The 72,089-nt window shown below is 37.3% G+C and overlaps 1 protein-coding gene and 3 long non-coding RNA genes across 7 annotated transcripts; 2 read left to right on the top strand and 2 right to left on the bottom strand.

The window, feature by feature from the left end:
- The first annotated feature begins 2,383 nt into the window (after window positions 1-2,383).
- Window positions 2,384-6,344, top strand: LOC139126857 (uncharacterized). 3 transcript variants are annotated; one of them, XR_011550829.1, is made up of 4 exons: window positions 2,384-2,536; window positions 2,758-2,854; window positions 5,551-5,647; window positions 6,171-6,344. It is a non-coding gene; the product is annotated as an uncharacterized lncRNA (long non-coding RNA). The 3 variants fall into 3 exon arrangements; XR_011550828.1 differs by having other exon boundaries at window positions 2,384-2,527; window positions 6,171-6,343; XR_011550827.1 differs by lacking the exon at window positions 2,384-2,536 and having other exon boundaries at window positions 2,566-2,854; window positions 6,171-6,336.
- Window positions 6,345-28,960: 22,616 nt separating this feature from the next.
- LOC139126860 (uncharacterized) lies at window positions 28,961-31,403 on the bottom strand. Its single transcript, XR_011550832.1, has 2 exons — window positions 29,733-31,403; window positions 28,961-29,262 (listed from the first exon to the last, which is right to left on the bottom strand). It is a non-coding gene; the product is annotated as an uncharacterized lncRNA (long non-coding RNA).
- A 4,861-nt stretch (window positions 31,404-36,264) lies between these two features.
- On the top strand, window positions 36,265-42,726 carry LOC139126858 (uncharacterized). The gene is made up of 2 exons (XM_070692787.1): window positions 36,265-36,837; window positions 37,720-42,726. The coding sequence occupies exons 1-2, from the start codon at window positions 36,265-36,267 to the stop codon at window positions 42,724-42,726; spliced, it is 5,580 nt and encodes a 1,859-aa protein (XP_070548888.1).
- A 7,446-nt stretch (window positions 42,727-50,172) lies between these two features.
- On the bottom strand, window positions 50,173-72,057 carry LOC139126859 (uncharacterized). 2 transcript variants are annotated; one of them, XR_011550831.1, is made up of 4 exons: window positions 71,342-72,052; window positions 61,199-61,363; window positions 53,394-53,562; window positions 50,173-53,246 (listed from the first exon to the last, which is right to left on the bottom strand). It is a non-coding gene; the product is annotated as an uncharacterized lncRNA (long non-coding RNA). The 2 variants fall into 2 exon arrangements; XR_011550830.1 differs by having other exon boundaries at window positions 50,173-53,562; window positions 71,342-72,057.
- Between the last annotated feature and the right edge of the window lie 32 nt (window positions 72,058-72,089).

Genomic DNA, 72,089 nt, shown 5'->3' with positions numbered 1-72,089 from the left:
TCATATCAATCCAACATTCTATCCATTCTCATTTTTTTCTTTGTATTGTTGTTCCATGAGTTCAAACAGATCATCATTTTTCTTTTCAAGTTTAGACATTGTGGCCATCAATTTATCCTTGTGGTAAATTCTGTCAGACATTTTGCTGATTTGTTTTCTCTGTTTTACAATCTGAGGTGCTGTTGCATTATCAGTTGTCTCATGTGCTACTTCAGTTGTTGTCCCTGTCGTTGTTTCTGTCATTGTTGTGTCATGTTGTGCTGTTGTTGTTGTTACCGTTTTGGTTTCAGTATCTTTCATTTGATTTCTTTTTTTACAAAATCAAGAAAATCCATAGTAACTTTTGGCTGAGTTGATTCTCTCATTCCATATACATGTCTACATGTTTCCTATCTGTGCCTGTACGTTTCTTGTTATCTATCACTTCCATGTATATTTTTTTTTAATTTTTCCACTTGTCTCTAGCTTGAGTTATGGAGATATTGATACCAGATTCTTTCATTTCAGATACAATTTTTTGCAACAACTTTTCATGGTCTAACACTCTGTCTAAATATATCTTCCATATTCTGAACGTAATTCAACAAGTAAACTTTCTTCGCGATCAGTCCAAATATGAACTTTGTCATAAGAGTTACCAACATCTTTGCTGTGTATGTTTTCATGTGGTGGCTGGGCTTGCTCCTGTTGGTGTTTCTGTTGGTGTTGATTTTTGTCTTGTTTCTCTTTATATTTGTTTGGTTGGCATTTTCTTGACAGAGTTGGTCTTGATGTTTTCCATCTCCTTCCTGTTGTTTTCCATTATTTGCCTCAATAGCCTGATTCAAGATAGCTTGATTTGTGTTGGCAACTGTCAAAATATATTGTTCAATAGAGAATTAATATTTTTTATGGGTGGTTCACATAGAACTCAATCTCTGACTTTTTCTGAGTAATATCTTATTTAATACATCAAATTTAAGGGAAAGTTTACCAAGGCTGACTTTGTAGTATGTGTCTTCTTTAGGTTGGGTTCATGGGGGAAAGTAATTTTCACTGACCATAAATCACATAATTTCTCTGACGTGAAAAACATGAAAGGTGTGCATTTTCATGGCAGAATCAAAGCGCCTCAAAAAAAACCCCTGTGAAACTGTGACTAATTGTCAGTGATCGAGTCGCAATTTAATGTTTATACTGCATCATTGTGCATGTAATGTAATTAAGAGGGGTTATACAACATTGTTGTTCACCAAAGGGGCTCCTGAGCCCAAACAATAATTATCCACACACTGATCAACATTGAAGGTCAACAGCATCAGCACCAGCCTGTCCTAATGCAAAAATTGTTGATCTGTCATGCATTTCAAGAGTGGCAAGTATTGGGGCACTTTGATTTTGAAGCCCTGAAAATGTACACCTGGCAAGTTTTTTAGCATCTGTTTTACAGAAATCATGAGATTTATGGTTGGTGAAAATGGTTTGACTGGACAATCTCTCTCTCTCTCTCTCTCTCTCTCTCTCTCTCTCTCTCTCTCTCTCTCTCTCTCTGCTTTCACGGGCGCATTACAAAAATGTAAACAAACATGCTAAATGCCGTCAACAGAATGCGGTGGACGAATGCTGAAATGGATCTCGGGCAGTGAAATGTTGGTTCCGCTTACAATATTAAATCATAATGACATGTAATTCATACTCACCAAAGCTCTATCTTTTTGTACCTAAATGGAACGGTTCAGGCACCACGTTTATCAACAATTTCTATCGGGAAACTAAACAAAGACGAATACAAAAATATTTTAATTAATGCTTTTTCATCAGCAAGTCAAGTCTGAATATCATTTTGCATTCATCAAAGCAAAATATTGAAAAATGTCCGGTCTGATTTCTTCAATTTGTGTATAAAACTTTATAGTTTTACACATTACTACTTTGACCGCTAGAAATTGAATTTGTCGTCTGCACACGGAAACAATAAGTACCTTTCACTATGAAAGTTAAGGGAAATTGTTAACAACTTCATGCGATAGCCACAGCTAATAATATTGGTACTTTCTTTCCTGAAACTGACGTAAACGAGTAAAATATATCTATTACTTACATCTGCTTGGCGGCCATTTTGCCGAGTTGTCACTCGACCAACCCAGCTCCCGACGCAGGAGAAGCCCGAGTTGAGTTGAAAGGTCAAATGACGTAATTTGCGTCATCAGAGTAGCAACTCTGCAACGTTCGGTTGCAACTCAGGCGACTCGGGTCGCTACTCGGGTTAACAATCGAACTCAGCCAATGTGTTGTTGCTTTGTTATGTCGCCCTCTCGCGTAGGCTCTTTACTCTTTACTTAGTTGTTATGCGCATGCGTCTCCCTCTCTCTCCCTCTCTCTCTCTCTCTCTCTCTCTCTCTCCGCATCGCCATGTTATAGTTGTGTTAGTCTCGTACCAGTCGTAATAAAGTTCGACGTTTATTCTCCGACATCCTGTGTCTGGTTGTGGTCTTGATCTGATGGTTAAACGGGGATTGTCTCCTCACTGGCGCGTAGCACTGGCAAGGTTGATCGTGTACGTAGCGTTCGATGCACGCCGTTGTATTTCAACTGCCGGTGTTCTGATTTCTGCTTGTCTAAAACGACGATTGGCTGCAGTTCGGATCACCGAAGACTCATCAAACCAATGAATTTGATTTATATTGTAGTCAGAAACAGTTTCTATGAATTCCAGTGTGTATTGTTCGATAGCTGGAGTCATTGATTCGGCGATATTTTCTTTCGACTCATGCTCAGGTATTTGGTTATCGCTCGGTGGATTGTCGTCAGCGATACGATGGCACGTTTTCGGCCGTACATACGTTATCATCAAAAAGTTTTCTTCTGATTTCGTGTAAGTAAATACTTGGCTACCGCCTTTTGTAGAACTCGATATGTTGTCCACAACTCTGGTGCGTTCTAGCACTGGTCTATCACCGGCTGTTAGGCCCTGTTCTCTCGTACTTACAGCAGACACTGTGCGCTGCTGATTTAGAGATTCCAGTCGTCGATGCAATTTCACCATAAGAAACACCTTTCAAGTGAAGTTCTAAGATGCGCCTTCGCGTCAGAAATGGTATCGGGAAACCACAATGCATTTTGTCGGAGGAAGTGTGTACTGTGCATGCAGACAGGCACTTGTACAATGTTGCAATTGTCAACTATGCCGCCAAACTATTTTTGTAACCGCGACTGTTGTTATCATGTACAATATTCGCATTGCAGTTGTTATATTGAAATTCACGCATAAATTTTACTTGGCTGAAACTTATGTTTTAATCTCACTGCATAATATTGCCCATTATTTTTGAACAAATCACAGGAATCGCTAATGTAACCGTACGTATTACATGTAATGCAGCTAGGTGTATGACGTTTACGTCAGTCAGTTAGGTGCCCACAGTCAGCTACACAGTATCTACATGTTTACATAAACTTATCGCCAGCGCGGCAGCGTCTGGAACTGCTTAGGAAACTTCCCTATCAACTCATGAAGTTTCCAAGGAAACACACTGATGAATTCATGAGATGTATCAATATTCACATGAAGTTGAGCGTTCGATGTTAGATGCAAAAGAGTGTAATTGAGACTGAAATATAAATACACTCATTAAAATTTCCAGCAGGAATATCACACACAAAGCTTGATAGTGATTTGCTGCGAAAACGAGCCCTGCCACTCCTTGACGTGTTCTGCTGGGAGTGGGGCTCCAATGACCAACCTACCCGAGTGGCAGAGGCTACGGATTCGCAGCAAGATAGTGATATAAAACTTGGCAACAATTTTTTTCATACTAATCCATCCCTTGTCTAAGCTCATGAAAATCCCTTTGGCAACAGGCTTTTAACCCCCGTTGGCGGAGATGGGTAATTGAGGGGGAGCTGCACCAAACACAGCGTACTTTGCTCAAAAATCACTTTTTTGCGAATATTTATTTAATTTTAATTAATTTGTTGACTCAAGATTTAAATATTGGTTGTCAAGCAATCATAATATGCATGATACAAAAGTTAATTTATGCAAATCACCCAACTTCCGCTCTTCTTTTTTCTCCCATTCTCAAGATTTCCAAAGAATTTAACTCAACTCTGGCTGGGCCAATTTTTCCACAATTTTCACATTATGTTCTTTAAATAGTACAAGTATTTTGCTTGGCAATAAAGTTCTTACTTTTGAATAAGAGGCATTGTAATTTTACTATTATGTGTTTTTAATCACTTTTTTGAGTGTCAGAATTTCAACCCTTGCCATTTTAGAATTAGGATTGATAATGCACAATAGAAGTAGTTTTTTTCTACATATACTTTTCTTTCAAATTAAATATTACATTTCAGAAAGTAGCATCATGCCATCAATGTTAGAGAGACCAAAGCTTAAATCGGTCTCACATGACAAAGTAATGTTTTTGGATGTCTCATTTTTAGTTGAAAGCAAATATTAACCTGATAACTAAGATTTTGAAAGAAAAACTGTTTCTTAGTAAGCTGTTTAAATTTTAAGTTGAACAAAAGTCAAGCCTTTTTAATAAAACATCACTAAATATCATGATTTCGCCAAAATTGTGTCACACTAAAACAGGTCAAATCTTGAAATTCCAGTGTCTTGAATTCGTAAAATGATTACCTTTCAAGCAGTATTTTTTATTGTAATTGATTTAAAAATCCCCCTTGTATAATGTGTTGTCAAAAAATAAATGATTCTGTCACACGAGCGCCGAAAATAATACATCCGATTTTGAATATTTTGTGAATTTTGCCAATGCTTAGCGCGCGTGTCAAAATGCGCCCTCTACGGCGTAAGGGGCCCGTGCTTTCGCTTGATGGGGTACACGGCAATTAAAAAAGCCTGTTTTCGATTGGTTGGCGCTCGAAGAATATCGCATTTTGAACCAATCAAATCACTTAATACATGTCTTAACAACCAAAATAAAGTGTTGTGAGGCCATCAAGAAAAATCAGGGAGGATGAACGCTCCACGAAGCCGAAACCGTAAACCGTAAATCATTGACTTAGACTTCTCGCTTCGACCCAATGGGCCGTAAATATATAGAATATATTATTAACTGTCAAATAAATGAATTTTATGCAATTTTATCTGGAAATGAGAAAACGCGACCACATTTTCGGGTAGCGATGATGCTCGAGCAAGTGCTTTTGGAGATCCAATATGGCGTCTTACGGTGACAGAATGCATGTAAATGCAAGCTGAACACGACAGAATTTGGCGCTATGCAAGGAATTATTCTATGAAAAATATGTTCAAATTAAGTATTCGGTAAGAGATTCTGAATTTTATGCTCTTGCATTGCTCGATATTTGCACATATTCTGACCCATGTGCTAAAATCGCGATGGCAAACTGAGAAGCTGTCGAATGATCGAGCGATGTGCCCAGGTCACTTCACACACGTATTACGCCTCTATATCCCGTCAAAGTTTGTCAAGTGAACCTGTAAGCCGTTCCTATGAAATTTAAACACCTTAATGAGCAGTCAAAAACATCTTCTTTAGTTCTTTGGCCTTACTGTAGTTTTATTACTTTTTTGTTCAGTTCAGTCGAAGCAATGTGGACTGCAGTGATGTGTACCAGGCCCGAGTTGCTAGGCGATAGTGTTGCTCTGTGCAAATTGCAGTCACTTAAGCTTAAGGTAAGCTTAAGGATACTTATCGTCCGATATTGTGAATATTTGAAGAATATAGACATGTCTTTGTAATTTCAATGTGATTAAAAGTAAATTATATGAAATTTAATTAGATTTTCTGTCCAGTTCCGAGGATAGATTTTGAAAAAGGTACTGTGATAACGAACATTTTTTTTTCTTTCAAAATTGAAATTGGTCAGTGAAATATCTCGCTAATTCAGCCTGATGGCAGTGTGGTAAAACCAAACAAAATACAGTTTGGATGAATTGATTCACATATCAACATGGGACAGTAACAGATGAGGAGATCAATGTAATGGGAGATAACAAGCAATAGCAATTATAAAACATGAAAGAAATTTTGATTAGTCTATCAAAATAAAACAAAAAATAGGTTAGAATTTTGTAGATCATTGTTTAATTTATCCTTTCAATCCATGGCAAATTATTATCTTCTCATAAGTGTTTTGTTTTATTCATTGATTCAATCTTGTAAAATATTTGGATTGTTTTCTGTTTTTTTTTACAGATTTGTGATTCAGGTCTGTGTGCAAAATAAAGATTGCCAGGTTTTTGAAGCAAATACAATCAAGTCAGTTTAAATAAATATTTCTCCAGCTGTGTATCTTTTAGATTATATCATAAATACAGTCAAATCAATTTAAACAACAAATGTCTCAAGCTGTATTACTTAAGGGTTATATCGTACATCATAGTACATAAGTTCGTTGATGGGTTTGTTGCCTTATATTGGAATGTCATTTACAAACAAGGTTTCAAGCCCACAGACATTGAAATATTTATGCATTATATGGGTGTGAGTGTGTGAGAGAATGTGTCTACATATTATTTTTCATTTTATGAAGTCCGTAGAAGGTAGCCAAAGTAATGATCATGTACCAATATGGGTATTTGAAATACAACTCACTCTGAGTTGGGCTGTTATCTGAATATCATTAGCAACTTTCACTACTCTGACAAGAGTTTTAACTGAATGTTTGTACTTGCACTCTTATATTGCACCTAATACATTTAATACAATATCTGCTGCAGTTAAAATTTATACTATTGTCATACATGTAACAGTATTTGGGATTTGAATATGACAAAGGAGCAATGAAATCTGTGAACTGTTCTTTAAGTAATCCAAAATGGATCATTTGTATATTTGCATATTAATGAGTCATGTGACCACAGTTGATAAAAGCAACCATAATAGGTTAATTATATGTGCTGTTATAGTCTAGCCATGTAACTTGAATTTGGAAAAAATGTGATTTTACTGTATTTGAAATGCTGTGTATTGACTATGCATCATTGGAGAAAAGAAATAACAAACATCACAGAAAAATTGAGCAAATTAACAGTTTTCAAGCCCGGTTTTTGTCCACATAATCATTTTTATTTAAGATATTTTTCATACAGTTCAACTCTAAACAGCAATAAGTATTATTTGTTGAGTTTTGGTCATCTTAAATGCCTGTTACCGTTATTATTTATGTTGATAAAAATTGAAGATATTAGAGCACTTTTTCCTCACAAACCTCAAAAAAGCAGAATTTGGGAAAAAACAAAACTTTGGGGGTAATATCCTTCGTTTTCTCTTGATTTACAGTCAAAGGCACCATTTGGCCAGAAATTTTGGTTTTTGAATTGTATTTTTTCAAAAACTGACCTTCACACTTATTTTCTATGTAATTTCTGTGGTAGGAAAAATGACAAATATCATCAATTTCCAGATTTACACACTCAAGATTAACTCTTGAAGGCTGTCATCAACAAAAAATCACACTTAATCTTGTTGTTAATGATATTTCTTAGACAAAAAAAGAGAAGAAAGATGAGAAAGACATTGCTAACATTTTATTATTGACCTGCATTTTACAAAAGCAACTTTCTAAATTAGCGAAAACACTCATTTTCGACCCAAATTTTTAAGAAAAATTTGCATTTCAGTAATCATCCGTTTTATTCAGTCAATAAGCCTCTATTCAAATATTGTGAAATAAATACAAAATATGGAATAATGCCTTTATTTTTACTTTTATGAATATGAAAAAATGGCATTTTGGCCAATTTGACAATTTGCCCTTTGGCCTCCCTATCAATGTTATTAAAATACCAAAATTGAGTTTTGCCCAAATACACACACCCATGTCGTCCATCATGTAAACTGCTTCTACCATACTAAAAATCAGTCTCTGCTTTTTGAAAATATATAGTATGAGGGGGTTTCCTTGTCATCTTTGATGAGAAATACTGCTTTAAAAAGGTCACCTTAATTTGACACGTCATGCAGCAAAATCTAAACAATTGTTGCTATTTTGAAAGTCTATGAATATGCCATAGAGACCTGGTGTAAAACTCGTTTTGGTCCTTGTTTTCATGGACTACCATCTTAGGGGGCGCTATGCTCAATTTTAAGCTTGGGGGTGCCGTGTAGATTACCCATAATGCATTGCAATGCGTTGTCGTAGGTGGCAGTATATTCAATGTTAACCTTGATTACCCACAATGCATTGCAAAGCGCCATGACGTCCTATGCCTTTCATATTAACTGATAGCGGTCTCTTGTTTCCTTGCAAAAATATTTGGTAGCAGATATCCATCTCAAGGTGTATATGCAGTTTATTTTTTTATTTGAGGGGAGATGGTCGACTTGTGAAATTAGAAAGACGAGGAAAGTCTGTGGTTGACTACATGTTTTACTGTATTATATAAAGACAAAGATTTGTATAATAAAGGTAAAATGACAAAACTGATCTGCCTAGCAACAAGTAAAAGGGCAGTTTATAACGTAAGCATTTTAAATGTTTTGTCGAATTTCAACTATTTTGCACATCCATGATCCATATGTTTTCTAAAGCAGAACAGTTAATTGCTGAATGAACATTCAAATCAAAACCTCCACAAATAACGGGTAATTCGCATTAATATACTGAAAATTTCCTGTCTGTAGACCACAGGGGGGCCAGGGAGGTAAACAAACAAACAAATAAATAAATAAGCAAATAAATAATCAATAATCAATATATAACAAACATGCAAAAAATACCGTCAAGGACAGTGTGCTCACATTCAGTTTGAATCGGTCCACTCAAATATTTAAACCAGAAAAACAAGAATGACAAAAGCAAATAAGGTCTGCAACTTAGGTACTGGTGGTCATCTTTAGGAACATATATATTAATTTCTATAGCAATAGGACAAGCAGATCCTACATACATAAGTAAATGTCAACAAAAAATTAGCAAGAGAAGGCTTGCAAGAGTGGGAAAAAATAAAGAGTAGGGAAAAATGTACAAGGGATCTGGTAAAAAGTAATGCTACCTCATCAATCTTCTAGACCCTACCCCCTCCTGAATGTCACATGTTCCATCCCTTTGTTGATCATGTTTACATCAGGCCAGATGGCAGGAAATATATTTACAACCCTGAGGATTTTTTCAATAATGCTATGAGTGCTATCATTCGAATGTAGACAGCACTTAAATTAGTTACAGATAGTGAAATGCCTTCCACTTTAGCGGGTGATTACGACATCTGGAATTATCCTGGATCCAAATTTCTCATCAGTTCTTGCATGTCTTACCCGGAAATGTTGAAAAAATTGATCCGCAATGAAAACAATTACCTCAGCTTTGTTTTCTGGATCAAAGTTTACAACAAATCAGTACTAAATACGACAAAATTATGTTCACAGCCTTTAAAACTGTCTCAAAACATATCCTTGGTTGGTGTAGATCATTTAAGGTCACAAACTGAGAAAATTACCTAAAATATAAAAATTTGGGCCTTCCCAACACTTTGAACATAAAATTTATCGAATAATATCCCTCGGGACTTTTGTACCAAATTACAAAGCTATCAGACAAGTAATTTTGAGAACGACAAATGAAACAATGACAAAATTGTTTTAAAAATACAAATTTGTATATTTCAGGGCAACTTCCACATATCTAACTATAGTCATCCCTGGACATCTGTATACCAAATATAAAAGCTGTCTGTCCAGGGGCTTTAAAAAGAAAATATTTGTTACGATTTTTTGACCAAAAATGACAAAAATTGCCCCCAAACAGTAATTTTTCCAATTTTGTTGTAATTTTAACAAATTAGAAGGGTAACACCCTTGCAAACATCGAATCCAAATTTGAGAGAAACTAGGCTGGCGGTTTCAGAGAAGAATAATTTTTACTTAAAATAAGGAAAATAACCAAAAAAATTCAGCAAAAATACACAATTCAAGATATCTTCACGATATACATAAAACTGTATAAGGTCTACCTGAGGTACTTGCATACTAATTTTCAAAGCAATAAAGCGGTTCTTCAGTTATTGATTTTTGACCATTTTCACATTTTTTAAGCTCATTTGCATAATTTGGGCACTGCAACCTTCATTTGAAGAAAATCCCATATACAGCCCAGGATGCATCTACAGACCAAATACCGCACTAAAAACAGCAGCGGTTCATGAGTTTTTGAAGTTGACGGACATACCGTACGTACGTACATACATACATACACACAAACATACAGACGCCACCGACTTCAGCTTATATGATAATCTCACATTGGTATAACCAAATGTGAGCTAACAAGCATACAAATACAAAAATAAATAATAAACAAAGACAAGTAAACAAATAGATAAACAAACATACAATATCATAGAACGTTGAATAAATATCACCAACAAATAAATTGACTCTGCTATTTGTGTGTGCTTTGATTTAACACTATTTAGTTGCTTTGAGAGAAAGGAAAGGACACTTCACAACCTTCTGTTTATTACTAATCCAACACAGCCAAACTGAATTTAATGGATTAAGTTGTCTACAACAATATTAACAATGCACTTGAGAGTGATTGTCTCATATTCAAACTGAATTTTGAGTGTTTGAACATGCTTGAGAAGAAACTATGGTTGATACACAGATGAAAAATGATTAAAGTAGGCTATTATCAGAAGTTACAGCTACTGTCCCTTTATATATCATTTTATTTTCAATTTCAAAAAGCTACGGATGCAGACAAACACAGAGCATAGTAGCAGTAGCAGCAACATGTGTATCTTTCCTATATTTGTCGCTGGAGGTACTCCTTCTGCCATCCTTTGTTTGGACATTTTTTCCAACGGCAAAATCATCTGGCAGTAGATCTACCGGTTCTACAATTAAACAGATCAATCACAAATAACATTGGCACAAAAATAGAGTGATTAAAAATTAACATTAACAGTGCTAAAACTGCCACTCAAACCCTAGTTACTCTATGCAACAACAAAACAAAATCTTTGGGTATGAAAATTGATAATCTGCATGCGAAAGAAATTTAGTTTGACAACTATTTGTTCATCACAAGCTAGTGGCCTTCAGCTAGTTGGCTATGCCTAACTATCAGTAACGTCACTACGTTGTAGTACGTAGGTACCGTCACTCCATCAATTCGACCAGAAAAATAAATATGATTTATGAAAAGACGAACTGATAAAAAAAAATACCTGGACGGTCGAAATGATAGAGTATTTTTTCGACAGTCATAAATTTGCATGGCAAGGATTGTATGACATTTATGATAAACATTGACTGTTTAAGGTAAAACAGAATAAAATAAGTTAGTTCCCAATACCTTAGAAGGTCCAGGCTGCAGATTTCATCTTTAGAAATACACGATGGCGACAGAAAAACGCTTGTACATGAAAGACATGACAACATCGCTTATGCAGGCCGCCGTGTTACTTGCATATTTAAACCATAGAGGGCGCTAGATATACGGAAAATGAACCTCCCCAGTTTTAGAACTCGAAGCCGAACTCTGAGCAAAGGGGAACTTTCTTAATATCAGGAGAAGATGCCAATGGAGGAAGATGGTAACAGAAAAATAAAACAAATAAATGAAAAATATAATTGTCTTTTCTGTTTCTTTACTTGCATTAAACTTGGGTTGCATGAAAGTTATAAAGTCAAGTGGCAGGTCTATGACTAGGGGTGTCCTGGCAAAATTAATTAAGCATGGATACCGGATCACCAAACTTTTTCGAATTGAAATTTTTATGGTTTACAGACACAGCTATTGTATTTTTTATCTCATTTCCAAATTGCATTTATCATGATGATATTTAAAATGCTATAAAGGTTTATCAAAACTTTTAATTCTTTCAGAATTTCGTTTTGTTAGTCTAGTGGCAGGTCTACAACTGAGTGCCTCCCTTGGCAGAATTTATTATGCACCCCACCACGAAACACTACTGAAATGGATATTTTTATTGTTTACTGACACAGCTATTATTTTTTGTATCTCTTTTTCAAGTGGCATTTATCATCATGATATTTAAAATGCTATAAAAGTTAATCAAAACTATCATTATTTCAGAATTTCGTTTGGTTAGTCTAGTGGCAGGTCTATGACCAGAGGTCTCCCCTGGCAGAATTTATTAAGCATGGATCAACCAAACTTTACGGAATGACATTTTTATTGTTTATGGACAAAGCTATTGTGTTTATATCTCTTTTTATAAGTTTTTAAGTTGCATTTGTCATGATGATATTTAAAATACTATAAAAGTTTACAAAACTTTGATTATTTCAGAATTTCGTTTCGTATATATATATATTCCGGTCGTACTATATTCGATAGAGAAACTGTTCCAATCTTCCGATTTCATTTGGCTTTGACATATTAAATCATGAAAGTGCGTGAAATCAGGCCCTATTTTACTGTTTTTCGGTCGTATTTAATTCGGAAGAGAAACTGTTTCAATTGTCGATTTCCTACGTCAGAATAGGACCTTATGTTACTGTTTTTGGCGATACTAAATTCGGAGACAAACTTTTAATTGTCGATTTGGCAGGCTTTGACATTAAGGTGAAAAAGTACCTCAGAATAGTAGTTTATACCTAAACTTATTTCTGCTATGTAGAAATACTCACCCAGCTACTATCGGGAAATAACCCTTGGGCTCCATTTATGCAAGATTAAAAACTTGAACTTCCTGCCTAGACTTCCTGTGACGTAGGTCACTGGACTCCCTAAGTTACTCAGTTATACTCCGTAAGCGACTGTTCACGCTCGTTAGAGTACGACAGTTAGGAACTGACAATTTCCCCAAACTACTAGAAGAACCGCCAGGGGCAAAAACAACCAGAAAAACGGTTAACCAAGTATTGAAGGGGTACAATACACCCATTACCCGCAAAATTAGTGTAACACACTTCCACATGTTATACAAAACACCACGTGGGGAGGCGGGCGGGTGTGCTGGGTGAGTATTTCTACATAGCAGAAATTGGTTTAGGTATAAACTACAATTCTGCTTATTTGAAATACTCACCCAGCTACAATCGGGAAAAAACAGAATCCCACAGACCTTAGGAGGCGGGGAAACGAGTATTTTTCACCAGGAATAACCTGTTGGCCCACAGAAAGCAGACCAAGAGAAAACAAACCGTCCGATTCTGATGCCATGTCCCGAAGATAGAAACTGACAAATGAGTTAGGTGAACGCCATGTACCTGCGCGAAGGACATCGTCCGCAGGAATACCGGCCAAATACACCAGGGAAGAAGAGATAGCCCTAACCTCATGGGCTGTTACTCTGGTAAGGCGATGGTCAGTTTCTGAACTTTCATTATAAGTCCAACGGACTGTTTTTGTAATCCAATTTGAAATGGTTGACTTGGAAATGTCTTGTGAGGAAGCGGGGGCAATAGGTAGAAAAAGTCTAACTCTCCCTGCACGAAAGGACTTGGTTCGTTTTAAATACCAACGAAGACAACGAACCGGGCATAATCGGCGCTCTTGAGAGTCTGGGCCTGTCAGTGAGTCAAGAGCTTTAATAGTAAACTGGGTGGCTTTAACACCCAGTACTTGGTTCTTTGCCAAGAAACCCGGCCTAGTACGCAAGACTGCTTCTGTCTTGTTATAGTCAACAACCATCAGTGGCACCAAAAGCATGAATTTCGCACCTGAGACTGCCAGATGCTAATGCCACAAGAAAAACAGTTTTAAAGATATACAGTCACCTGTAGTCTAAATATGCCCATATATGGTCAAAGGGGCGTTCCCTGGTATTCAAAATGTGCATCTGAGGGCGCTGTTTTTAAAAGCAGCCACCCGTTTAAAATCTGATTGGTTAGATTTTCTTTTTCCATGGCAACTGTGGCAAAATTGGAACAGGTGACCTTTAAGGGTAAGTGCCTTCAAACTGATAGATTCCAATAGTTCAAAGGGCGGCCGCTGTAGACCACTCAGAACCAAAGATGAACTCCATTGAGGGACCAAACGCTGCGAAGGGGGTCTCTCAATTTTGAAATTCTTGAGCATTGCAGTTAAGGCTGCATTGTGACTAAAAGCTGGGCCCCGACACTTCTGATCATCGCTGCAATGGAGGTACGATAAACAGACAATGTGCTCGGGGAGAATTCTTTGTCATTATGTAAACATAGAAAGAATTCTGCTAATTGGCCAACAGATACTTTGAGCGGATCAATACACTCTTTACCACACCAATCACAGAATTTTGACCATTTGTCCCCCTAAGTTGCCAAGGTCTCTGAGGTCTAGCAATGGTGCCGGCAGCTGCCTGAGAAAATCCGCTCGCAATGAGGGATTGCTTGACAACTTGAATGGGTGAAGCTTGAACACGCCTGGGTCGGGATGAACCAGTTGTGGACCTTGAAATAGTAGGTCCTCGCGGAGGGGTAGCTCCAGAAGGCGTTCTACTTACAGATCCAGCAGCATCGCATACCATGACCGCTTGGGCCATGCTGGTGCTACTAGTATCACGGTCGTTACCTCGTCCGCTATTTTCCGTAGAACTAGCGGCAAGAGAGGCAATGGAGGGAACGCGTACAGGAGAAGGTTCCTCCATGACATCGTCAGTGCGTTGACTGCCAAGGCTCTGTGGTCCAAGACCGGCGACACAAACAGAGGTAGTTTGCGGTTCTTGAACATCGCAAACAAGTCTGCCATGGGTGTTCCCCAAATCGCGAAAATCCAGTTGGCAATTTCCTGGGGAATTGCCCATTTCGTTGGAATCACCTTTCGGTCTCGAGACAGGGCGTCGGCAATGTGATTCCGTTTGCCTGGCAGGTGACGAGCCCGAAGGCGGACGTTGTGTTCCTTGCACCACATGAATTAGTCCCATGCTAGGTAACACAGTGTTGGGGGTCAGGTCCCTTCCATTTTGTTTATGTAGGCAACCACTGCAGCATTGTCTGGATTGACCAGGACATGCTGGTTGGTTACTGACAGCTGAAAGCGCTTGAGCGCCAGGAACACCACTTGGAGTTCTAGCCAATTGATGTGGCGCTCCCGTTGGTCCTCCAACCAACTGCCCGATGCTGTCAGTTCCTCAAGGTGCACTCCTCAACCGGTGGTGGAGGCGTCCGTGAACAAAAACTGAGTGGGCAATGGTACCCACAGGGGAACACCCTCCAGCAAATTCTCCGTGTCCAGCCACCACCCTAGGTGGGCACGGAGAGCTGGTCTCACACGAATAACGTGAGTAATTGGCTGTCGAGTGGGGCACCAAAGGGCTAACAAATAAAGCTGAATTGGTCGAAGGCGTAGGCGCGCCCAGGGGATGATTGCCAGCATAGAGACCATCATGCAGATAGCTTCCAGCAGGAGCTTGACCGGGGTAGATGGACGGGGCAGGATAGAGTTGATAACAGCTAACAGTCTGTCCACTCATTCCTCGGTTGGGCAAACAATCCCTGAATGAGTAATGAGCCTCATCCCAATAAACGCCATGTCGCGTGAAGGGGCAATAGTTGACTTCTCTATACTCGGGACTGGCGGTGGATGAACCCTATTAGCTCCAGCACTACTCTGGTAAATACGCGAGGTGCTGATGCTAGGCCAAATGGGTGAACTATGTACTCGTAAATAATTCCATTTATTGAGAACCGCAGGTACTTTCGACTTTGGCAAGAGTGTGACGTGGGCAATAAGCCATCCTCGTTATCCTCATTGCTTGGCGCTGGGGTCGAGTGGCAATTATGAGCGTCATGCGATTGAGATTTGCTCTTTCTTGCAACACTGGACACCACCTGAGAACCGGTTCTAACCGCTGAAAACCCCATTGCGCTAGGCTGCCCGGTATGTGTCGACCCAGTGAGCCTGTCACAAGGGGCACCAAGACGACTCACGTTAGCAGGAGATCTATGCATGCGTTTAACACCACGACGTCCCTTGCCAGTGGAAACCGACTTATGAGTCGAACAAGTGGCAGTCTGTTTGCCTGTCGAAGACAAGCGGTTCTGCACTGGATTAGGCCCCGCAGGACAAGTGCGTTCAACATGAAGCCCTGTACCCACATTAAGGCCCGGATGTTAAAACCCCAGCTGTGTAACATTCATCCCGACTGGGTGATGGTATGGTAGCTGTTGTCCAGGGACAACTGGGTTAAAGTAATTCCAACGTGGATGCTGGTAATATGTGCCCGGTTGGAAAAAGGGAGCATAATTTCCATACGGCTGAAACGTGCCGGCTTGTTGGAAATTCCCTTGGTAGGGGCCTTGATTTGGACCATTAGGGGCAAATATCGAACCTTGGTACTGTGTAGAATATTGGTTGATGTTAGAATGGCCCATCTGATCCCTAGGTTGGGCAGAGTATGACTGGCCTGCCATACCCTGTTGTGGTATAAGTCCTTGGTTCACTTGAGTAGCATACATATGACCAGGGACCCCACCTACTGTAGCCTGGTTGAAATTAGGATGACCTGATTGTGCTCCAGCTGGTACTATCCTGCTCTGTTGCGGGATTGGTCCTTGGACAACCTGATTAGTATGCATAAGTCCAGGACCCCCAGCACCGGAAGCAGCTTGCCCAGCACTGGAAGCAGCTTGCCCAGAGACAGGCTGTGTGGTCTCGCTTTGCGTGAAAACGGGCTGGCTAGAACCTTCGGTAGAAATCAATTACGTTGATTCACCGGGATTAACCGTCCCTTTGGTAACATTCAATGACGAACGGGCTTCACTTACTTGTTGTGGGTCAGACAAAGCCTCCGTTGTCTTAGGAGGTCGTCTGTGTTGGTGTCACCAGCCATATGAGCATGGTGCATTCCAACCAAAACTCGTGACTCACACACGTTCGGTCGCTATGCTTGAATCATCGCAAAGGAAAAATTCATCATGTCTGCCAGACCAGTATCAGTATGGAAGGCGTATGATGTAACAGTATAGCCACGTACCGCGGGTATTTAGAGAAAAATAAAAATAAAAACGCAACAAAAAACAAAGCGAGAGAAAGCTAGAATTATTAATAGCTGAACGCAATTGGATATTTGTGCAATGCAAAAAAAAAAAAAAAAAAAATAAACAAGAAATGCCCGTGAAACCAATCCAAGCTGAGCGATGAGGTCATAAGCGTGTTGCAATATATTCTGGGTAATGAAGGTAATATTTGTATATAGCATGTTCTATGGTAGTAATACGAGAAATAGAGAAAGTAAGAAAGAAAGAAGGAAAGTGAGCAAAAACTAACAGTTCAAGAGCTGGTCTCTGGAACTAATTAAATAAGTGTTATCAGCAATTAGAAATTTAAAAAGTAAAAAAGCAGCAGGGATTGATAGGTTTTGTACATGGTTCCTCCTTTCTATATAAACCCTTAGCTAAATTATTTAATGCAGTTTTAGATACATCCAACTTTCCAGACATCTGGAATACGAGATGACATAGTTATTTAAAAAGGGAGATAGATATGAACCGAAATTTTATAGGGGCATTCTGTCGGAAGCTGTGTAGGTAAAGTTCTCTCTTACATTCTAAATGAAAGGCTAAATAGTTTTTTAGATGACATTCATATTATACATAATAATCAAGCTGGATTTCGCAAAAACCATCGCACAATAGATCACATATTTATCCTGAAGACAATAATAAGCAGAATATTTATGTTTGTTTTGTTGACTTTGCTAAGGCTTTCGACTTGGTATGGAGAGATTGTCTTTTACATAAACTTCTCAAAAATAATATAATGGCAAATTATACAGATTTAAAAAACACATGTACACTAACACAACATTACACATCAAAACAAATAATTTTATCTCGCCCAGCCTGAAAGTTGAAAAAGTAGTTAAACAGGGCTGTGTTCTAAGTCCTAGTCTGTTCAATTTATATGTCAATGACATGAAAACAAATCTTGACCAAACAGGCAATACGAGGGGAAACGCTCCTGAAAATGCCACTTTTAGTTTTTTTTTCAGGCCGCAAAAACGCAGACAGACTGCAAAGCGGTCAGCGCGAACCTGCTGCCGATCAAACTCTGTGGTTATAATCAACTTCTAATGCGACTGGAAGACAATTTTTAGGAAATTCGAGTGTTGGTGGTGGGGAATCAACAACTGTTGGTGGTTTGAACCGACCGTCAATCAAACACTTAATAAACTCTATTTGCAGGATTAGCAAAAGGTGACAAAAGGTTGAGATCAGTTTGTGTAATTAATGTTATAGAAATCATACATCATACTGGCCAGATGTTTGACTAGGAGGAGAACTCCACTAATGCGAAAAACTGGGATCGAAAATTGCGGCTTTAAGAGCTATACATACTTAGGCCTGACAATTAAATCAAATAGTAGTTTCAGTGACACAATTACAAATTTGGCTGATATAAAGCAGACAATCTTTGAATAGTTTAAAAAGGGTCTTATTGCACAACAGAAAGATAACATTCTCCCCTACATTTATTCAATGTTTTCATTAAACCTGTTTTACTGTACGGCTCAGAGATTTGGGGACAAGATTTCATGGATTACAAAAAGTGGGATAAATCAGCAATTGAAAAAATTCACCTCAAATTTTGTAAGAACATTTTACAGTGCAACAGACAAGCTTGTAATGCCGCTGTGAGGGGTGAACTAGGACAATTTCCACTTCTACTTGAGGTCAAACTTAATATTGTTAAATACTGGGGTTTTTCTGGAGGGCCTATGCTTCATATTATGCAACTCCCACATTGTAATCTTGCTAAGGAAGCTTTTCTGGAGCAAATGGTAAAACAACACTAACAATAGATCCTGGTTTAACTGTTTAAATGCTTTAATTAAAGAAAATGGAATGGACTTTCTCCTTGATAAAGCTCCATCACTTAAACACCATAAATTATAACTGGAGTAATGAAAACAAATTTAACAAACAATTATGAGGTCTTTTGGAAAAATTTGATCACTGATGAAAATAGTAAACTAAGAATGTACGCCAAAATAAACATCATTTTAGATTATAACCCAGTTAACACAGTTACAAGGTGAGAAAAGAAAATTACTCACCAAGTAATCATGATCTAGCAATTTAAAAAGGGAGACACACTGTTCCAAAAACCCCAATTACTGAAAGATACTGCAATCAATGTAACAACGACAGTATTGAAGATGAAACTCTTTTTATTAGTCTGTCCGAAATACAAAGTCCAAAGAATACAACTGAAAATCAGATTATTTCTCTACTAACAAGAGTTATCTTTTAATGAACAAATTGCAGATCATATTTTTACTTTAGATAAACAAAGAAATAAATAGTTATATTATTATTAGCTACTATTATACTGTATTACTTTTACTTTATCTTTATTGGAGAAAAATCTGAACTTATTTTTGTTATCACACTTTTATTGCCACAAATGTGATGTAAATCCTATATTTACAAGCAAGCAATAAAATATTATCATTATTATTATTATTATTATAGCAGTGGTTATAACTTTAGGCTGGTTGGTTACTCCCTGTCCCATGGGGGTAACCTGCTGTCGTTTCCTGAATTTCTGTGTCTTGTCCTCCTCCGTGGACAGTGTGCTTTGACTGGGTTGTATCTCTTTAGGGATATTTATTTGAATTGACTGCAACAAAATTGATGAAACTTGCTATGTACATTAAAGATGCTATGATATAACATTTTTGAAAGTCATTAAGCATTTTTACTTGTCAAATACTTATTGCGTATTTAATAAACTTTCCTAATTAGATAGATATATATAAATACATATATATATATATATATATATATATATATATATATATATATATATATATATATATATATATATATATATATATATATATATCTGAATTGACTTGACCAAAGTTGATGAAACTCGCTAAGTACATTGAAGATACTATGATATAACATTATTGAAAATCATTAAGCAGTTTCACTTCAGCCAATTTCTTATTTACATATTTAATGAACTTTCCTAATTAGGGATATTTATCTGTATTGACTAGACCATATTTGACGAATTTTGCTATGTACATTAAAGATACTATGATAAAACATTGAAAATCACTAAGCATTTTAACTTTAGTCGATTCCTTATTTGCAAATTTAATGAACTTTCCTAATTAGGGATATTTATCTGTATTGACTAGACCATATTTGACGAAACTTGCTATGTACATTAAAGATACTATGATACAACATTGAAAGTCATTTAACATTTTTACTTCAGCCAAATCCTCATTTGCATATTTAATGAGAACATTTCAGTCAATTCCTAATTTGCATATTTTAATGAACTTTCCCGATTGGGGATATATACTTGGATTTAGAATTAATCTGTGGCGAATATTATTCATTATGTTGATCATAACACTTTCAATGAAGTTGCAAACATGTGGCAAAGGTTCAAATTTACACATAACTACAATATAATGAAACACGTGAGCATTTTCAGTTCATATCTAGTTCTCAAGGCCTGCAAGCAGTCTTATCATTTCTTCCCTAAATTCACGTTGGCTTTAACCCTGGGGTCTCCTCATTTCATCATATTCTGGGAAGTCCTCCCGAAACTGTTGAAATAATTTGAAAGAATTTACGACAGCTATGTCAATAAAATGAAAGAATAATTCTTTCCACCATTTTGTACATTTATGCACAACTGTATACATGCCTATCAGCTGATCTAATAAATCAACACCCTCATGTACTTATTATAGTCTCTTATTGTAACTGGCTGGTTCATTTAAATCTCTGTAACATTCCCTCCCTAGATTTTGTACGTCTATGTACTGTGGTATGTTCAGATGCAGTATGGATGGTTGACATGATATACACAGCTCTATTGTCTTTTCCATTGCAAAGTAAGCATATTGTTTTATCCCTGTACCATCGCATTGATCCCCTTTCTGCAGTCCTTTCCCACCCGACATCCTTCATACAAGCTGGAAAACCCTGTCGATTTTTTGTTATTGTCCCACACACAAGAACACCCCGTTCCCTCCAATCATGCAATAACACTGGGGAAGTACAAAAATTGTCAAAATAAACATGATAACCATTATTATACAAATCCCTACAAAGACCCATGACTACATCATATCCCAACCCATTCCTTGATGTGTTTGTTTCCCTCTTGCTTAAATAAATATCAAATTCAAAGGTATAACCTGTTGCAGCATCTGCAAGTACCCATAACTTAATTCCAAATCCCTTTTGGTTTATCCCTCATAAATTGCATCACAGGGACCCTACCTTTTGCAGCCACCATACGTTCATCCACAGGCACGTTTCGCCCTGGCTGAAAATATTGTTTACAAATGTGTTTCACATGTGTGTACAGTTCCTCAACTTTAGATGGTCTGTTCTCTGCATCTTCATGATCTGGGTGACTGATTTTTAAGAAAGCCATGATAGCTTTAAATCGTTGGCGAGATGGTATGAAGGATCTTGCCCAGCAGCCCCTGTACAAAGACTGGACACTCCAATAAGTCCTTGTTTGGTAGCCTTACCAGACCCATAAAAATCAACAGCCGGATGAACTTGTACAACTCATCTGGTGTAAGCCCGTACGAAAAGATCAAAACTTGCTACATATTAGTACATATATGTTACAAATTTGATACACACTTTAATTGAACATGTGAAATGTGCACCAAGTTTGTACTAGTTTGGTACACACTATGGGATTTTCACCATGGTAGTTGTGAAATTTGTACCAAGCTTGTAGATATATGTGAAATACATATCAAGTTGGTACGAAGTTCAGATTTTTTAGCTGTCCCACATGGCACTGTTTTGTACAGAATTGAAACAATGATCGAACTAAGTATCCTGTGTTCATTGTACAAAATGACAAATTACTTCTGTTTTATTCAAAAAAATTTTAAATACTGTCGGTTGTTAAACACATATGAATTAGGTTACGCACGGAATGCACAAATTTATCAAAGCAATGCAACATTTCCCGGGATCGTGAATGAAAAACATCACAAGTCAACTGAAACTTAGTTCAGCTGCCATTTATCCAAACAATTTCCTTGGACGTATTTTAAATGATTAGGATCCAAAAATGGTACTTGAATTCCAGTTAAAGACTTTTTGTTCCGTTTACTAGTCGTAACCACTGAAAGTACCTGTCATGTGTCCGCCAAAAAACATTCACACTGTCATACCAGTATGCTCATAGCAGAGAAAAGTCGGCTACCAGGATCGTTACTTGCATTATTACACATGTCCAAAGACCATGGATCCTAGCTCACACCAAATGTCTTCAATTGATTGATTTCAAGTGCATAAAAGTTGGTCAAAAGGTAATATACTCTCCCATTTCTCGAGAAACTGATGTTTCAGATCCATGAGAGCATCCCAGGTCACAGGTCACAGAGATTATTACGTATTCGAACTTCGACCTTACAAGATCACAGGTCGTGAAGAGAGACACTTGATTGGCTAATTTTGCCAACACCAGCATTTGAACTCTAGTACATACCAAGTCATGACTTTGCTTCAGCGGTCAAATTTACAACATTTTTACACGCTGTTTGGGGGAGAAATTGTAGATTATTTCTGTCATCGGACGATTAAGGCAACAAAGAAGAGATTTTGGAGTACAATTGTTGTTTGAAGGACATTGCCTGCGTCGACATGAGAGTTCATGTAAATTAAATACATTCAGTGGATCATGGATGTCCGTTATGTGTACACTCAAATGGCCTTGGACACTTCCGCGGTTTACTTATTATTCTTGTTATTTTGATGACATTGCATTGGTATTTAAAACATGATAAAGTTTGCGTGATCAGTTGAAATCAGAAAGTTTTATTTTTGCTCGGGCATGTTTAACCACAACAACGTGTCCACACATCACGTCACCGGAAATGATCCGTATGTTGAAATGTGTTATCTGGAACCAAGAATTGGTGCAAAAGAGTTCAAGAAAGAAGAAGATGCGTAGATGACAACTTCGATTGATGTCAGAAAAATTTCAGACATAAGTCTTTTCTTCCTTTTAGAAAAAATAGGCACGTCAAAGTAAACTTTATTATCGGGCATCTGTGCTGTGAGTTGAATTTTTCTACGAATACCATGGCAGCAAGTCATATTATTGTGACATCATAAGAAATAATGAGCAATTTTGCCACTAAATTGTAAATAAATACAAGAAGCAGTAAGTGAATTTCGTTACTAGTGCAGAATTACAAAGGATTTTCCCGAAATTAACTAATCACATGGATTTAAATGAATGGTCCAAAATGAACCAACGTTTTATATAAGCACACTACACGACCGGTCGTACGACCATTTTGGATTGTAGTGAAAATGAGGCTCTCTGTTGTAAGGTTTCTAGAAATTTCCGTGTAATTACGCAAAGATCAGAGTGCAAATTCAAACACGCCACTCAACCTCTGCAGCACAAATGATAACTAAAGCTAAAGCCTGAAAACTTTAATTTCCAGAGTGGAAATATGGAATCAGATACTCAATATATGTGATCGAAAATATTTAACGTTTCTCAGTCATGCTATTCAGACACCATTACTCTTGTAGCATAGAGAAACCATGATTCGCATTTATACTTTTCTCAGGGCTGCTTTCTCTCCATATTGCTATATAATAGTACATGACTTTTTAATTTTGCCATCTTCTCGCTTCCGATCTGTCGAAAGGTAGTTTATTTCATTCCTTTTTTCTGTAATTTTTCCCTACAACTGGTCGCGAGGTCGTGGCTGTAACTTTAGTGTTGAATTTTTGCTGACATTTTTTTCCAAGACCGACTGCGAGGTCATGGCTTTCAGGTTTTAGACTTTTTTCAGTAATTTTTCTCCAGGACTGTGAAGAAGTGGCTTTCAAGTTTATGACTGTTTTTCTGTATTTTCTCTCCACGATCTGTCACCAGGTTGTGGCTGTAAAGTGCCATTGAATTTTTACATTTTCTCCAAGACCGGTTATGGGGTGGTGATTTTCAGATTTAGACTTTTATCAGTAATTTTGCTCCACGACAGGTCACCATGTCAAGGCTTTCAGCTTTTTTTCTTTTTGTCTTTCTACGACCGGTCGATAGGTTGTGGCTGTAAGGTGTTGATTTTTTTCCGTCATTTTTCTTCACGACCAGTCGAGAGGATGTGACGTTCAGCATTTTTACTTTGCGCCAGGTAATGAATGTAAAGTGTTGAATTTTTTCTGACTTTTTTCTCCATGACCGGTGGTGAGGTCGTGACTTTCACGTTTGTGATTTTTTCGGTATTTTATCTCCATGACCTGTCACCTGGACGTTGCTGAAAACGGTTACTCGGATTCGCTATCTCTTCCAACCTCCATGGCGGTTTCTAATTACCGGTAACTTACGTTTAACCGCTTGACTACCTTGAACGCCGGATATATCTGGCGCAATATTGAATTACCATATATCTTTAGTGCTGGAAATATCCAGCACAGTTAAATAGGCGTATTTGCTTTGTTTTTTCCCCTAAAAATCCCGTAATTTTGGCATCGGTACGCAGCGCGACTAAGGTAGATGTATTCTGGCCTGGCCTGAATGTGATTGCGCCCCCGGATGTCCGAGAACGGCCAAAATCTGGAAGCAAATGTCGTGACCCATGACCTCGACCCTAAAAGGTCAGGCTTATCACTGAATCTGACGAAAGTAGTTTGAAGCTGGTTAATGTCATTTACTTTCCAGATTTTTATGGTTTGTTTTTTCAGTGAAATGTTTATTTATTGAAAACAAATGATTAATATATAAATATGTTCTATTAACAGCAATTTTCTGTGAATGAAACTGGAGGAAATATAATTTTTTACTATAACCCAGTGAAATTTTATAGCAGCCATATTGTCAATATGAGTGGTCACATGACTGGTCATGTGATTGGTCATATGATATGTTGTTCCCAAAAATGTATTTTAAATATTGTGAATTATATTTTGATATATCATAATCATTTAGATGCAGGTTTCTCTAAGGAAAACATAAAGCAGGTATTTACAAATAAAATGTGTTGATTTTCAAATACAGAATTATGTCAGATGCTGATGTTTGTAGTTCATTTACTCTGCCTTTTGTGTGAAAAATCTTAAACAAGTACATCAGATAAAGTAAAGGGTAGTTATTATGACATATATGTAAAGACAGTGCCATGAAAATTGCAACTGTATTCAAATTTGCGTCATTTTATGGATTCAAAAGACGTCCTGATGCTTCAAATATTCTTCCCCAGCATATTCTTTGCCAACTCTGGTCACATGATGAGTCATGTGACCAGTCACGTGACCTGGAAATACAAAACTTATGTATGAGAAAGTGGGAAATTTCACGCGGATTCAGAAAATATATGGTATATTGGTACTGACTTAATTTTTACTCTAAGCAGTGTTGATGCATTGACCACACCCCAGATTTTATCAAGATTTACATAAGGGGCCTGGTATATAGGAATACATTGGCCTTGGTAGTCAAGGGGTTAAAGTTCAGTGTGAGTTGTGAGAACAGGAAAATTTTAGTGTGTTTTATGACTGTACGTTGAAAGGATAAGTTGAAATTTCATTTAGTGCTCCTAGAACTTGAAAGTGTGTTTGAAGTTTAATTTAGTGCCCCGGAGAACATGAAAGTGTGTATGTATACTATTGTTTGTTAGATAAGGAAAACTCCATTTAGAGTCGACAGATGAGCCGTTTCTGGTCGTCCGCTTTGTCTCTCCTCCCTCCCCAATGGGGAACGGTGCTCGGAATTATCTCGTCATTCGTTCATTCTTTTTCTATATGTAACTGAAAAACTAGCACTTTGAATTGGCAATTTTTCGATAACCATTCTTTGTTATAAAAAGAGTTATCCGTATTTTAAAACCAACATTGCAATAGCTAAATAGGCGGAGCAATGTCGTCATGCAGTTCTCTTCGGGCGTTTGAAATCCAACATCATTTCTTTTTCAAGTGATAACGGCTAGCTTGCAATGCTGATCAAAATGTTTTGCCCAAATATACAATCATTTTCGGTAATTTAGAGTTCGTTTTGTCACCAGGCGATATGGAAGATCATGGCCTCCCGTAACGTTGTAACTTATAATGAAGCACAGTCCCTCTAGAGGGACTGTGAATGAAGCTACCAAAAGAGCCATGCTTGTACAGCTTTCTTCGGTAACAGGTGGAGCCACGTGCCCTTCTTTTACTTTTGAATTTATTGATGTGTCTGTGTATTTGTCGGAAACACCAAGTTCGAAATCCTGGAGTTCGGTATTGCTGAATTCCTGTTCAAAGTTATAAGGCAAAGTGTATCCATGGGGCAGTAGCTCAATACAAACGTACGGTAGATCAGACCCCCTAGCGATACCCTCTAACTTCCTTAAACAAATATGAAACTTTTCGTCATCAAAGATCAAGCCTCTCTCAGGAATTCTGATTGGTGGCGCTTCCATATCGCTAAAATGGCGTCATACACATCAGTTAATAAAACATTAATTTCTAGGAGAATGAACAACACATTTTTCATCTTTTGATCATAAAATATATGTTACAAAATAACCTTCAACTTTTAAAGGCAGGTTGATATTTGGGTGGACTATCCCTTTAATAATCTGTATGAAAATTAAAATCAACTTCACCAGAAAGCCTGTTACTATATTGACAAACACCCACAAATGAAGTAATTACACAACCAAACAAGTCATTGACAATGACACAGTCCCCACTTGTTAATTGGTACTTTTAATTCAAGTCCTCTGATATGACTTATGTAAGCTGCCATACTAATTGCAAAAGGTCATTAAAATGAATCAATTAGTACTTAATCGACAGGATGCTGCAAAACATTTTTTGCATCCTATCCAAACACTGATAGATTATCACTGGTACCATATTTCATAAAATTTGGTGCCGTACTTTGGACAATCACCCTAAAAACAAAAATCCATTATGTAAATGCAAACTACTGGCAATTAATTAATATATATATATATATGATACCAGTAAGTGTCATTGATAATTAATTTGACAGTCTTTTTCACTGTTAAAGCAATATGAGCTCAACATCTGTACCAAGTGTCATGAAATTTGTTGAACTATTTCTTGACATATCACCATAATTACAAAATTCAATAAATATGCAAATAAGCAATTAATTGATAACAAAATGCTACATATCTTTACATGCCATTTGACTAATGGAAGGAAAAAATCTGCACCATTTCATTAAATTTTATGCAGCATTACTAGACATATGACAATAATTATGAAAGTTCATTAAATATGTAAATTAGCAATTAATTGACATGATACTCCTTAATGTGTTCACATAGTATTATAATACTGACAGATCAACATCTGCATCACGTTTCATAAAATTTAAAAACAGTATTTCTGGAGATAGCCCACTAATTAGGAAAAGGAACGAAATATGCAAATTAGCAATTAATTAACATGATACTGCTAAGTGTCTTTGTACACTATTGTAGGGCTATGTGCTTAAGATTTGTACCATTTGTTTCATTAAATCTGTTGCAGTATATTCTAGACATCACCCTAATTGCAAAAATTCATCAAATATGCAAATTAACAATTAATTGATGCAATACTAACATATGTCATTGATAGATATTAGAACTCTGTGTGAAAAAGATCTGCAAAAAGTTTCATCAAATGTGGCACAGTCGTACAGAAACCGCGCTCTCATCCCACATTATGCAAATTAGCACTACTTATGCATGCCACACCAATATAAATGGACCTGCATATATACACCATAGTGTAGTATCCTTGTACCAAGTTTAAAAATAATTGGCACAGGCATATCTCAGATATCTGCATTAATGAGCCCCTATGCATGCACACAGCATTAATATCAATACCATCCTTGAAGCCCTGTGCATCACACCTTGGGACCCTGTGGATGGATATCAAATACAGGAAAGAAAATGGCCGTCACACAGCCATTTTTGATTGAATCATTACAAAAATTGGCATGCATATGTATGACATAGAGATTAATATATGTACTAACTTTCAATGCAATCGTACCGGCATCGCTGAGAAATTTAGTGAACGAATGCAAAATGGTCAAATATAGGAAACAAAATGGCCGCAAAGCAGCCATTTTGACCGGATCAAAACAAAAATCAATGCGCATATGTATAACACATAGAGTAATCTATGTACTAAGTTTGAATGGAATCGCTCTTAGCTTCACAGAGAAATTTGCATGAACATACGCACCGACATCAAATACAGGAAACAAAATGGCCGCCAGACGGCCATATTGGATCGGATTGTAAAACAAATTGACCTGCATATGAATGGCATAGGTAATTATCCTTGTACCAAGTTTGAATGAAATCGCTCCAGGCGTCTCTGAGATATCTGCTTGAACGGACGCATGGACGGACGGACGGACATGACCAAACCTAAAAGTCCCCCCGGATGGTGTCCGTGGGGACTAATAAAGGAAAATTAACATATTCAGTGGATTAGGTCAATTTATACAGTCTCTGAAAATACTGGTTTTGTTACCATTTCTTTAGTGTCATCAGCGACTGCCATTGCAGCTCTGGCTGCAGCCATTGTGTCTGTGACTGCAACACCAATGTTCTCATGGGCTTTGGCTGCCTTGACTGCATTTTCACCAAATCTATGGGTGTCTGCAATAAGACTGAAAGCAATCAGAAAACTATCAGTTTAATAGTCCTGTTTTATCTCATTACGCAATCCCAGTCAATGTAACATGCTGTTGGTATACAGAAATCTCTCTCACACCGAGTCTCTAGATAATGTGCAGTAGAGAGACTTGAAATAAAATTTATACAAAGCCCTGCATTGATTTTGGAAGTCTTTACAGTCATCTAGACACTTTTCATCTTGTCTGTTCACATCTATTTCATTGTGTTGACCCTCATAATAAATGTTGCCCATGAACTCACTTCTAATAAACTGAAACACTGGCAAGGTACATGTATTACCGCACACGTTCATCGATACAGTTCAGTAACTGCAATTTTTGCTCTATACTCATATCAAGACTTAAATGTCAGAGTTACAGAATAAATTGCTTCTACTTACCCTACTATGTTATTCATATATAGCTGATAATGTCTCAATAACATCTCTTTCCTTCAATTATGTTTATTATTCATCATTATAATAGGATCTTTTATGACATAGCACTGGGTCTTAATTGTTTACGTAATGAATAATTTAAAAAATTCCCCATAACATTCAAAACGACAGAATCAAAAACAACAAACACTTATGCATTCAATTCTTCTGCTTGTTGGTGTAGATTTTGTGCATGGATTGTAGCATTCTCAACCAGTAGTTCAAGGTCTTCTGTTTGTTCTTTGAGAAGGTCAACATATGGATCTAGCTGTGCAATACCTGCATCAAGTTTGGAAGATTCCAGTACCGTTGTCTGTGCAAGACAGTGATCAACAGTGTTATCAAAAAGATAAAGAATCTTCAGAAACATAATTATGAAAAGGATAGAGCATTTCAAGGCAAGGGGAATACAAAGAATCAAGCATTCTTGGATTCCTGAAAGCTTTAAGTCCATGGAATTTGAATTTAGCTGAGAATAATGTGTGGCATGATAGCTGTATTCTTGTTTCAAAATTGGTCAAAAATTCTCCAACTGAATGTACTGAAATTCAAATGCTTTAGGTCAACATCCTTCAAACTCTCGATAAATTGCCTTTTTTGTATGTTTTTACCTTACACACTGAATGACAGACAACTATCCTGGAAACATTTTCAATTTGTGAAATAATTTTACACAGTCATCATTGATTATTGATACACTAAAAATGTCAAATGTGTACTTTGACATGAAATTTGATGGGCTTACGTTTAATGACACACTTCAATTGACAATGTTCTACTAACTTGAACAGCCATTTCAGCATCATCCAAGAAATCTTTAGCTTGGGCTTTAGCTTCAACAGTCGTATGGATTTTTGATTATCTCACCAACAGGCCCCAGTTTGTTAGACTTGGTTCTGGTAAGCATGGCACCATTCTTTCCAAGATTCTGTACACAAAGACAGGTACACCCCAGGGTACGGTACTTGCTCCATTCTTGTTTACTCTTTATACAGCAGACGCTAGACATAGTCATGACTCGTGCCCCTCGTTCAAGTTCGATGATGACACAAGCTTAGCTGGCTGTATATCTAACAATGATGATAGTTATTACAGGTGTGAAATTGATAATTTTGTGAAATGGTGCGATCAAAATTTTCTACACCTCAATGTTACTAAAACTAAAGAGATGGTGACTGATTTTAGTCGTAGGCACAATGAGCCACAACCAGTGTGCATTAAGGGGAAAACAGTTGACAGGGTGTGTACTTACAAATATCTTGGTCAAATTTTGGACAATAAGTTAAACTGGAAGGAAAACACTACAAATATTATTAAAAAAGCTCAACCACGCCTGTATTGCTTGCGCAAGTTACGGTCTTTTGAGGTAAATCCTAGTATTTTGTACACTTTTTATTCATCTACTGTACAAAGTGTCTTAATGTTTGGAGCTGTTTGTTGGGGTGGTACATCTCAGTCCAGGAGAAAACTAGATTGGAAAAGGTAATTAAAAAAGCTAGTAAAGTGGTTGGGCCGAAATTATGTTCATTTGATGAAATTTACATAGACAAAATGATTTATAAGAGAAATGCCATCCTCAGTGATGAGACACATCCCTTGTACAAAGAATTTGATAGTCATCGTATCGAAAGAAGTGGTAGATTTAGAGTGCCCTTTGCACACACACACCGTTTTAAGCATTCCTTTATACCAAGAGCTATTTTAACTACAATCTCAAATCAAGCAGAGCAGATTTCTAACCAAGTTTGTTTTCGTCACATTTTTATGTTTGTGTGTGAACGTGTTTGACTTTTTATTCTTTGTTGCCTTTTTGCTTTGAAGCAGATATTGTAATTTCTCTATGGAGATCAATAAAGTACCCGTATTTATTATATTATTATTATTATTATTATTGGTCAAGAAGATCTCTACCATTCTCTAACATCATTGCAGTGTTGCTGCCAGGAATTTTAGATCAGGGGACACTGTGTCCACTACCAATTATTTTGGGGACATTTTGTACATTTTGGGGACAACAAGCAGTTGTCAATTAAATTTTGCATTATTTCGGAACACATTAGTTTCACTGAACAAAATTCAAGCTACTGGGACCGCGTCGCTATGCTTGAATTTCAGGCAATTGAAGCAGTAAACCATATCTGCCGCAAATCATAGCTCAGACGGACTACATTCAAGCAAATCATGATATCAAGTGCAGCGTTTTAATTACTTTTAATCATAGATCTAGCTCCGAAAGTACACAATAATTATGCAAAACAAAGATCATCGTCCGTAACAGATATTACTTGTAGACTACATCCATCACAGTTGACTCACAAGTGGGCCCAAGGTGACTGGCAACATAAGAGTGCATGACAACGGATTCCATTTTTGGGACATTGTCGCAAGGGCGCGTCCTGGCAGCAATTAACACTGATCATTGTCTGCATTCTTGAAACATTCTTGAACTTCTTCCATTGTTAGTCCCCACGGACACCGTCCGGGGGGACTTATAGGTTTGGTCATGTCCGTGCGTGTGTGCGTGCGTGCGTGCGTGCGTGCGTGCGTCCGTCCGTCCGTCCATCCGTTCACACAGATATCTCAGAGATTCCTGGAGCGATTTCATTCAAACTTGGTACAAGGATTACTCCTTATGTCATACATATGCACGTCGATTTGTTTGGTGATACAATCCAATATGGCCGTGTGGCGGCCATTTTGTTTTCTGTATTTGATGTACACAGCCAATAGTCAGACAGTGTTTGGCCAATTCCTTTCAAACATGGCACAAGAACAACACACTGTAACTTTAGTTTGGATATAATGTTATTTTTGCAATATGATCTTATATGGCTGCCAGGCAGCCATGTATGGTGTTAATTAGTATTAATGGTGTTTTAATTAATAAAAAATGAGCTAAAATATGACAGATCTTGTACATTTACCAGGCAAAATTTGGTAAGTAAGTGCATAATTTTTTGCATGTTGTTTTTATGGTATTGAATAAAAATTGACCGCAAAAATGAAAGTGAGCTCTTGAAGTTTGCAGCGAAATAACCCCGAATCCGAATCTGAAATTTGCTTAACGGTACTTTCTTCATGGCAGTTCAAAAACTCTTAAAAATATTAGACACAGTAGTGTAAAATGTTCCGTTTTCTAGTGTCTATGATTGTATTTTTTCAATAAAAGTGAACTAAACAGATATCAGCCTCCTTTTATGCCGAGAAATTTCTTGTAATGAAACGATGAAATTTGCGGAATCTTAGTACGAATGTGAATCCCTTTTCAATAAAGCCGTTACGTTATGAGCGTGGACATATGCCCGGAGCCGTCAATTGGTCTACGATTTTTGCCGCGATTCGCTATCAACAACAGGTACGTATAGTTACGGATCATTCATTAATGTGTGTACGGTAGTGTGTAATGGATAATTTGATTATGGCGATAAAAGAAGGCGTTATTTGAAAGTGACGAAGCACGATGTGGCACGTACGATGTGTTGCTACGCCATTTTTGTCATGTGCATTGTGTATGTAATGTAGAAGTCGGTGCAGAGTGCAACTAGAACGGCTAGAGTAGCGTGTCTGATTTTGAATAATATTGGCAAAGTATTTTAGCGGTATCGTTAAATTTATGATGTCCACGATGTGAACATTTGCAGTATTTTTGCAATCGCCGAACTTGGGAAGCAACGCGCCACGTTTTGACATTGTGCGTGGCCGGGCATGGATCTCAAAATGGCGATCTGATGTGGTGTGATACCAACTCACTGTGATTGTTTCGGCCGCTCCATTTCCGGCCCGAGTCGTTTCGGGACCGCAGGCCAAAGCGTTTCGTCATCCTTCTTTCGATTTTTTTCCCAGCAAATACTGTGTATATATGTAGAGTAAACGTAAACATGTAGAACTCGTTTCAAAAACTGCTGTCTAATTATAGGGTTAGGGTTTTCAGTGACGTTTATACGTACATGACACAGTGGGAAATCACTACCGTGTCTTACATTTCCCTCGATAAAAAAAATACGCAAGCATGAAACACCGAATTAATTTCCATAGATGTTGTTTAGTAAATCTCAGAAAATGTAGAAACAATTATTGTGGCATTTTCCGTCATTACGGAGTTATGGCACGTTAAACTTGAAACTCCGGCATTTGCGGCGTCTTGAGTGCCGATAGCATCTGTATAGGTCAAAAATCCTGTACGGGCCCCACGTTTTCCGTACGGCATTTTTATGGTGCTTCTGCTGTAGATTTGCCAGATTCAGAAATGTAATTACTTGGCATATGAAGATGACATTGGTGACAAAAAGCAGTACTTTATCGAAGAAATGTTCAATTTCCAGAATCAATATACAGGGAAAAATATGAATTAAGGGTAGCCCAGCGTACGATGTTGTGCATCTCATGTTGTGTGCATGTTCCCGGCTATGGCCTCGCGCCACGCCAGAACACAGTGCACAGTATGCGAGCTTGGTGTGGCGATTCTAAATCTGCCTCCAGTTTTGTGAACAAAAATGACGAAGTACAGTTAGTGATACACTTATATTTTGAAGTTTGCTAGCACTTGTAAGTTCTTAAGATCACATAGAAGTTGGTATACAGAAAATTGACTGAAGTTTACTTGATGCTGCATTAATGACCTCTGAGGGCATTTTCTGAATGTATTATGGTATGGAAAAACAAGTCTTTTCTCGCATATATTAATTATTCATAATAAATAATTTGATTTTAATTGTATAAAGATCACTTCAAAGAAAGAAGTTATGGTGTGGCAATAATTTGTATTTTTATTGTAACATTTGGTAACATGAGTTCAATCCGATGGTTTCTCTGATACTTCAAAGCATCTCTCAGACAGATGAGAAGTTTTGTAATTCGCAATACATGTACTAAAAGTGTTAACAACATAAACAATGAACCATTTACAAATCACAGTTGTTAATGAAGTATATCAAGTATTCTAATTTTCATGAATTATGTGTGACAAGCCATGTGTTAAATATGTACACCAGTAATAATGTTCATGTCTGAAATAATCCCTTTTCATTTCTTTTTCAGATACAAAGGAAGAAGTTTGTTAGTGCCTGGGTCACTAACGGTACTCGTGCGGAGTACTCCCAATTTGGGAATTGAGCAGAGGTTGGAACGCATAACCATCCTAGCTGCTGGCCTGAATATAGGCCATCATAGAACCAAAATACGAAATACTTACAGGAATATTCAATACGGAATCTAATACTAGAAGCACAAATACGATACCATATACAGAACTTGAACATACCTGATATATACTCGTGCAGAGTACTCCCAATTGAAGTGTGTGTTTGGGAATTTAGCAGAGGTTGGAACGCATAACCATCCTAGCTGCTAGCCTGAACATAGGCCAATATAGAACCAAAATACAGAATACTTACAGGAATATTCAATACAGAAGCTAGAATCACAAAGACAATACTTATTTACAGAATTTGAACATAACTGGTATACTGTAATTAAACGGCATACTAATCAGTGGACTTCTACAATAGTGAACTATTGGTAGCAGAATATTGCCCCTTGAAGTTACAAGAAATTGTACTAATTCGAAACAAAAGCTACTGGTTTTGAAAGAATTTAGTTTCCAAAGTATATTTAAAAGATACTTTGCTAAACAAACCTTTTCTGAATTGGTAGATTCATAAACCTGTTTCACTATTGAACACTTCCTATTCTAACCACCTCAAATACTCAAACACTTTTCGTGTGATACTTTCAGCACCAAACTTCAAAGGGATACCTCATTTTTTGAGTCAAATAAGCCAAGGATTATGGACATCTCTCTGCAACAGTACCGACTTGCAATAGGTGGTTTCCATTGTGTACACTTCAAACAGGAATTCAAAATGGCCAGATTCATGTACTTTTCTCTGAGCTGGATCATTCAAATTTATTTATGTAACCATTATTTGAAGCAGCTTCTGATGTTAGGTGGTGACATTGAAACAAATCCAGGTCCTGTCTTTCCAACCACAGTACTTTCATATCCAACCAAAAGGGTAATTACAGGTAATTTCCATCAAGGTTCCTTTAAGTATGTGTTAAGTGCAACTGGCACCAGCACATGTATGACTAACAGTCTAGTAGCATTGGCGTACTCTCAGATTCTTGGAATGCCAGACTGGAACAGTGCAGTTATTGATTCAATCCTTGATATGGGCAAAGCATTGTATGATAAAGTGTACCCCAACAGAAACAGTAATGATTCATGCCCATATTTACAGGTAACAGATTTGAATGTTAACTTCAGACTTAAATGTCAGTATTTTACTTGTAATCCATGCTTTTCCCTGTTTGGATACCTTGGTGATACTGTCAGTCCTTTAAACATTGTGCACAAATTAGACCATGCGCTCCAGACTGCCTTTGAAATTTCTTCACAAGCAATTCTGATTATTGAGCAATATGGGATGGCGTTATTTAAAATGAATGGTCAATTCCATGTGTTTGATTCTCACAGTAGAAATGATGAAGGGTACGCACATTCTGATGGCCATGCAGTTTTAATTACTGTTGATTCAATTGCTGACCTTTGTAAACATTTACGACATTTAGTTTGTACATTGACAGAAAAGACCCTTAAAACTGTACAATTTGAAATCACCCCAGTATTACTCTACACACAAAATACATGTTACAATTTCTATGACTTGACTGATGAATGTAGTATTAATACTTCAGCATTCCAATCGCATATCAACTCAGATTATATGACAACCAGAAAGCGTAAGAGTGCTCTAGAAGAGAGAGAACCTACAAAATTCATAAAAACCTGTCAACCTTCAACCCCAAAAGTAGAAACTGCAACAAGGATCAGTACCTCAGTGACTGATGATGACAATTGCTATATCACTTCTGAAACTGTAACATCAAAATACACATACAACCCAACTGATTTCACATGGCAAACGGCAAAAGCATCATTATTTCACATCACTCCACCCAAGTATGCTGTTCATTTTCAAGGCCAAGGTTTTCCACTGGGAGTTCCATTGACAAAAGATCTGATTGGTGATGGTAATTGCTTTTTCAGAGCTATCTCGTATTTAGTTGCTGGAAATGAAAAATATCATGGTCTGATAAGATTAAAGATAGTTGAACATTTGAAAGGGAATAAATTCAAATTTGAAAAGATACTACGAACTCAAGGACAAACTATTGAACAATATTTGCTACAAAGTGAGATTGCCAAGCTTGGCAAATATGCTAGTGAAGTAGAAATTGTTGCCACATCCCATTTTCTGAATACAAACATTACACATACATGACTGACAAACGCTGGCTGAAGTATTCTGGCCAAATGGTTGACCCTCATATTGGTGTTGGGAAAAAATCAATCTATTTGCAACACTGCAATGCCAATCATTACCAAGTTGTCACACAGATCAGAGATGATAAATCAAACACCCTTCAAAACTACTTTACATCACAAAAAGCGCTCCAAGATCAACATATGCTAACTCACAAGACAACATCTACCCAAAGAAAACTATCGAAAAGGGAAAAGCAGCAGTTAAGAAAACAGAATGCAAGGACAAGGATGAGTGTCATCAGACAAAGTAGATCAGAATTAGACAGAGAGAACACCAAAGAACAGGATAGAATCAGAAAATTGAAGGACAGAAAATTCAGAAAAGAAGCAGGTAAAGAAAAGCAAATGGACAGACTTAGAAAATGTGAAGAGCGAAGAAACAAAACAGAACTTGCCAAGGAGACAGATAAACAACAAAACAAAGTTAGAAAGAGGAGCGCAAGAATTAATAGAACAGAACTTGCCAAGGAGATTGATAAACAACAAAACAAAGTTAGAATGAGGAGTGCAAGAATTAATAGAACAGAACTTGCCAAGGAGATAGATAAACAACAAAACAAAGTTAGAAAGAGAACTGAAAGAATTAATAGAACAGAACTTGTTAAGGAGAAAGATAAACAACAAAACAAAGTTAGAAAGAGAACTGAAAGAATTAATAGAACAGAACTGGCCAAGGAGAAAGATAAACAACAAAACAAAGTTAGAATGAGGACTGAAAGAATTAATAGAACAGAACTTGCCAAGGAGAAAGATAAACAACAAAACAAAGTTAGAATGAGGACTGAAAGAATTAATAGAACAGAACTTGCCAAGGAGAAAGATAAACAACAAAACAAAGTTAGAATGAGGACTGAAAGAATTAATAGAACAGAACTTGCCAGGGAGAAAGATAAACAACAAAACAAAGTTAGAATGAGGGCTGAAAGAATTAATAGAACAGAACTGGCCAAGGAGAAAGATAATCAGAAAAACAAAGTTAGAATGAGAACTGAAAGAATAAATAGAACAGAACTGGCCAACGAGAAAGATAAACAACAAAACAAAGTTAGAATGAGAACTGAAAGAAGCAATAGAACAGAAAACCAAAAGCATGTAGAACAGGAATGTGACAAGGCAAGAAAGAAACTAAGGAGATTTATGTGTAATAATGAACGACAGAAATCATTACTTGACTTTCAATCCAATGCGTCAACTTGTCATCCAGCATTCGAAATTATTTTAGATGAATTTTTACAAGCTATAAGATCAGGCCCAACATACTCATGCAATTGTTGCAATAGGTTCATGTATAAGTCTGCAGTAATTTCTTATAAGGTAGAGAATTATTCACAAACAGATACAGATTTAGTACATCAATGTGTACGAGACCATAAATCAGAAGGCAGTCTGTGGCTTTGTAAAACATGCCATCGGTCTCTACAATCAAATCGTATGCCTGCACAGGCTGTTGCAAACAACCTTGAAGTTGAGCCAATACCGAAACAGTTATCATCTCTTTGTCAGTTAGAGAGCCAGTTGATTACCAGAATTATACCATTCATGAAAATTGTTGCTTTGCCTACCGGTGGTCAACATGGTCTCCGTGGTCAAGTTGTACTTGTACCATCTAACATACAGAAAACTGCTACATCTTTGCCAAGACAGACATCAGAATCCCAAATAATAGCTTTAAGCTTAAAACGACGATTATCAGATAAATATTCCATTAAAAAACAATATATATGTCCCCACAATGTGAATGAAGCTTTGGAATACTTGAAAAAGAATAATCCATTGTATAAAAATGTGAATACAAACAGTCAATGGACTGATAACAGTCAATTAGAGAATCCAGAATTGTGGAAAGCAACCACTGAAGCTGAATCGACAAGTATGACATGTAAGCCAAATAGCACTAATGATAAAATACAAACAAATGCAACAAGTATAAATATTCAACCACAGCAGTTATCAAAACCACAAGACCATGATGCTGATATTATAGTAGATTCAGAAGAGGAAGTTGATGACGATAATCCTGATCATGTGAAAATGGAACTTAGTTTAAAGAAAACTATTAATTCATCAACATGTCTTTACCCAAAGGAGGGTCCAAATGTCAAAACAAATCAAATATTACACCTTGCACCTGGGGAAGGACAAAGACCAACACATGTCTTTTATGAAAAAGACTGGGAAGCAATGACATTTCCAACACTGTTTCCATCAGGAACTAACACATTCACTGAAGAAAGACAAGTAAGACTGACAGTTAAAAAGTACATTAATGCAAGGTTACTTTCAAGTGACACACGTTTTGCAGAAAGTACTGAATATACTTTTCAGTGTTTACACTGGGCAGAAATGGTTGATGTAAAGAATAGCATCACTATGCAACTCAAAAAGACAAGAATGGGGGATTTAAATGTTGCAAAGTTGAAGAATCCTGACAATGTTAGATTGATGTTGAAAAATGATGAATTATTTGCATCGTTTAAAAAAATCCGTGGCACACCCCAATATTGGAAAGAGATGCAACAAGACATGATTGCAAAGATAAGACAGTTTGGACCATACACGTTTTTCTTGTCTGGCAGTGCTGCTGACTTCCATTGGCCTGAATTGGTACAAGTAATTGCAACACAGTATGGTGAACACTTTACATTAGAGGAGATAGAGCAAATGACCTGGCAGACAAAACGCAATTGGATAGCCAGAAATCCTGTAACAGCAGCTAGACATATTGATTATATATTTGGAAAGGTATGGAGAAACATTATTTTAAGTGGTATACATCCCATTGGTCAAATTCTGAATTATGATATCAGAAAAGAAATGCAAAGTAGAGGCACTGAACATTTCCATGCTGCTGTTCATGTCCTAAATGCACCAATCCTGGATAAAAATACCGATGAAGATGTCATATTATTTATAGACAAATATATTTCATGTGCTATTCCTGACAAAGACACTGATCCAGTACTTCATGACCTAGTCATATCACGTCAAACACACCATCATACCAGAACTTGTAAAAAGAGGAAAGGCCTAGAATGTAGATTCCACTTTAAAAAACCACCATCATCAGAAACTCTAATTGCCAGAAAAGACACATCAAAGGAAGCAATTTCAGAAGCTAAACAGATTATGACTAAAGTTATGAAAACTTTAGAAATAAGACAACCAGAGATTACTTTGAGTGAGTTGCTCAAAGAAGCAAATGTTTCTGAAACAGACTATCATTCAGCATTGACTTTGTCTCTAAAACGCACATCAGTCGTTTTAAAACGAAAGCCATCAGAGACCAGTATCAATCCATACAATCCATACATTCTCAAGGCTCTACGGGCCAACATGGATATACAGTACATAACTGATGTTTGGGCCTGCATTGCATACATTACTTCATACATGTGTAAACCAGAAAGGGAAATGTCAGAGCTTATGAGAAATGCAGTCAAAGAAGCAAACACTACAACAGACAAACTGAAATGTATTGGCAATACTTTTTTACGGTGCCGAGAAGTTTCACAACATGAAGCAATAGCAAGGTTGGTAGGTTTACCACTGAGACAGACAAACACAACAGTTCAATATGTACCAACGGGATATGAAGCAGAAAGAACAAGAATGTTAAAGAGTGTGTCAGAACTTGATGAAATGGATGATGATAATGAAAGTGTCTATGTACCAAGCATTCTAGATAAATACGCAGCCAGGCCATACCAGATGGATGACCTGTCTCTGGCTGAGTTTGCATCAATGTACAGTACTTCATATGGACAAAAGTCTGATTTTGATGATTCTGTAGATAACACTTTTGACCACCATGATGATGCACAAAGTGCACAAAACACAAAGCCTAAATTAAGTACAAAGTTGCAGCTCCTGCAAGGGCTTGGATGGATATATAGACGACAAAAGGAAAATGTAATTCGATACTATTATGTCTCAAAGCAAAAGGATTCAGAAAAATATTACCATAGATTACTTATCTTGTACCTTCCTTGGCGAGAGGAATCACAACTTAAACTTAACAACAGCTATGAAGCAAAGTTTGTACAAGTACATGACACTATCCAGGATACAATAAAGAAATTTGAACCATGTAATGATGAGGTTCAAGATGCATATGAAAATGCACCAGATCCTGATGACATTGATGAAGAACTATGGGATTCAGTAGCACCACCAGAGGCTGAACAATGTAGAGACAGACAGATATCTGATGATGCAGAGTATGATTTATTAGACCCATCAAACCTAGATGAAGACCAAGTTTCTGTTGACCCAATCAATGTTCCCACGTCAATGAATTCTAAACGTTCACTGACATTACAGGCAAAGATACTAGCTGATGTAAAATATTACAAGATAGTGCAAAGTCTAAATGATCAACAGAGAATGATACATGATTTCATCTTTTCATGGTGCACTTCATATAGAATATCAAGAATCCTAGGCAATTCACTACCTGATCCCTTTTATGTCTTCCTTACTGGTGGTGCAGGAGTAGGTAAAAGCCATGCAGTTCATGCCATTTTCCAAAGTGCAATTCGCCAGCTACGTCGTGAAGGTGCAAGTCCAGACACACCTACTGTAATTCTGACAGCATCTACAGGTAAAGCAGCAGTGAACATTGGTGGAACAACTCTACACAGTGCATTTCATATCCCTTGCAAAAAACATGGTGAATCAAGTGAATATCATAAACCCAGTGCCCAAATTTTGAACTCATTAAGAGCCAAATATGCAGCATTGAAGATAATAATAATTGATGAGATATCAATGGTTGGTGCCCAAACTTTATCAACACTTAACTTGATATTACAAGACATCTTTGAAAACAACAGTCCATTTGGTGGTGTTTCTATACTGGCTGTTGGTGACTTATTACAGTTAAACCCAGTCGGTGATAGGCCAGTATTTCAGATATCAAACAAAAAGGACCTCAGCATTTTGGCAGGATCTCTATGGCAGAGACTCTTCAAAGTACATGAATTACATGAAATTGTGAGACAGCAAAGTGATCCAGAATTTGCAAATATGCTATCCAGACTACGATTAGGTCAACACACTAAAACTGATATCGAGCAATTAAAAAGTCTTGAAACTAACTCTCATCTCCCAGCGAACTGTGTTTCTTTATTTTTAACAAATAGAGAAGTAGAGGAATATAATGAAAAACAACTGAAAAGTCTTTGTTTAACAGTGCTGACAATTCAAGCAGAAGACACCACAAAGGACTTGCATACATCGAGAGCAAAGGTCATTGTCACTTCTAAAAGTCCGCATGAGACAGCTGGTCTACGAGATGAAATAAAAATTGCTGTAGGTGCCAGATATATGCATACAAAAAACACAGACCTGTCAGATGGCCTTGTCAATGGAGCTACTGGTGAAATTACTCATATAGAAATTGGCCAACGTAATCCAATGAAAGGAATAATCTATGTGAAATTTGACTCAAATGCCACAGGTAAAGAAGCTAAAAAACAAAGCAAATACCCTGACTCTGTACCTATCACTGCTGTGACTGACACATTTTCATACTCCGAAAAAGCTCATGCAATCAAAGTTGAAAGAACTCAATATCCAGGCACGCTTGCATGGGGAATGACTATACACAAAGCTCAAGGAAGTACATATGATTACATGATTGGCAATATGAAATCCACATGTTCCCCCAAACCAGGGCAAATGTATACAATGTTCAGTCGTGTTAAATCAAGATCAGGGTTACAACTGATAGGATTTGATGAAACCAAGATCAAAGTAAACAAGTCTGCTTTGTCAGAGATGGAAAGATTACAGCAGACCATGCAACTGAAGTATAAATGGCCAATTGAAACAGAATTTCCAAATCACCACTACCTAGCTATTGGCCTTATCAACATTAGATCCTTGAAATCCCATCATTTAGACTTGAAAACACATCCATTCACCCAACATCTGGACATAATTTGTCTCACTGAAACACACGTAACAGATCCTTGTCCTTACAGACTACCCAAAATGACAGTCTTTTCAGTCCCATCTCAGCATGGATGTGCAATCTACAGTTTCAAACCAGTGAAACAAAATTTCACATTTGCTGGTCTTATTGAAACTGTTGCTATTATAACAGATAAAACATTGATTGTTTGTCTGTACATTCCACCAAACAGACCATGGATGGTAGTAAAGGAAAACCTTGTACAGTTACTCAATGAATGTACAACCATTATGAAACAAAACAACTGTGACACAATTATTGTTACTGGTGACTTTAACATAGACCTGAATAACCCCAATGAAAAATTGACAGAGCTCATACATGACAACAATTTACATCAGCTCATTACAGAATCTACACACAACCTAGCAGGAATTCTAGACCTTGTTATTACAAATCATAATAATACAAGTCACTTTTCATACCCTGTCTACTTTACAGATCATCACTTTGTCATTACATATTTACACAACTGAATATGGTGCTCCTTTACAGACTGAAAATATCAAAGTACATCACAAATATCAAAGAAACATACCCAACATAGACAAAGCAGGCCACAGCAGTGGTTGACCAAAATCACTTCACATAGCGTACATGTATCACTACTGTCAATATTTTCAACATTCAATAACCAAGTAGGGACTATGTCATTGACAATGACTTTTCTACGGTAAAGTTCGATGTCTAGAGATGACAATTAATGGGGTAGCAAGATGAAAAAATAAAATCTTTTCACTGACTGACAGGTATACACATAACTTAGATTTCGCCAATCAAAACAATCCATTTTAGAAATTTGCATACTGATATTTTTAAATTTAATCCTTGCTTTAAACCCTTCCATGCTTACATAAACTTGGGAACAGAACATTACAAATGCACACAAATTTACCTCCAACTGGTTTTGCTCTATTACTCGAACATCTGACCCGTTAAAACTCCTTCCAGGGGCAATTCAACATTAATATCCAGAACACCAACAATCGATCACTTAAAACCAGAATAACACCAGTGCTCTCGGACAGATTCCAATAATGGACCCCTGAAAATGGGGTCCTCCAGTTATTGGGAAAGTGGTCTCCCAATAACAGCTGGCAGGATTCAGTCTTTGAACTGCCAGCGTGAAGACCAGGCAGCCAGCTTGATGACCATCCATGGAAACAAATATTTCCTCCTTTCCGACTACGTATCATCCCCTGATATTGTATGGACATCAACTTCAATGGTAAGTCTAATGTCATAGACTTGCACTACTGTCTAGATCTACAGTCTGTAACAGGGTTATATTGTGACTTATTCAGCAACGTTTATGTTGCATCGGTCTACCAGTAGTCCAACTTAACACATTTTGACCATGCCATGCACTTCACCCTTCAGATATAGATCCAATTAAACGACACACCACTATGCTGAAATTGGCAAAGAAACAACATCCAGACAAACACATTACACTTTGATACATTGCCTGGAACACTTGTTCAATTCAACAGTTGAACCATCATTTACTGTACTACAAACTCATTCTTTGCCATAAAGCCCCATCTGTATTGCAGAATTTTTAATCATATATAGACCCATTTTTGAACAGGACTCTATCCTCTCTGAGGACTGGTCATCAAAGTTCCCATGAATAAGTGGGGACTGTGTCATCAACGATGACTTGTTTTCTGTTCCAAATAAAATAGTCACAAAATATCAACATTGCTATCTTTAAGCTACAATCATAAATTCATTCACAATAACTTGTCTCATTTAACATTTTACATTCATTTTACAGCACTGTGATTACTATATTTCTTTAATGCAGTCTTTTGATAGAATAATGCGCCAGTCAATGTAAACCCCCACCTCGGGCGATACGGGAAAAATTTTGGGGATTAGACCGTGTGTGCCATGAAACTGTGCCCGAGGGGGTGGGGCAATTGCCTCGTTTTGATCCCCCTATTCCTTTGACGGACAGGCGCAGATGTTCGTAAATAACTACGCATGCGCACGTATGCAGTGCCTGAAAATTACACGAAGTCCCAGACCAGTGATTTTTTATCCCGAACCAGTACTAATTACCCCTAAAAAGTCCGCAGACCAATACAAAAAAGGAGTCAATTTATTTTGCAAGTGAATGTCCTGTGCTTTTCCCAGATTGTGTTCTAGTGTCTTTTGACGAAAAATTAGAAACTACGTCCCCCCAAAATACCGAAGTTACTGAAACCAAGGAGGTAGCAGAGACGCACTAAAGCCAGTTACACTTAAACCAAGTGGCCCATTCCATTGAGAGACTACGTCTTTTAGCTACAAAATTACAATAATTATCGCGTCTTTAAGTCAATCAAACATTTAAAATTTAGTCTATTTCTTTCATCACAACATAAACTCTAAAGGAAAATCAGTTACTCTATTACAGTTTGCGATTCATGATATGAGCCAGGCGATGAGCGTCCACTAGCCACTGCACTGCAAAAATCAAAGGACGGGCCACGTACTCATTTTACATGTAAAATTTAATGTGGTAAAAACCAGACCATAGCCTCAGCTAAAAATATCAGCAACCCCAAAATTGTGTGAAAATATTATATCTCTGTCTATCAAAGTAGTATTTTGCAGTAAAATTCTCTGGAAGGAGTCTCATTACAACTTTCCGATCGTCCGTGGCAAGCAAGCTTCTGAATTTAGAAGGTCACCATGCTGAATTCCTTATATAGTCAAGACCCCCTAACTCGATTGTAGTTGACCTTAACAAGAACCGCCTAGCTTGTCAAAACAGCGTTATGGCAATTTAATATTGCTATCAAAGGAAAAAGAAGTCCCTCTCAGATATTTGGTGTTTTAAACCTATTTTTTACAATTTAAATGGGAAAGAATCAACCGCTGGGCAATTATAAAAATGAAGTGAACTTTATAGCAATAGTAAAAAAACATGTTAAGTATGTGGTGCAAGAACTTGAGAAAATTACCAAGTAAATGTTTATGCAGTGTGTCTATATTAAAAAGATTGGCAGTTTATGCTGTATGTAAATCCCAAGCAAATCTGATAGAAATGCATATATTACATGAGTATGAGAAATGAATCATTCTTGTATTGTTATGCAAATTTTTGAGGACAGTGGATTTTACCTTTGACCAGTGAAAAAAAACCAGGTCACTGGTCCTGGGACCAGTGGGAAAAACAGAAATTTTCAGGCCCTGGTAATGGTATGTTGTTGTTCAGAGCGGTAGCATGGCGAAAGGTGGATGTCAAGGCCATGTGGGCCGGTAAGCAGCTTTTCAACTGGCTGTTGATGAACGCGATGCAGCAATATTCAGAGGTGTGCATGAAAGTATATTTGTGATTGATGGCTTAAATATCGATAACTAAATAAATGATTTTCATCCGCCGTGTATTCTTATTTTTTGGAAAACTGAACATACCATACGCAAAATTTCCCACATTTTCCCACGTGAGCGTGACATTTCGGATGTTCACAATGCCTCATCGACATGGTCCAGCACTAAAAAGACCTCCGGGTCAACTCTATTTTTGACAAGTCATTGACAATGACATAGTCCCCACTTGTAATAGGAGTATTAGTCTTGATGGAGCAGGGAAATGTGGTCATTAACATGTATCACTGGAGTGTATATGTTCAGATGAATGGGCACATAGGACTATGTCATTGTTCCCAATTTGAAACAAGAGGCATGTCTAAGTTATGGTTCTAAATAGGGAAAAAAGATTAGACCTCTAGCTGTTTTGGAAAAAAGATCAGACCTCTAGCTGTATTGGCCAGCTAAGAAATACATATGCGCATAATAAATGAGGTACAAGATGTTACATCTTAAGGTCTATTATCCTATCAAAATTGAAGCGTAAAGAACTTGTGGTTACTGAGTTATGCATATATATGCATAATCAAGGTCAAAGGTCATTAAGGTCACGTGACATTTTGAAAAAAAAATTGTATTGCTAATTAATCCATATATGCCAAAATTCAGACCTCAAGCTCTATTGGCTTGCCCACAATTATATATGTACATAATTAATGAGGTAAAGCATGTGTTGTCATAAGGTCTCCAATCCTACTAAATATAAAGGACATAGCACTTGTGATTACTTATTTATTGACATAATCTTGTATTTTAGGTAAAAGGTTATCGAGGTCACATGCCATTTTGTCAAACAATGTCTATCCTTTAGTCTATCCCTAAATACCAAAAATCATACATCTAGCTCTATTGGCTCACTCAAAATTAGATATGTGCATAATTAATGAGGTACAATATGTGGCTTCATAAGGTGTCCAATCATACCAAATATGAAGGATGTAGCATTTGTGGTTACTGATTTACGGACAAATATGTATATTTGAGGTCAAAGGTCACCAAAGTCACGTGACATTTTGTCAAAAAAATTGTATTGCTAAGTTATCCCTATATACCAAAAATCAGACCTCTAGCTCTATTGGCTCGCTCAAAATTAGATAGGTGCATAATTAATGAGGTACAATATGTGGCGTCATGTCCCATCATACAAAATATGAAGAGTGTAGCACTTGTGGTTACTGAGTTACGGACAAATATGTATATTTGAGGTCAAAGGTCATTGAGGTCAAGTGACATTTTGTCAAAAAAATTGTATTGCTAAGTTATCCCTACATACCAAAAATCAGACCTTTGGCTCTATTGGCATGCTCAAAATTAGATATGCACATAATTAATGAGGTACAATATGTGGCGTCATAAGGTGTCCCATCATACCAACTATGAAGGGTGTAGCATTTGTGGTTACTGAGTTATGGACAAATATGTATATTTGAGGTCAAAGGTCACCAAGGTCACGTGACACTTTGTCAAAAAAATTGTATGCTAAGTTATCCCTATATACCAAAAATCAGACCTCTAGGTCTATTGGCTCGCTCAAAATTAGATATGCGCGTAATTAATGAGGTACAATATGTGGCGTCATAAGGTGTCCCATCATACCAAATATGAAGGGTGTAGCATTTGTGGTTGCTGAGTTATGGACAAATATGTATATTTGAGGTCAAAGGTCACCGAAGTCACGAGACATTTTGTCAAAAAAATTGTATTGCTAAGTTATCCCTATATACCAAAAATCAGACCTCTAGCTCTATTGGCTCGCTCAAAATTAGATAGGTGCATGATTAATGAGCTACAATATGTGGCGTCATATCCCATCCTACCAAATATGAAGAGTGTAGCACTTGTGGTTACTGAGTTATTGCACAAATATGTATATTTGAGGTCAAAGGTCATTGAGGTCACGTGACATGTAAAAAAAATTGTATTGCTAAGTTATCCCTACATACCAAAAATCAGACCTCTGGCTCTATTGGCTCACTCAAAATTAGATATGCACATAATTAATGAGGTACAGTATGTGGCGTCATAAGGTGTCCCATCATACCAACTATGAAGGGTGTAGCACTTGTGGTTACTGAGTTATGGACAAATATGTATATTTGAGGTCAAAGGTCACCGAGGTCACATGACACTTTGTCAAAAAATTGTAGTGCTAAGTTATCCATATATACCAAAAATCATAGGGTGTCCCATCATACCGTATACGAAAGGTTTAGCACTTGTGGTTACTGAGTAACGGACAAATATGTATATATTTAAGGTCAAAGGTCACCAAGGTCACGTGACATTTTGTCAAAGTGTCTGAGATATCTGTGTGAACGGATGGACTCACGGACGGACATGACCCAATCTATAAGCCCCCTGGACTTTATCTGTGGGCACTAAAAACTGTGTCACTGCATCCTTTTTGCAATATGATTACGATGAGAAACTAAATTTTTATTTTTCTTGGCCTTATACATGGGAGTCTATGGACTGCCTTATACATGGGTGTCTATGGACTGCCTTATACATGGGAGTCTATGGACTGCCTTATACATGGGAGTCTATGGACTGCCTTATACATGGGAGTCTATGGAGACTGCCTTATACATGGGAGTCAATGGAGGTGAAAACTAAAAAGTCCTCTAACACGGCCAAATTTGATCGCATTGTGAAACAAATCGACGTGCATCTGTATGAGGTAGGTTACTATCCTTGTACCAAGTTTGAACGAAATCGCTATAGGCGTCTCTGAGATATCTGGGCGAACGGACGGACGGACGCACGCACGCACGCACACACGGACGGACGCACGGACATGACCAAACCTATAAGTCCCCCCGGACGGTGTCCGTGGGGACTAATAAAGCTTAAAGGGACAAAGTCAGCCATTTTTCATGAATTTTGTTTGATGCGATATACTACTTATTTTGTTTGACATGTTGAAAGATACTGAATGAATGAGTGACCATACATATATTCGACCCCAGTTTTATACAAATTAAGTAAAACCATCGCGAAAACGAATTAATGGTCATAACCATTAATTCATCATTTCGTGATGGTTTGCATGTATCGTGTCTAAAACCGGGGTCGAATATAGCAGGGTCACCCATTCATTCAGTATCTTTCGACATGTCAAACAATATAAGTAGTATCTCACATCAAACAAAATTCATGAAAAATGGCCCTTTAAATTGCTTGTGTATTTGGAAAACATGTTCGGTCACGACGGGATTCCTTTTTATGTCCGCTAAATGTATTATCAATTTATTCATGACGACCCATATAGCTAGGGAAACAGTTCTGTTTCATCAGTGTGATCATTCTGATCATCTGTTCTGTTGAGTTTTACACAGTATCTTTCTGCCGTGTTTTGTGATGAATAAACACGGATCATTGTGAATTTTCATTCCTCTGCTTGTTTTAAATCAGTGCATGACTGATGTAGAATGTGTCATTGTGCTTGTAGCATGAGAGCGAGAAGACAAAAAAGCTGCACTTGTGAGATTGGACATCATGTATCTTGTTTAATTATCAGCTTTAATCAGTTTATTGAGGCGACAGGTCTTGTATGATACATCTGGTGTTTTGATCTAATTGTTCTAGCCTGAAATATGTTTATGCCTGACAACATACAAGCAAACTAGACTGAAAAATATTGTAAATTTTTGCTCCAAAATAGGTGACTTGACAGTGACACCTCAACACTTTTATCTGGTCACAGTATAAGTGGCTGAAAAACAAATGCGAAAAGTATGTCATTATCCTGGATCTATTTGTGTTGATTGTGATAGACATTTGTGAACAGCATAAATGTCACAAAACCCTGTTTTAAATGATTAAAATTCTTCTGAAGTTGAACATGAACTTTTTATATTGATGCAGGTTGTTTACGACATGAAAATTCCAAAGAGTGGTTGTGTGTAGGAATTTACAAATTCCCCACCCCTGTATGTGGGGGATTTACTTGGTTTAGGTGGGGATTTTCCAGGTTGTCTTGCCCCAGGGGGTGGGGCATTTGGCAGATTTCACAGGACTAATTTCCAAATCCCCCACTAAACCCCGAGGTGGGGGGGGGGTTTACATTGACTGGCGCATAATGTCAAAATGTCGTTATCAACTTTTCATTACTTAACAGTCTGTACGTGCAATGTTTCTAAGTTTTAACAGAACTTTAGACAAAATCCATTTGCCAACAATAACAACATGTTGTACACAAAACATTGCAAGTTGTCACAAAAGATTGCACCTTGTACATAAACATTGCAAGTTTTCACAAAAGATTGCAAGTTTACACAAACAACTACAAGTTATGACAAAATATTGCGAGGCGTACATGAAACATTGTAACTTGTACAAAAACATTGTAAGTTGTCACAAGAGATTACAAGTTGTGCCAAACATTACCTGTTGTCATAAAACATTGCAACTTGTACACAAAACATTGCAAGTTGTGACAAAATATTGCAAGTTGTACATAAAATATTGAACCTTATACATAATGATTGTGCTTGCAAGTCTGACACTTTGTATGATCATCATACTTTATGGCGCAGCAGGACATATTCAATCATTAAATAAATAAATAAATAAATAATTTATTGTTAAAGACCACTACACAAAACTGTCTCAGCGGTCTGTACAGTACAGTAAAAATTAAAAATATAAATTAAAAAAGTAAAAAGAAAGTGTAACAATCAAATTAAAACGATTCAGAAAGAAATTTAATAAAAAAAATTAAATTTAAGATCAGAAGAAAAAAAAAAGTGAACTGGCATAATAGACTAAAACCATACACTTTAAAAATCACACAGTCTAGTATAAGCAGTAGCAGTCGCGAAAAATAAAAGTTTTCAAAGATTTCTTAAATAAAACAAATTCCTTCACAATCCGGAGCTCAATTGGCAGACTATTCCAAAGCTTAGGTGCGTAAACGCTAAAAGCCCTGTCACCATATATTTTTGAAGGTTGCTTTCCCTGATCTTTGATTGAAAACGGACAGACTCTAACACCAGCACTGTTTCTTGTATTACGAACTGGACATTCAATACTTAAAAGTTCTGCTAGGTATGATGGCGCTGATTTACAATGAATTACTTTAAAAATAAGACACAAGATTTTAAAACGTACACGGTGTTCAATTGGAAGCCAGTGTAATTCCTTAAGTATGGGTGTAATATGACTGCTGAACTTCCGCCTGGTTACTAACCGAGCAGCAGAATTCTGGATGTGTTGAAGTTTGCTTAATTTGTATGCAGGTACACCATAAAATAATTTAATTAAGCAAAACTACTGAAAATTGTTTACAAAAGTTTGTCTCCTTTAGCCCTTTCATGATCATAGTTTTGCTAAAGCCCACTTTAATCAACATCGAGTGTGGTCCGGTTCATTATAAATAGGGGTGAACAGGATGATTAGACTGTAATTGTACCTTATAATCTGGATCTTTGTTGAGTTGGTTGAATGTCTCCACTTCATGTATCCAATCTGTTTGCTCGCTCGCACTAATCAAGTCACGAAATTTACCCATAAGGTCATCCATGTTGTTACTGACTTCAAATTTATCTCCAAGAGCACCCTCTTCCTTTAATTCAATCATTAAGCAAAACTACTGAAAATTGTATACAAAAGTTTGTCTCCTTCAGCCCTTTCATGATCATAGTTTTGCTAAAACCCACTTTAATCAACATCGAGTGTGGTCCGGTTCATTATAAATAGGAGTGAACAGGATGATTAGACTGTAATTAGGGAGGCCAGCAGGTCGCCCAGGACGTGCTGAATTGACACTCAATCACCAGTGACTTAGTCATGTTCAAAATTGAAAAACATCGATAACGGGAAAGAAAATTGTGGAAAAAAATACATGAGGCTAAAAATTAAAAATGCAGCTATTCTCTCATATGTTTTTTATTTCTTTATATGAACTACTTACTTTTTGAATAAACTGCAAAATTGAGCTAGAAACAGTACCGGGAACGGCGATCTGAAACATGGCAGCACCTAATATTTACATCGCCGATTTTGAAACGCATGTTTGAAGGTGAGCCAATCAAAACATCCCTTACATCGAATACTCATTTGAAAGCCCAGATCTCGCTCTTTCTCGCGATATAAGGTTCTTCACCAACATAGGGCAGTGTATATGACCAAATCCGAGACAAAAAATTGAGAGCGATTTTTCCGAGACCTAACCCGACCAACTCTCAGTGAAACGACCTCTAGTACGCAGTTTATCATTATTTCTTTTGAATTTTTGCTAGAAAAATGAGAAATTTTGAACAGCTCACGTATTTATTGACGGAGATATTGACCACGCTTCACAGTAAGTGAGGCTACCCACAATTCTCCATGATCCATACACACGGAGATCACTCATTGAACAGGAGCAAATTTCTTCTGTACACAGAACAGCTCCGTCCATATATCAAAATTCTGGGACCATAGTTTTGATAATCATAATTCTCTAATTTCTCACGGTGAATAATGAGAAGATCAATCCCTTTTGCGCAGAGGAGATAGCAATTTTGTGATTTTGTTGACATAGATTTTTGACAGCCATACACAATATTTTCAAGGAAACTAAGGGAATAAGTTGCATCTGTGTTGGCAAAAGAAAGGGTATTGATTTTTTTAAATGTTTGTAACAAAGGAAATTTGCATGTCTGACAGGTGGTATGATGAGACCATCTTAGTTGCTGATAACTTTACCATGACAAGTATGCAATTTTTAGCACCTCCAAACATCGACTTCTCATTCAATTTACTCCTGAATTTTAAAGATGATCAATAATTTTGGAACATAGTTTTAACCAATAATCCTTAAATTAAATTCTAAGTTTCAAATTGTTCAGAAACTGATAAAATTGAAGAAGCCTTTACCAAATAATGTCAAAACTCCACATGGCCCCAGTGATGATGTTTTGAAAGCCTTTATTTGGATGAAATACTTTTTGTAGGTAGTTTTAATGCAGTAGAGCTATTCAAAAGTGTCATCAGCTCAAAAAGACCTTCAATTTGATATATCACTTACGCCATTTGAGCTTAATATTTTCATTTTGTCATTTCTCGTTAAGTGTCGTTCATCCGTTGCCATGGATAAATCCAATATGGCCACCATCGTAATCGCGTGATTTTAGGATACATTTGTGTGTGCCATTAAAATCTATCTCCATGCCAAATTTGGTACAAAAAGATGTTTTATTAACAAAGTTACAGCAAATTTACTGTAAATTTCAGCTAAAACTCCTTCATTTTTGTCCCATTGTTCCCATTGTTATTATATGTATTGTCTTTCTACAGAAAGAGTAAAAGTGAAGGTTTTAAAAAGCTATAAAATTGTAACCGTTCATCCAATTTCGAAAATTAAAAAAATGTTTAGCTTCTCTCATTGAAATCTAAAAAACTACATTAATTAAAATGCAGATTGAACATTTCAAAATTTCAGTTGGCCTCCCTACTGTAATTGTACCTTATAATCTGGATCTTTGTTGAGTTGGTTGAATGTCTCCACTTCATGTATCTGATCTGTTTGCTCGCTCTCACTAATCAAGTCACGAAATTTATCCATAAGGTCATCCATGTTGTTACTGACTTCAAATTTATCTCCAAGAGCACCCTCTTCCTTTTTTCAGATTCTTGACTCTCTCAGGTGCTTGCAAATCAAGAAAATAATTCATCCCATCAAAAAACAAAACCACTGACAAAAGACAGAGAGATTTGATAAGTAACCAGGCTTAGAGATACAAGTGGTATTTCTGATAACCAGGCAATCATTTGCAGTTTTAATTAGTGTCCTTACTTTCAAATAGCATTTTGTAACTCATTTTCAGCATAATTTTCAGGATCAATGAAATCTCTGCCTTCAAGTTCACGTACAATCTTCCTTGCTTTCTTCAGCAGATCTTTAAGATCAGTATCTCCATTTTTGCCAATTTCACCAGCTTTCATTTGGGCACTATTCACAGCATCTGTGCAGAGCATGAAAACATTGAAGTCATAATTGAAAACAAATCTGTTGTAATATCAGCATTGAAAACGGTACTGATACCCTTGTCAATCATCTATGCAATGTACTGACTCAGTATGCCCAAGGGATGGCGGTACAAACAAATCAGCGTTTACAAAAACATGTTTGGAAATACACATTGTCACATACCATTATTTCTATGCACATTTGTGAACACGCTTTTGTTGCCGCGGTCCCTAAATGCCTTTGAATTCCGGGTTTGACCTATTGTCGAGATCGCCGAGAAGTTAACCAAAAGCTTGAAAAGAACGAAAAATGTCCAATAACTCTTTTCCAAACATGTTATTTCTTTGTCTTACTTTGTCCTCAATGACATAATGATAAGTTGATAATGTATATTTCACTCTGATACATGTTAAATAAAAAGCAAATAAATACTTTAACAGAACAATAAATATCAACTACATGAAGCCAGGCAAAAAACCGCAAGTAGCTGCCAATACTAGCAATACTAAATGAAAGAGAAGATAGTAACGATAAGAATGATATCTTTGTTCATGTACTCAATGGCACTAGCGACAGTGAAGATGAGGATTGACAGTGGTGATGATGATGTTACACAGTAGTTTTCTACGGTCGTTACCAGTGGTGGAAGGAGAGGCTGGGTCACGGAGAAATGTTCTCGAGATCCATTATTAGTGCACAGGATCTAGGACAAAACTGAACTGTTGTGAATTCATCCTCTGTATTATCACAAAATTTATATTTAATTGACTTCAGTTCAACAACTATTTGGACATTTAACCATACCATAATGACATGCTACCCATCCAAATTCAACAATACTATATGATCGGAGACTGGTTATTAGGTGAGCTTTTATATCTACATATTGTTACATGGGCTAAGGTAAGCCAAAATTTCTGTGTAAGAGAGGGGTTACTCAAATTCATCATGGTTGGCTAGGGTGTGACTCAAAATTTCGGAGTTTCTAATGTAATTCCTCTGACCCCCCCCCCCCCCCCTGGCTGTAAATAATGACGGCTCCCTAATCAGCTGTGTAAGCCCGAGTCAGAACAACCGGGACCAGCACACGCACGGCTGATATCTCAGTGAAAATGTAGAAACAACAATGAAGCTACTGCTAAGAAATTTACAGACTTTTGGCTTTTGATGCATCAGTTTTGGAGCTTTTATACCGGTAGAAAGGCATTCTGAATACAGTGGTATATTTCCTCCCAAACGCGAAAGGCGAAGACGCAGGCATTCTGCAATGGACGCTGTCAACTTTACTTTGCTGCAGGCCCCACGCCAATCTCGGCCCGGCCTCGATGCACTTGTACAGTCTACTACCTCCATGCAGTACAGTCTTACAGGACTAGTAGCCAGCCAAACGCAATAAAAAAACGACGCCGCAGTGTAAAATCCGTAGGTCAGAACCATTGATCATAAGTTTACAGAACAAGTGATGTTTAAAACTTTTGTATTGATCACTTCATTTAGATTTATGTGAACGACTTTCTCATCGAGCTGCGTGTCTGCATGTATAAATCGTCCCGGGCATTGTTCATGCAAATTTGGGGCCTGCCTTAGCTCCCTCCAATCGTCTCTAGACTACAGCCAAAATCACAGTCCTAAGCAAATTGTGCAGTTGTGAAAGTCAGATATATGTATCATGAATTCTTTCCAAAAGTAAGTAAACAACAGAATCAAACCAAGAGGTTACATGTAGATTGCTGTCGGGGGGGTTCGCTTTGGACGACTTTGCAGTGAGGCCGAGATCTCTCGTGTTCGAACTTCTACCACCATGCCTGGAGCTCCGTCGCATCGCAGCTAGTCGGTAATTGCACTACGGTAGTCCTTGTAAGGATTAGATACCTGTTGCGTTCGATATTATTTGGAAATACTTTTAAATTTAATAAGTAAGATTTTTGTACTGCATTCAAGATACAATTTGTAACTTTCTGAGCGTTTTCAGTTACAGCAATGACATGCGAAGTTGATAGGCTGTGTTGCCTGTAGCGTAGCCCTGCCGTACACTAAACTTCGTTTGAGCAGACTGAGCAGAATCAGTCCCGTCATTTATTTTCAACGAAATTTAATTATACTCCATAATGGAAGAAACGACTAGTTCAATGATTACGATGGTGAAGTATTGAATTTTTATGTATATATATTTTTCTCTCTCAATTCATTCAGCAAACTTGATCTCCGTGTACCGTCGGTCACAACGTGGAATGCAGTGCATGAAGCTTACAATCGACTGCCTCCATCTTTAGTTTAGCTGTTCAAAAACGTTGTTTGCACGGCCCATTATAGTCGGAACAATCTGTAAACACATACATATTTATCTTTCCGGTATTTCACCCAACTTTCGCCGTTTTAAGCCGAGACTCCAGTTTCGATGGACCAGACCTTTTCGAAGAGCGTAGGTTTCTATGGACACCACAGTAAAATTTGCGTAGATGTGGTTGAGCATGCGCAGTGGTGTGATTACGTTTCATTTCATGTGTCAACAAAGCCTGACTTCTGGTCCGGACAAGAAGTCATTTTCACTCCTTTTATTGTTAATCGTACACATTTGTGAGGCGAGCTGGGCATGCAAACCATGCGATTCAACATTAATTATGATCTACTTTCACATACTGAGGATGTCATTTTAATCAAAAATATGAAAAAAATTGTTAAAAGTTACAAATACAGCGGCTTTAAGTTAATAACCCTGGTGTTTTTTAAATAAAAACTGTACCTGAAATGTTTCCAATTTTGCACCATCCGAACATAGTTTTAGTATAGGATAAAGCCCGAGTATGAGGGCTCTTCTAGTATATAAAGTCCAACCCAATGATAAAATGTCGAGGCCGCAGGCCGAGACATTTTATCGTAGGGTTGGACTTTATATACCAGAAGAGCCCGAGTATGAGGGTTTTATCCGACTTAAAAACTATCGCCCCTAACTGATATATTTTTGTTTTCAATGTGTTTACGTCAACCGTCCCGCTTGTCAATGTAACATGTTTAGGATATGAATTAAAACTATTATTTGTGAAACAGCCTTTCAATGTAATGGAACATCCTATAAATGCCCTAGGGCACATTAGTTTATGTTTGTACCACAGCAGATTTTGTGAAATAGCCTTCCAAAGTAATGGACCATCCTATAAATGCCCTAGGGCACATTAGTTTATGTTTGTACCACAGCAGATTTTGTGTTGCAGCTGGTTTCCGCTGTGTTACCAAATTTGAATATTACAATGTCCCAGATGTCTACAGAATATGACATGTTCACTTTTGATTGGACAGTACTTTATTACGGCGCTGTCATTTGTTTCTGGAATTTGGTGACCAAGGCTTTATGAGTAGATAAAACACCCTGAATTGAGCACTCTGATTGGTCAATCAACAGTAGATAGTTTTTAAGTAACAATATAATCATGTGTAAACCAAAAATAAACATTGGTTATCGTCTTAGTCAATAAACTTTTTATGACACATTTGAAAAAAGAATGAACAATAGTAATAGTGATGAGTCCTCTATCAATTAGTAACAATATAATCATGTGTAAAGCAAGTATAAACATTGGTTATTGCCTATGTCAACAAGTCATCGTTGATGACACAGTCCCCACTTGTTAATGGTACTTTGATTACATGTCCTCAGAGAGGATAGAGTCCTCTTCATTAATTAGGTCTGTAATAAAAATACTTTGATACAGATGGCGCTCAATGGCCAAGAATGAGTTCCATGGTGATGAAAACATGAAACCAATGTAGGCCACCATCCTAAAGTTCAGAAAATGAGTCAACTAGGAATAATCAACAGGATGTTGCAAAACATTTTTGCATACAATTCTAACACTTGACAGATTATCACTGGTACCATATTTGAGACATGCCCAAGTTTTGGCTAAGGACAGGAAAAAATTGTAACAAAATGGCTGCCATGCAGCCATATTGGATCATATCATGAAACAAATTGACATACATATGTATGACATAGGTTAATGTCCTTGTACCAACTTTGAATAAAATCGGTTGAGATATGCCTGAGAGTATTATGGCTCTGTTCATGAAAAATCGTAACAAAATGGCCGCAAGGCAGCCATATTGGATCGTATCACATAACAAATTGACATGCATATGTATGACATTAGTCAATCTCCTTGTACCAACTTTGAATAAAATCGGTTGAAACATATCTGAGTTATGGCTCTGTACATGAAAACATCGTAATAAAATGGCTGCCTAGCGGCCATATTGGATCGTATCACATAACAAATTGACGTATATATCTATGACATAGGTCAATGTCCTTGTACCAACTTTGAATAAAATCGGTTGAAACATGTTTGAGCTATGGCTCTGTATATGAACAAATTGTAATAAAATGGCCACACAGCAGCCATATTGGATCGTATCACAAAACAAATTGTCGTGCATATCTATGACATTAGTCAATGTCCTTGTACCAACTTTGAATAAAATCGGTTAAAACATGTCTGAATTATGAATCTGTATATGAAAAAATTGTAATAAAATGGCCGTCTGGCGGCCATATTGGATCGTATCACAAAATAAATTGACGTGCATATCTATGACATTGGTCATTGTCCTTGTACCAACTTTGAATAAAATCGGCTGAAACATGTCTGAGTTATGGCTCTGTACATGAAAAAATCGTAATAAAATGGCCGCCTGGAGGCCATATTGGATCGTATCACAAAACAAATTGTCGTGCATATCTATGACATTGGTCAATGTCCTTGTACCAACTTTGAATAAAATTGGTTAAAACATGTCTGAATTATGGCTCTGTATATGAAAAAATTGTAATAAAATGGCCGTCTGGCGGCCATATTGGATCGTATCACAAAACAAATTGACGTGCATATCTATGACATTGGTCATTGTCCTTGTACCAACTTTGAATAAAATCGGCTGAAACATGTCTGAGTTATGCCCTGTACATGAAAAAATCGTAATAAAATGGCCGCCTGGAGGCCATATTGGATCATATCACAAAACAAATTGACGTGCATATCTATGACATTGGTCAATGTCCTTGTAGCAAGTTGAATAAAATCGGTTGAAACATGTCTGAGTTATAGCTCTGTACATGAAAAAATCATAATAAAATGGCCGCCTGGCGGTCATATTGGATTGTATCACAAAAAAAATTGACGTGCATATCTATGACATTAGTCAATGTCCTTGTACCAACTTTGAATAAAATCGGTTGAAACATGTCTGAGTTATGGCTCTATACATGAAAAAATCGTAATAAAATGGCCGCCTGGCAGCCATATTGGATCGTATCACAAAACAAATTGACGTGCGTATCTATGACATTGGTCAATGTCCTTGTACCAACGTTGAATAAAATCGGTTGAAACATGTCTGAGTTATGGCTCTGTACATGAAAAAATCGTAATAAAATGGCCGCCTGGCGGCCATATTGGATTGTATCACAAAACAAATCAACGTGCATCTGTATGACATATGTAGTAATCCTTGTACCAAGTTTGAATGAAATCGCTTCTTGCATCTCTGAGATATCTGCGTGAACGGACGGACGGACGGACGGACGCACGCACGCACGCACGCACGCACGCACGGACATGACCAAACCTATAAGTCCCCCCGGACGGTGTCCGTGGGGACTAATAACATTTTATAACACGTTTTGAAACAAGAATGAAGAATAAATAACAGTAATTGTGACGAGTTGTCCAACAATCAGGAACAATATAATCATGTTTAAACCAAAAACAAACATTTAGTTATTGTCATTTTTGTTATTGTTTTAATGAACCAAATTTTATAATAAGTTTAAAACAGGTCACTAATCATGTGTAAAGCAACAATAACCATCATGTCTTAGTCAATGAAAATGTTTTATAAGACATGTTTAAATGAGGAATCAAAAATAAATAACAGTAATTATCATATAAGTACACTAACAATTAGTAACATTGTTACCATGTTTGAACCTAGAGTAAGCATTGATTAATGTCTAGAATAGACATGTTTAAATTAGGAATCAAAAATAAAGAACAGTAACTACATGTATTATATAAGTACACTAACAATTAGTTACCATGTTTGAACCTAGAATAAGACATGTTTAAATGAGGAATCAAAACAAAGCACAGGAACTATCATATAAGTACACTAATGATTAGTAACATTGTAGCCATGTTTGAACCTAGAATAAGACATGTTTAAATGAGGAATCAAAAATAAAGAACAGTAACTATCATATAAGTACACTAACAATTAGTAACATTGTTACAATCAAAAACAAAGAACAGGAACTATCATATAAGTACACTAACAATTAGTAATATTGTTACCATGTTTGAACCTAGTGTAAGCATTGGTTAATGTCTTAGTCAATCAAAATGATTCTAAGGTATCTTTAAACCAAAAATCATGAATAAACAACAGTAATTATCAAGGTCAACAAAACTTGTTTTCAACACCTGTTCATATCAAGAATCAAGAATGAACAACAGCAATTGTCAGAAGTGGAAGATGCACTGTCTTTTGAGAGGAAAGCTCTGACTTGTGTTACACATGTTTCCTGGTTTGCTGTGCTGTGCTCAAGAATAGGAATAGGTATGGGGTAATATTTAGGTAGCTATTTGAAGGCCTACTATCAGCAACTTTTCAGTTTCCCATGCCCACTTCATAAATTATCTATTGGAGTAATCAGTTTATTGTCAGATGTTGTCTTATGAAAAAATTAACATGGTTTGTCAAAGTATTTGGTGACCTACATGTGATAAATACCATTTAATCATGATGTATTCTTTATGGTCAGAACTACTGAGAGCGCTGTCACTCAAAATATGTGTTTTCGTAGCATTTTGCCTGATCTTTGTTTTTTAGCTGGCTTGCTGATCATTAATGAATGCCTCAGAGGAATAGTACTGGTAATATTCATGTCAGCTTCATAAGATGCTATATTGGAATGTTGTGTACATGTACATCAGAAAATTACATTTCTGAAGGTGAACAGATTGTTACTGAAGTCCCGACAATGAAAAATGATACTTCATGCAAATTTTATCTGGATTAAAGTGGATTATAACTAGGCTTCGTTCAAAGGAAGTTGTAGATATACTGCCAATTACATGTTTGTTCTCACTCTACTGTCTATAATTCAACATCAGTTTGTGTGTTGTTGTATGAAATATTACAGTATTGATACTTAAGTGCCAATGTGGCCTTGTCAGTGAAGGATAGTGTATCAGTCTGAGTGCCAATACAGTGATTTATGGGTCAGTTTGGGTAAATGACAAGATTTTATTTGTGGTGATATCATATGTGATTTTGAATGAGCCAACATGTGTGAGGATTGAAGATGTTATTTGGTTGGCTGAAAAGGCCTGATGAGGGTTGCTGCCAGACAAATTGAAGTCATGGTGGTTGAGTGTGTCAATATATGCACTGAGAGAGGACCTTGCGAAGGAGAGAGTAGATTTTAAGCAGGTGGGAGCTTTTTAAAAACAGTGCCATCACATGGGCATTTTGAATACCAAGGAATGGCCCTTTGACCATATATGGGCATATTTAAATTACAGATGACTGTATAGCTTTAAAGCTTCATTACCAAATGTTTTTGATTGACTTACTTCACCAATAAGATGCCACAATGGTAGGTACTGGTTGGGTATATTTCCAGCCAGAACAAACATCGCCACCTGAACCCACAGCTTAAACTCTCTACCAGCAAATGACTGGTACCTATGGATGAACGATGGAGATAGAGTTCTTTTGAATGCAGTCCAGTCCCAGGCCTGTTAATACATAAAAGAAATACCAGCTCTTTAAGTTTACATTATGAGCTATCTTCAATGGTTTTAGCTCAAAGAGATTTACCTGTGGTTCACTGACTGAGTAACTATGTGCAGGTGTAGGTCCGTTGATGACCTTCCTGGTTGATTAGCATTTTATAACGAAAGTACACCGTAAAAATTTCGAAAAAATTTTGGTCCTTAAGGTTCCAAGACAAGAAATCAACCCTTTTAATCCAATGATTCTCTGGTAATTATTGAGCTCAGAAACCCCTAAAAGTATGTATTTTCTGAAAGCCCAGATATAGGGGAACATTTTGGTCACTACAGTGTAACCATTGTTTACATAACTGTCACGTGACAGGCAATTTAAATAACCTCCCAAAAACCAGTTTTCTCTATGTCTTGTGCTTACACTTCGAGATATCCCGTTCAACTTTGCGCGAATGCAAGCTTGCGTAATTATGTCTGGGACTTGTTTTTAATCCCTTAGATCGATTTTTATGACGCGACAACTTAGCCCTAGTCTATTGCCTTTAAGAATTTGCTACAAAAAAACTAAGCCAGATTAAAGAAATCCCTGACACAATTTTTTAGATCTTTATGGTGTCAATCGCTTGAGAAAATTTCAATAGCCAAGGATTAACAAAGAACTGGCCAGGTGCGGCCAAAGACAGCGACCCTCTTCACACTGCGTTAACGAGAAAAACGTTTTTGGACACTTTATCACGCTAGAGGACGAAAAAATGACTTTAAAAAACATTGACATTTGTATATCACGTTACTTTTGATGTGAACAACTAGGACATGCAGTCATTTAAAAACAAAATTGAGAAATTTGAAGTAAAATCGAAAAAATCAATCACGCTGCACGTCTTCTGTTTCCACAAATCAAGTGACAATGCATGGCTTCATGGAGTCAGACTCATGACATCATGGCTTGCACACGTGACGGGCGTAGCTTGCATTGTTATGTAAATATCTTCACTGAAGCACCTCCCACAAACATTACGGTATGAATTTATTTTTGATTGAAGCTCGATACTTCACCGAAATGAAGCAATCTGTTAGCTTAGTCAACAATACATATAATATGGTGGAAAGCAACGCAAATATAGCAGCAAAAATATCTAAATGACTCGCCAGCAAATGTCGTCAGGGACAGAACAGAAGACGAATGGGAAGGAAATTGACGACTCATTCCATTGAAGATACTCGACAAGCAGTAATCACAGAAATGCAGAAAGTTGGGTATTAAGAAGTGTTGCACTATTTTGCTTGTGTGAAAATGTGCTCCTACCACTTCGTCGTCTCACCCTTTTTCTGAACCTAAGTCTTTACGGCCACAAGACCCATGTTGGTTCACGCAAACTCTTTTTCAATTTGAACCAGTGTTCATAAAGCAGAATCACGGTCATTTTATGGGAAGATTATGAATACCGTATAGATCTATACGTAATCGATCATAGCCACATGCCAAGTGTACAGTTATACCCTCAAATGAGGGAACGTATACTACTCTAGTAAACGGCCAGACTTGGGTTTGAAAATTGGAAGGCTAGATCAAACGGTGCATGTTGCATGATTGCTTATGTTATGACGGAAAATGACTTGCATTATCATCCATACTGAACCATGTTCCAGTCGTTCCTGGGCAATAGGCGTATATTTCAGGCTGAATGCCATGGATTCTAGACGTTTCCGCACCAAGTCGTTTCGGCCCAAGACGTTTCAGCCTCTCCATTTCCGGCCCAAAGTTGTTTCTGCATTGTGACTCAAGACGTTTCAACACCGCTCTAGGCTACCTTGGGGAACTAGCACTAGAGCATAATGTTACAAATCAAAGCACTAAAAAAGTATAGTGTCAACATTCACGTACATGCTTTAATCTTTGTGAGAACGTGGTAAGAAACCGTACGAAAAAAAGTCTTCATATCATTTTAAAGTCTGTGGTACAAGTTTATCGATAGCCGCCGACACGGCAAAAGTTTGAAAGCGGTGCCGAAACAGTACGGCAAAAGTCACACAAAATGTACATAAAAGTACTGCATGGTCAGAACGCAGAGGTTACGCTTACGAATATGGCTTATTTATCGAGTTTATCGATAGCCGCCGACACGGCAAAAGTTTGAAAGCGGTGCCGAAACAGTAAGGCAAAAGTCACACAAAATGTACATAAAAGTACTGCATGGTCAGAACGTAGAGGTTACGCTTACGAATATGGCTTATTTATCGAGTTTATCGATAGCCGCCGACACGGCAAAAGTTTGAAAGCGGTGACGAAACAGTACGGCAAAAGTCACACAAAATGTACATAAAAGTACTGCATGGTCAGAACGCAGAGGTTACACTTACGAATATGGCGGGTCATTCAATTACTAACTAGTTTGAAAAAGCCGAAACAGGGATGCCGAAACGTCTTGGGTTATGCTTACGAATATGGCGGGTCATTCAATTACTAATTAGTTTGAAAAAAATCGAAACAGGGATGCTGAAACGTCTTGGGTTGTAGTGCCGAAACGACTTGGGACCAGAAATTGAGAGGTCGAAACGACTTGGTGCCGAAATGTTATGTCAGATTCCTACAAATGTACAAAAGTCAATCTGTCCAACTCGAAATGCTTCTTTTTCATTGTCAAACAATTTGATGTCATTTATAGGTATGACGGAGCTAAATTGTGTGAGTGGGTAAAAGTGACATCATCTGACCGAAAGGAGAAGGGACAGAGTCAACGGAAAATCAGATGGCTATGTTATTGTACCTGGGCTCATGCTCTTTGCGTTAGTATCTTTTTTTCTTTGTTTTTTCATAGAAAGAGGGATACCATGGAGGAATAAAGGCCAATTTTCACATCTCCTTGGATTTAGTTTGGCATCATATGTGGTTGCGACTAACATATCGGAAATGGAGTGATTTCAACAAAGCATCATTTTCGCCCATACGAGAGCAAAAATAGCTTTCTTCCACAATCGCAAGTTGAAATGAAAATCATATGATGGACGGTATTCTATATATTTGGCCCTCCTTTGTAAAATATCTTTCCTTGCTATCCTTGTCAAGATAAATCAAAAATACATTTTTTTACTTCACAGAAAAAGGAAGTGGGCCCCTAAGTTGTCAGTACACATTACCACCTATTGTATTGTCCTTTGTGCGTGCAGTGCTACCAAGGGATATCAAAGGAGAGATGTGGCCGGTAAGTATAAAGTTTTACATTTGTCAGTCTTATGTCACCGTGATCAAACTGATATTCGATCAACATTATAGTGTGCGAAATCGTTATATTTCCCATGTACTTAGCTACTATACAACTATATCGTTTTTGTTGTTGCAGGAAGCATATGCCGTTTCTGTTCAGGAATTCTGCTCAGCTGTGTGTGAAGCAACCCTCAACGTTCGAATTTCAATTGTAATTGTTTACTTTATTTCTCGTGTGTTAATATATTTATTTACATTTCAAATAAAAAGTACGTTGTCACCTAGAACACTTTGTCTGGCTGTAGGTTTAAAACCGTACGCATAGTGCTACCAAACTAAAACGGGCTGAATGTTTTGACACCACAATTTTGAAAGGAATGAAATAATAAGCCTTGAATAAGTGAGTTTTTTCCCAAATACAAAAACGAAAAATACCGTCAAGGACACTATGTGCTCACATTCGGTTTGAATTGGTCCATTCGAGAAATATGTAAACCAGGAAAAACAAGAATGACAAAAGCAAATAAGGTCTCCAACTTAGGTACATGTACTGGAGGTCATCTTTAGGAACATGCATATCAACTTCTATAGCAATGGGAGAAGCAGATCCTAAATATACAAGCAAATGTCAACAACAAAAAAACAGAGAAGGCTTGATTAAAAGAAAAGGTGGGAGTGGGCAAAAAATGCACAAGGGATCTGGTAAAAAAGTAATGCTACATCATCAATCTTCTAGACCCTACCCCCTCCTGAATATCAAATGTTCCATCCCTTGGTATTACATAAGACCAAATGACAGGAAGTACATTTACAACCTTCGAGATTTTTAGCTCACATTTGGTTATACCAATGTGAGTTTATCGTATAAGCTGAAGTCGATGGCGTCTGTATGTATGTGTGTATGTATGTATGTATGTATGTATGTATGTATGTATGTATGTATGTATGTATGTATGTATGTATGTACGTACAGTATGTCCGTCAACATCAAAAACACGCAAACCGCTGCACGTTTCAGCTTGGTATTTGGTGTGTGGATGCATCCTGGGTTATAGATGGGATTTTGTTCAAATGAAGTCTGCATTGCCAAAATTATGCAAATGAGCTTACAAAATGTGAAAATGGTCAAGAATTAATAACTCAAGAACTGCTGTTTTGATTGCTTTGAAAATTTTTGTGCAAGTACCTTAGGTGAACCTTATACAGTTTTATGAATATTGTGAAGATATCCTTAATTTTGTATTTTTGCTGAATTTTTTTGTGATTTTTCTCATTTTCAGTAAAAATTCTTCTTCTCTGAAACTGCCAGCCCAATGCCTCTCAAATTTGAGTTGGATACTTGCGAGGATGTTACTCTTCTAATTTGTTGAAATTATGACGAAATTGGGAAAATTACTATTTTGGTGCAATTTTGTCATTTTTGGTCAAAAAATCTTAAACAGTGTTTTCTTTTTAAAACCCCTGGTCTGACAGCTTTTATATTTGGTACACAGACGTACAGAGATGACAATAGTTAGATATGTGGAAATTGTCCCGAAATATACAAATTTGTATTTTTAAGACAATTTTGTCATTTTTGGTCAAGAAAACTTGTTCTCAAAATTACTTGTTTGATAGCTTTGTAATTTGGTATAAAGTCCCCAGGGATGTTATTAGACAAAATTTTTTGCTCAAAGTGTTGGGAAACCCCCAAATTTGTATATTTAAGGTAATTTTCTCATTTTGTGACCTTAAATGACCTACACCAACCTGGGATATGTTGTGAGACAGTTTTGAAGGCTGTGAACATAATTTTGTTATATTTGGTATCAATTTGAAGGAAATTTTGATCCAGAAAACAAAGCTGAGGTGGATTTTTTCATTGCGGACCAATTTTTGCAACTTTTCTATGTAAGACATACAAGAACTGATGAGAAATTTGGATCCAGGATAATTCCAGATGTTGTAATCACCGCCCACAGTGGAAGGCATTTCACTATCTGTAACTAACTTAAGTGCTGTTAACATTAGAATGATAACACTCATGGCATTAATTAAAAACTTCCCAAGGTTGTAAATGTACTTCCTGTCATTTGGTCTTATGTAATACCAAGGGATGGAACATTTGATATTCAGGAGGGGGTAGGGTCTAGAAGATTGATGAGGTACGGTAGCATTACTTTTTTACCAGATCCCTTGTACATTTTTTTACCCACTTCCACCTTTTCTTTTTATCAAGCCTTCTCTGTCTATTTTTTGTTGTTGACATTTGCTGATGTATTTAGGATCTGCTTGTCTCATTGCTATAGAAGTTGATATGCATGTTCCTAAAGATGACCTCCAGTACCTAAGTTGGACACCTTATTTGCTTTTGACATTCTTGTTTTTCCTGGTTTAAATATTTCTCGAATGGACCAATTAAAACCGAATGTGAGCACACTGTCCTTAACGGTATTTTTTAATTAATGCCATGAGTGTTATCATTCTAATGTAAACAGCACTTAATTTAGTTACAGATAGTGAAATGTCTCTACTGTGGGCGGTGATTACAACATCTGGAATTATCCTGGATCCAAATTTCTCATCAGTTCTTGTATGTCTTACATAAAAAAAGTTGCAAAAATTGGTCCAAAATGAAAAAAATCACCTCAGCTTTGTTTTCTGGATCAAAGTTTCCTACAAATTGATACCAAATATGACAAAATTATGTTCACAGCCTTCAAAATTGTCACACAACATATCCTGGGTTGGTGTAGGTCATTTAAGGTCAAAAACTGAGAAAATTACCTAAAATATACAAATTTGGGGGTTTCCCAACACTTTGAGCAGAAAATTTATCTCATAACATCTTTCGGGACTATACCAAATTACAAAGCTATCAAACAAGTAATTTTAAGATAAAGTTTTCTTGACCAAAAATGACGATATTGTCGTAAAAATACAAATTTTTAATGTTTCAGGACAATTTCCACATATCGAACTATTTTCATCTCTGTACGTCTGTGTACCAAATATGAAAGCTGTCTGTCCAGGGGTTTTAAAAAGGAAATACTGTTTAAGATTTTTTGACCAAAAATGACAAAATTGCTCCAAAATAGTAATTTTCCCAATTTCGTCATAATTTCAACAAATTAGAAGAGTAACATCCTCGCAAGTATCCAACTCAAATTTGAGAGGCATTGGGTTGGCGGTTTCAGAGAAGAAGAATTTTTACTGAAAATGAGAAAAATCACAAAAAAATTCAGCAAAAATACAAAATTAAGGATATCTTCACAATATTCATAAAACTGTATAAGGTTCACCTAAGGTACTTGCACACAAATTTTCAAAGCAATCAAAACAGCGGTTCTTGAGTTATTGATTCTTAACCATTTTCACATTTTGTAACCTCATTTGCATAATTTTGGCAATGCAGACTTCATTTGAACAAAATCCCATCTATAGCCCAGGATGCATCCACACACCAAATACCAAGCTGAAACGTGCAGCGGTTTGAGTGTTTTTGATGTTGACCGACATACTGTACGTACATACATACATACATACATACATACATACACACATACATACATACAGACGCCATCGACTTCAGCCTATACGATAAACTCTCATTGGTATAACCAAATGTGAGCTAAAAAAACACTTTGGCGACAATCTGAAACTTGGACTTATTGTACATGTTACTTTGTCCATTTGCTTCGTTCTTACACCTGTGTGCACACAGACTGACTTACAGAGAATTATGTTTATCAATAACAAAGTGATCTTCATGTTTTAAATTTAAAATTGTTATGATGCCTTTGTAAGTTTGTTCCACAAACACAAGGTAACAGAGTCCTTAACATAAATTAGAGTTTTGCGGGTACAAATTAAAAAAAATTTGTACAACATTTTTGGCTTTTGTGATGGCCCATTTACCGGGTGGAAAAGATATGTGTGAACAACAGGCTATGCCTCTGTACATTTTTGTTGGGGATAGGCACTGCTGTCCCCATTGCCAACGAACGTAGTGTACCTGGAGATGTTTAAAAAAAGAACTTCATAAATAAAAAAAGACCTTGACAAGTAGTTTTCACAAGGCCAGTGTTTTCTCTGCATGTTCATTGAAAGGGCCACTTTCTGCACAATTCATCAAAGTCAGGGGCAGACTTGTCTTTGTAGGGGGCAGTCACTGTTGATGTTGATTTTCCCTTGCTAGGAAGCGCTTCCCCGATATCATTACGATCGTCAACCAGTTCAGTTGAGTCGTCTATGTAGCATGCAGCACCCTTGCTAACAATCATCGACATCATGATGTTTGTCAGCTTGTGATGTGCTCAGTTGCTCTCCATCTTCTGTCTATTTGTCTGCCAGCCACAGGTTTCTCGGACTCGGAATTTGACGTATTTGATCCCTTGGACACGATTTGGTCCGACTTTGAGGGTTCAAATTCATGAAATATGCGATGCCGAATAGTCATTTTTTCACGAAAATATCCCTAAACGTGGTTTGATTTTTCATCGTGGAAAAAACCTAAGCATGGTTCGATAACAAAGCAAATGTCCCATGCTTCAGAAAAACCTTCACATGCAACAGATTAAAGTTGCAATATGGATCAAAATTGTCGATTTTTTTTCGTAAAACTAAAGCAAATAGACCATACTGCGTTGAAGTACTCTTCTTAGCTAAGCCTCTTACCAATCCTGGCATACAAATACGTTCATTTTGATGCGTTTCGGCCGCCTAGAAAAGCTGTTTTGTAAACAAACTTTCAAAACAAAAACATTGGCGTTTTCTGCTGTGCACGTGACAAGTACCACCAAGAGTGATGACGTCTCAATAGAGTGCACGTTGGAGGGGCGATGTTGACACGATGACAGAACTTGACATAGGCCTATATAATGATAATTCATTGTAAATTTTGCGTTTGCCTAACTTTGGTAGCACCACAATGTTCCAGAAATATAAGTATATCAATATGATAAAGTACAGCTCTACAAAAGATCGTTTTCTCACCCATATACATGTATGTCAGTGACACGCAGTGCAGTGTGCACCTACTGTGTACGTTCGATCGATCGAGCGTCCAGACCACGTACACCGATCTGGTTGTGTTCACCGCGTGCCTGACAGCGTTTCCTAAATCCTCTCCACGTTGCATGTTACATTTTTCATGTTAAAAGGCGAGGTATCTGCACGCTATATTTATTTATATATTTATATAATATTTATCCACCACTGCAAGAGTTTGGCAACTGCCTTGCCCCTCAGTCAGGTCTTGCATGGCCATGTCAGCGCGCCGATCGACGCGTCGTGTCGTAAATGAGACCATGCCATGATGGAAACTGCAGTTTTTCTTTGTTTCCGAAAAATGCATTTTTGACCTGAAGGATATAGTTTATCAATGAATGCTAACAGATCTAAGTTATTTCCTTGCGGAGGGACTACTGCCCGGTTCACATTACAAATCGTGGGGTCCACACGGTGATGGTAGGTCGATGTTATTGCCCGAGGAAACACCGCTGGCTAGCGAAGTTGGTCATCACACGGTGGCGACGTTGGTGCTTTCGCGAGAAACTGTAGACACAGTCTGCCTCCTCGACGTGGTGCATTAGTCGCGTGTCACTCTTTTTTCTAGTTCCATCTTTCGATCTGACTAACGTTGTTTATTTTGCTGACATTGTTGGCTAATTTCTTCCGTTTTTACTGGGCTGAATCAGTCAGCAGAGACCCAGGCAGGGCGCGGGCAGAGACCTGACCGCTTGTCCGTGGGAAGGCTAGCTACGCATGTTGACACGAAGTTGCAATTTCGCAAACCGTTACCATGCACCAAATACGCATGCGTACATATTCAAATAGTAAAAATGACGTTTCAAATTTTGTGCTTTACTCTCGCAAACGGTACGTACTAAAACAGCAATTTATTCGGTAATTAAATCAATTTACTCGAATTAGAGCCACCCCCGTGTTCCTGTTAATGGTCGAATCTGCAAATGAAATTGTTATGGATTTTTCTATAAAGTCAAATCTTCGAAATATGAAGGTCAATTCTGATCCATATTGCAACTTTAAAAGGTGAAAATTTCCCAACTTTGTTGAGGAAATCCCAAACAATGGGTCATATTTTTGGAATATACATGATACATGGATTTATGTTTTCGACTTGGGCGGCACACCACCGTATGAAAATATCAGGAGTACCCTCCTGAGCGCTGATCAAAGGATTATGTTTCATTGCCATCAAGATTGATCATCACTGCAGCGTGCCAACACAATGCTAAAGCTGGAATTTTCCATACTTCATTTATGATACAGTGTTTCAAGTTCTGCTTTCAAACTTTACCACTATCAAATTTCAGTAGTATCCATGGAGACTGTCGGCAACTAGGTCAACTGTTCTTTTCGATGTGTACACTCCACGTAATGAACATCACCAAAGCTGAATGACAAGCGATATTTTGTAATCTCCAAGGGACTACAAACAATACTAAATTCACATGTCACCACGCTATGCTCTTGGGACACCCTATATACAATATGGGATGCCTTTCCTTGTTGTGTTTTGTGAGTGATTTCAGCACAGTCAGTAATTTTTTTCAGGGCAGACGATGGCTCGAAATGTGCAATTTACGCAATTACGCTGTCGAGAGAAACCCTGCAAGGAACCTGCGTAAATTATCGATAGTATCTGCATAAATTATTGATCGCGAGACAGGAAGCTGAATAGGCAACCAAGCGTTATGCCCGACCCAACAAAAGTATCACCCAAGTTTCGATCGGGTTTTGTAACTACCATGGGGATAGTTGACTAGAAAGTTTCTCACCTGAAGTTATATATAATGTTTTTCGATGGATCGCCCGAATAATGCTTGAGCGCCATGTGGCTCCATTGCTTTCACTGACCCTTCATAGTTGGCATGACAGTCTGGTTCGTGTTGTAAGTACCACTCCATATATTCAGAACTTCCTTTACGTTTATGAAAATATAGCAGAAGAGGGACTGGCGAAGCTCACATTTTATTTTACATTATGTAATCCACAAACTAAACGCAGAAATCTAAAAACATAGGGATAAATGTGTGATAGTATAACATACGGGTGTCTATCGAAATAGCGGACACCACTCCATTTTTAGAAGTAAACCCCCGAGAACTCCACGAACCGTCCGCTGATACAGCTATGTTGATCGGCGTAGAATCGTTGGAGAGAATGTCCGTTTCCTCCATCTCAGACTTGAGGATTTTGATTTCCTCGGCGGCATCTTCAAAACTCCTTGTCCAGACACTGTTGTGCAACCTGTAATACTTTCTGTACGTGCCCTGTATACGCAGTGTCAAACAAGGGTGCGGGCAAACCCTTGTAGCCACTAAACTTGCATAGTGCTCGCCTTCCTTTCCCAATGCCCCTTGCCGCAATCACCGACTTCCTATTTACATCGAAGGAATAGCTTTCTTTCCTTGATGACGGAAAGAGTTCAGATTGGTGATTGCATTTCGTATTGGTTCACTTGAGGTACAGGCAGGTCCCCCATCCCTGACGAGCACTTGTATTTTCTTCCAGACCTTCAAATCT

Source organism: Ptychodera flava, unplaced genomic scaffold (assembly GCF_041260155.1).
Source record: "Ptychodera flava strain L36383 unplaced genomic scaffold, AS_Pfla_20210202 Scaffold_140__1_contigs__length_122957_pilon, whole genome shotgun sequence".
Classification (NCBI taxonomy): domain Eukaryota; kingdom Metazoa; phylum Hemichordata; class Enteropneusta; family Ptychoderidae; genus Ptychodera; species Ptychodera flava.
Note: the sequence above shows the minus strand (reverse complement) of the source record. Positions and strands in the feature narration are given on the sequence as shown.

Excerpts from the sequence above, each read along its gene's own strand:
- LOC139126858 (XM_070692787.1), top strand. The coding sequence starts at position 36,265 with ATGGTTGACCCTCATATTGGTGTTGGGAAAAAATCAATCTATTTGCAA. Across the intron at positions 36,838-37,719 it reads TAGATAAACAACAAAACAAA|GCTGTTGCAAACAACCTTGA; the intron begins GTTAGAAAGAGA and ends ATGCCTGCACAG.